Genomic DNA, 72,089 nt, shown 5'->3' on the forward strand with positions numbered 1-72,089 from the left:
AGAGAATGTGAGATGAGAAGACAGAGAGTGCGAGAGGAGGAAGCAGAGAGCGTGAGGTTAGAAGGCAGAGAGTGTGAGGTGAGAAGGAAGAGAGTGTGAGAGGAGGAAGCAGAGAGTGTGAGATGAGAAGGCAGAGAGTGTGAGAGGAGGAAGCAGAGAACGTGAGGTGAGAAGGCAGAGAGTGCGAGAGGAGGAAGCAGAGAGCGTGAGGTTAGAAGGCAGAGAGTGTGAGGTGAGAAGGAAGAGAGTGTGAGAGGAGGAAGCAGAGAGTGTGAGATGAGAAGGCAGAGAGTGTGAGAGGAGGAAGCAGAGAGTGTGAGGTGAGAAGGAAGAGAGTGTGAGAGGAGGAAGCAGAGAGTGTGAGGTGAGAAGGAAGAGAGTGTGAGAGGAGGAAGCAGAGAGCGTGAGGTGAGAAGGCAGAGAGTGTGAGAGGAGGAAGCAGAGAGTGTGAGATGAGAAGGCAGAGAGTGTGAGAGGAGGAAGTAGAGAGCGTGAGCTGAGAAGGCAGAGAGTGTGAGAGGAGGAAGCAGAGAGCGTGTAGTGAGAAGGCAGAGTGCGAGAGGAGGAAGCAGAGAATGGGAGATGAGAAGACAGAGAGTGCGAGAGGAGGAAGCAGAGAACGTGAGGTGAGAAGGCAGAGAGTGTGAGGTGAGAAGGAAGAGAGTGTGAGAGGAGGAAGCAGAGTGTGAGAGGAGGAAGCAGCGAGTGTGAGGTGAGAAGGCAGAGTGCGAGAGGAGGAAACAGAGAATGTGAGATGAGAAGACAGAGAGTGCGAGAGGAGGAAGCAGGGAACGTGAGGTGAGAAGGCAGAGAGTGCGAGAGGAGGAAGCAGAGAGCGTGAGGTTAGAAGGCAGAGAGTGTGAGGTGAGAAGGAAGAGAGTGTGAGAGGAGGAAGCATAGAGTGTGAGATGAGAAGGCAGAGAGTGTGAGAGGAGGAAGCAGAGAGTGTGAGGTGAGAAGGAAGAGAGTGTGAGAGGAGGAAGCAGAGAGTGTGAGGTGAGAAGGAAGAGAGTGTGAGAGGAGGAAGCAGAGAGCGTGAGGTGAGAAGGCAGAGAGTGTGAGAGGAGGAAGCAGAGAGTGTGAGATGAGAAGGCAGAGAGTGTGAGAGGAGGAAGCAGAGAGCGTGAGGTGAGAAGGCAGAGAGTGTGAGAGGAGGAAGTAGAGAGCGTGAGCTGAGAAGGCAGAGAGTGTGAGAGGAGGAAGCAGAGTGTGAGAGGAAAAGGCAGAGAGTGTGAGGTGAGAAGGAAGAGAGTGTGAGAGGAGGAAGCAGAGAGCGTGAGATGAGAAGGCAGAGAGTGTGAGAGGAGGAAGCAGAGAGCGTGTGGTGAGAAGGCAGAGTGCGAGAGGAGGAAGCAGAGAATGTGAGATGAGAAGACAGAGAGTGCGAGAGGAGGAAGCAGAGAACGTGAGGTGAGAAGGCAGAGAGTGTGAGGTGAGAAGGAAGAGAGTGTGAGAGGAGGAAGCAGAGTGTGAGAGGAGGAAGCAGCGAGTGTGAGGTGAGAAGGCAGAGTGCGAGAGGAGGAAACAGAGAATGTGAGATGAGAAGACAGAGAGTGCGAGAGGAGGAAGCAGGGAACGTGAGGTGAGAAGGCAGAGAGTGCGAGAGGAGGAAGCAGAGAGCGTGAGGTTAGAAGGCAGAGAGTGTGAGGTGAGAAGGAAGAGAGTGTGAGAGGAGGAAGCAGAGAGTGTGAGATGAGAAGGCAGAGAGTGTGAGAGGAGGAAGCAGAGAGTGTGAGGTGAGAAGGAAGAGAGTGTGAGAGGAGGAAGCAGAGAGTGTGAGGTGAGAAGGAAGAGAGTGTGAAGGCAGAGAGTGTGAAAGGAGGAAGCAGAGAGTGTGAGATGAGAAGGCAGAGAGTGTGAGAGGAGGAAGCAGGGAGCGTGAGGTGAGAAGGCAGAGAGTGTGAGAGGAGGAAGTAGAGAGCGTGAGCTGAGAAGGCAGAGAGTGTGAGAGGAGGAAGCAGAGAGTATGAGAGGAAAGGCAGAGAGTGTGAGGTGAGAAGGAAGAAAGTGTGAGAGGAGGAAGCAGAGAGCGTGAGATGAGAAGGCAGAGAGTGTGAGAGGAGGAAGCAGGGAGCGTGAGGTGAGAAGGCAGAGAGTGTGAGAGAAGGAAGCAATGATCATGAGCTGAGAAGGCAGAGAGTGTGAGAGGAGAAGGCAGAGAGTGTGAGAGGAGGAAGCAGAAAGTATGAGGTGAGAAGGAAGAGAGCGTGAGGTGAGAAGGCAGAGAGTGTGAGAGGAGGAAGCAGAGAGTGTGAGGTGAGAAGGCAGAGAGTGTGAGAGGAGGAAGCAGAGCGCTTGAGATGAGAAGGCAGAGCATGTGAGAGGAAGAAGCAGGGAGCGTGAGGTGAGAAGGCAGAGAGTGTTATAGGAGGAAGTAGAGAGCGTGAGCTGAGAAGGCAGAGAGTGTGAGAGGAGGAAGCAGAGAGTGTGAGAGGAAAAGGCAGAGAGTGTGAGGTGAGAAGGAAGAGAGTGTGAGAGGAGGAAGCAGAGAGCGTGAGATGAGAAGGCAGAGAGTGTGAGGTGAGAAGGAAGAGAGTGTGAGAGGAGGAAGCAGAGAGCGTGAGGTGAGAAGGCAGAGAGTGTGAGAGAAGGAAGCAATGATCATGAGCTGAGAAGGCAGAGAGTGTGAGAGGAGAAGGCAGAGAGTGTGAGAGGAGGAAGCAGAAAGAATGAGGTGAAAAGGAAGAGAGCGTGAGGTGAAAAGGAAGAGAGTGCGAGAGTAGGAAGCAGGGTGTGAGAGAAGGCAGATAGTGTGAGAGGAGAAGGCAGAGAGTATGAGGTGAAAAGGAAGAGAGTGTGAGTTGAGAAGGCAGAGTGTGAGGTGAGAAGGCAGAGAGTGTGAGAGGAGGAAGCAGAGAGTATGAGGTAAGAAGGCAGAGAGTGTGAGGTAAGAAGGCAGAGAGTGTGAGAGGAGAAAGCAGAGAGTGTGAGAGGAGAGAGCAGAGTGTGGGGTGAGAAGGCAGAGAGTGTGAGAGGAGAAAAGAGAGGGGTCATTCCGAGTTGATCGCACTCTAGCTATTTTTTGCAGCGCTGCGATCAGATAGTCGCCACCTACGGGGGAGTGTATTTTAGCTGTGCCACTGTGCGAACGCATGTGCAGCCGATCGGTACAAAAAAGTTTTGTGCAGTTTCTGAGTAGGTCTGAACTTAGCCACTGCGATCACTTCAGCCTGTCCGGTCCCGGAATTGACGTCAAACACCTGCCCTGCAAACGCTTGGACACTCCTGCATTTTTCCAACCACTCCATGAAAACAGTCAGTTGACACCTTCTTCCTGTCAATCTCCTTGCGATCGGCTGTGCAAGTGGATTCTTCGTTAAATCCATCGCCCAGCCCCGATCCACTTGGTACCCGTACGACGCACCTGCGCATTGCGGGGCATACGCATGCGCAGTTTTGCCGAGTTTTGACCTGATCGCAGTGCTGCAAAATAAAGCGAGTGTGCGATCAGGTCGGAATGACCCCCAGAGAGTGTGAGAGGAGGAAGCAGAGAGTGTGAGAGGAGAGAGAGCAGAGATCACTATCATTGGCACTTACACCTACCTACCCCATACTACTGTAGGTACAAGAGATGTGACTGAATTTGGCCCAAATGCTCGACTCTACAATAACCATCGATCAATTCTGCTGTGTGGTATCATGGGAGTGGAAATGGCCAAATATTGCCGACAGGGCGTCAGCCATTTTGTGACCAAATGCAGTGTAAGGACAATATAATACGGACCGGTTATGAAATTTTGTCTCATTTCTAATCTGTACTCAGCCCCCTGTTATATCACTCACCTTACTCAGACACCGGAGACTAAAAACACAAATCAGGGTTCCTGTCTCACGTCTTCATGGTAATGGAAGAAGACAGCCCGTGAGTAATGGCAAATCCATGTATATTTACATGAAAGAATAGAATTTGTCACTGCCCCTATACAACCTTCACATATTATGCCTTTCTTAGGTAAAACGAGCTTGTGAAGTAATGAGAGAAATATTCTCTAGCTGACCTGACAGCAAAGGGCTTCTATGAACGTTTTATCAGCTTTCCAAACCATCTCTGCCACTTTCTCTAAAGGGATTCAATATGATTTACCGGCGAGTGGGATGCCGACTGTCCATATACCAACAGCGGCATCCCGCCCGCCAGAATGCCGCCAGTGGGGCGAGCGCTAAGAGCCGCCTTGCCAGCTCAGTGGCTCGCTGCGCTCACCAAAGGATCTATTCCCACTATATGGGTGTCGTGGACACCCACAAGTGGGAATAGTCCTGTTTTGCCAGGATATCCGGCTGGCGGTATTGTTGGCCGACGGGATTCCGGCGTCGGTATCCTGACCCCCGGGATCCCGACAGTCGGCAAATTTAACGTATCCCCTCTATAGGACCACCAAATTAAACATACTAGATGTCTTCCATGAAATACAACCTCCGTCTACAGAATCTGGCCTCCCTGACTCCCAACTCCAAGGCTGCCATCAGAAATTGCGGGGCCCGGGACTGACAAAATAGGCAGTCCCCCCCCCCCCACCCCCCCACTGTGGAGGAGTCAGCTTTACATACATACATAGATGTGCCGCTGTCGGGAGGGCCCGGGATGCTGATGCCGCTGCCTGCCCGCCTCCATCCCTTCTGTTCTGCTGCTCTCCTCCGTCCTCCTGCAGATGTATTGAAAACGTCCCTCCCAAAATGGCCGCCGCCTCAGAGGAGACAGTTATTCAAGATACTAGAGGGCTCCTCTGGTATCTTAAATAACTGTTTCCTCTGTGGTGGTGGCGGCCATTTTGGGAGGGAAGTTTTCAATACAGAGCTGCTGGAGGGTCGGAGGACAGCGGCAGAACAGCGGGGAGGACCGCGGAACGGCGTGGACGGCGGCGGGCGAGCAGGTGGCTGCATGAGCATCCCGGGCCCTCCTCTCTCTGTCAGAGAGGCTGGTCCCGGGACAGATGTGCCCCCAGCACCCCCCTGATGGCGGCTCTGCCCACCTCTGTCCACTCCATGCTGCCACCAGGCTCCTCCTCCCCTCCAAACGTACTGTATCTGCCTCCCCTCTTCTACAAGCCCAACAGTGGCTCACCTTCACCTTCAGAACCCAATTCAAGCTTCAAGCACTCACTTACAAAGCCCTCACCCACTCCTCTCCCATCTACATCTCTGACCTTATCTCCCTTCACACTCCCACCCGCCCACTTTGCTCCGCTAATGCACGCTGCCTCTCCTGCCCACTGATTACTTCCTGCCTCCAAGACTTTGTCCGTGTTGCTCCCTACCTCTGGAATTCTCTACCTCTCCCAATAAGACTTTCAACCTCTCTACAAAACTTCAGACGGGTTCTCAAGGCCCACTTCTTCATCAAAGCCATCTATTTCTCATCCTCACCCACTGCCCCATGCTCATTGTTTACCCTGTCTGTCTGCCCCTCCCATTTTAGAATGTAAGCTCTGACGAGCAGGGCCTTCTCCCCTCATGTGCTTTTCCTTCTCTTACTTAGTTTATCATCTACTCTATACTCCCTACAACGGCACCTATTAACCATAGATTTCTGCCTCACTGATTCTTATTTGAGTGTTATGACCGCTGATGCCGCAATGTGAAAAAAAACCACGCCCATGTCCTGCAATGTTCTGTACTGTAAGTCAGTGTTTTCTAGTTTTGCTCATATGTCTATGTACTTTGTCCGGCGCTGCAGAACCCTTGTGGCGCCATATGAATCGAGGATAATAATAATAATAATAATAAAAAAATAATAATATTAATAAAACATATGAGATGTAGAATTGCAGAAATGTCATACAGCTTCCACCAAAGATAGGTTATTCTTGTTTTTCTGCCTTATTCCTGTTCTACAGTATACCGCACACTTCCTATCTGTGCCCTACAAAAGGGTGGCATTTTGCCCCCCAAAAAGTGAGCATTCTTGGTAGATTCATAAAAATTTGCTATTTTTTCCTCATTAATTGGAGCATCAATTATAAAAAATTAACATACAAAAGTCTTAAATAAGAAATTAAAACAATGGGACATTGAGACCAAGTTTGTTAGGTGTGGGACCGTCACGTCACGCATTAACGGCAGAACAGCTGGGGATGTCGCCCCAAGCCCCCCCCCCCCCCCCCCACCTTGGGGGCCCCCTACACTTGCTACATCACCACCATTAGTGGCATTGTGGCATATTGAACAGGGTGTGTGTGTGTGTGTGTGTGTGTGTGTGTGTGTGTGTGTGTGTGTGTGTGTGTTATCCTTTGTAATACCTTCAGAGGCAGAACTCTGGGAGGCAACGGAGTCATCTGCCGCCGGGCTCCTGCTCTGAAGGGGGGCTCTTCTCCCCCCATTCTGTGACACCATTGAAGTAAGTTAATTGATGGCTGCCGCTATCTTTTCACTATATGAAGTTACTTCTCTGACAATTACACATAACTTCATATAGTTACAATTCTCATGCTTCCTGTATCGGAGCAAATAGCTCCATCAGTAAAGTGTCTGCTGTCAGTGGGTTCTAACCTTCAGTGGCAAACGCAGGATTTGCATGGGGGGGTTTCCAGAACTGGGCGGAGCCAATCACGGGGGTGGGGACTGAGGTGACCCAGTATATGCTGGGTCCGTAAAACTAGTGTGTCTGTGTGTGTGTGTGTATATATATATATATATATATATATCTACACATATATATATATATATATACATATATCTACACACACATATATATATATATATATATATATATATACATACACACACACATACATATACACGGGTGGTCTTCAGTATGCCGGCGGTCAGGCTCCCGGCGACCAGAATACCGGCGCCGGGAGCCTGACCGCCGGCATACCGACACTTATTCTCCCTCGTGGGGGTCCACGACCCCCCTGGAGGGAGAATAGAATAGTGTGGCGCGCGTAGCGTGGCGAGCGCAGCGAGCCCGCAAGGGGCTCATTTGCGCTCGCCACACTGTTGGTAAGCCGGCGGCCGGCCTCCCGGCGCCGGTATGCTGGTCGCCGGGAGATCGTAGTGAACCCATATACACATATACATAGCATATTAAACATGCATACATATATATATATATATATATATATACACACACATACAGTACACATATATATACACATGTATATATATATATCATATGTGTGTGTGTGTGTGTTTATATATATGTATGTATGTATATACATGTGTATATATGTAGGCACATGGATATATATGTACTATAATTAAAATAAAGTAAACTTTTATTGCACTTGCAAGTGCCACCAGGAAGACAGCAGGCTGCAGAGGACGCTAGACAGTCATTAATAATACTCATGCAGCTACAAAAAAAAAAATTTTTTTTTTTTTTTTTTTTAGTGGAGGGGGGTTTCTGGGTACTCGGAAACCCCCCCTGGGTGCGCCACTGACCTTGGGTATGACTGCTAAGAAATGTGTGATTTAAAATAAAAGGTAATGAAATGTATATATACAGTATATCAAAATTCAGAACACCACACACACACACACACACACACACACACACACACACACACATATATGCACACATACATACATATATTTATCTAAATATAAGGGGGGGGGGAGGGGGGCGACTGATATGAACTTGCCTCCGGGCATCTGTGACGAACTTACGCCACTGAATACCATTACCAGCATATTTTATAATTTTATTTATAGAGGCCCCACAAGTTACTTGCCAGGGGCCCCCATTCCGGCCATACATATATATAAGGTATATGATGAGTCTAGATGGCACAAACCTTCCAGTTGAGTTTAGTATCACATGAAAATATCACTCACTGCCATCTTCACACCTCACAATATTTCTACATTTCTATTGAAAGTAGAATACACTGTATATATATTATTTTTTCTTCTGAGTGGAGATGCGCCTGCAGTTCCGCGGGCAGCCTGTAGGGGTCAGCGCTGAGTCTCGTTGCTGCCCGGCGCTGTGTCGCCGGTGCCAGCAATGGGTATTGGTGGACAGCTGCACCTCCTCGGGCCGCCTGTAGGGGTCAGCGCTGAGACTCGCTGCTGCCAGGCGCTGCTGCTGGTGCCAGGAATGGGTGGTGGGCGTCTGCTGCTGGGCGGTGCCCGGAGCGGGCGCTATAAGTAGCCCGGCAGCTGGCAGAGTTTCTCAATGAACAGCTGAGACTCGCAGGTGACCTGTGGCACCGGCTCAACCTCCCCCCAGACCCCTACCCCAAAGTGTGACTGAGGATCCCTGGTCCTGTGCCTCCCATATACCCAGCCTGGGTGCATTGCCTTATTACCCCCATACACATCCTCTGACTGTGGACGGTGCTTGCTGACATGTTCCTGGGATCCCTGCTTCTCGCTGCACTGCTGGCTACTGGTTGCTCCTCCGTGAGGACGGTAAGTTGTCTCTATTTGCGTCCTGACCTCCCCCCTGCCCCCTTCCCTGCAGGGTCATTAGCAGGGTGACATTGCCAGGGGCTGGAGGGGGCATGGCACTCTTACTACTGCTGCTACTACTATTATTATTATTATTATTATTATTATTATTGTATATGTCAGTGTGCTGCAGCTACATTGTATCAATGCAAATGCACTAGTCTGCAGAGCTTGCAATCTAGTATGCACCCACTGTGGAGTGGGCAGGGAGCTCTCCCTTCTCTAGGATCATGTAACTCCTGCAGTGCCCTTATACTGTCTCCCCCTTACTAATGCCACCCACCCACGTGTCTGCTTGGAGTTGCTGGAACACAATCGCCTCATTCTGCTACAGTCCATCAGAGATTTCCTCTACAGTCCCATTATATCCAGTGACTTTGTTGTGACGCGGGCTTCAAAGGCTCCTTATTAGCCCCGTCTGGTGGCTCCGGGGTCTCCGGGACCGTGCCCATTAACCATCTCCTATGCCGGATGAAAATTCCTGTATTCTGTTTTATTCCTAGATTATTTATTATTATTATTATTATTATTATTATTATTATTATTATTATATGTTTATGCTATTTGTATTATACTATAATTATATTTAATATGATTGCTTTTATTTTTATCATTGATATTATATTTATTATTAGTATTATCATTTTATTATATTTAATAATATTGCAGTTATATTTATCATTCGATTTCTTCATTTATTTTCTTCCTCTTCTTCTTCTTCCTCCTCCTTCTCCTCTTCTTCTTCCTCTTCTTCTTCCTCCTCTTCTTCTTCCTCCTCTTCTTCTTCTTCTTCCTCCTCTTTTTCTTCTTCTTCATCCTCCTCCTCCTCCTCCTCCTCTTCTTCTTCATCTTCTTCTTCCTCCTCCTCTTCTTCTTATTCTTCTTCCTCTTCCTCCTCTTCTTCTTATTCTTCTTCCTCTTCCTCTTCTTCCTCCTCTTATTTTGCTGCTTTGTGTGAGATCTTGGAATAGCACCAGTCAGAATAATAATGTGAACATGAATATTAGTACATACTAATCAATGCATTAGATTGATCCCCTGTAACCGGGCATAGGTGAGCACAGATAGTCCGTCATTCCTAAGTGCGCTCTGTTGATCCGGTGTGCGGCTCTTGCAGCAGTCAGTGCAGCATAGTGTCGTTTGTTTGTGGACACTTCCCTCATCTATACAGGAATACAGAGTCTTTTTGTTATGGGACCTGATTCCCAATGGTTGTTTTGGAATTGCAAGTCCCGGCATGCTTTGCCAGAGTGCTGGGACTTGTGGTTCCACAGGAGCTAAGGAGCCCCAGCTTGCCCGAGCAGCATGAAATAAAAAATCTGGCGCTGTGTGGGCTGTGTCTGCTCAGCGGCGCTACGTTCAGGCTGGCTGGGTACGCTGCTTTGCCAGATGGCGCTGTGCCCGCTGTAAACTGTTTTTATTGTAGGGTAAATGATGGTGACCAAAACAATGTGTGGTTTACCCACGTGCTGCCTGAGACCCCCATTATGCCTCAGCGGGGGGGGGGGGGGGGGGGGGTCTTTCTGCAGAGGTGTGTTTATTAGGACATTGTGACATAAAAGCTATAAGTGGAGGTATTTGGCGCCAAACTGCCCCTTCTTTCTATGCCAGTCCCGATTAGTGCCCAGAGATGCTGCAGTAGTAGAAACATAGAATTTGACAGCATATAAGAACCACTTGGCCCATTCATGCTGGCGCCTATGACAGCGCCCCTCGCTTGGCAATACCGAGGCACGCACAGTAGTAAATGGCGAGCTGCGTGGTGCCTTTAAGCGTCGCTGGAAGTTTGTAAACAGTGGGTGCCGCTCTCACACTCCCAGCCGCCGAATGTTTCTACGTCCCGTCTCACTTGCATGCGGATATCACATTTCAAGGGCTCTGCTCCTGGCTTCCCTTTTATTTTATATCCCTCCCTACATGATGTTCAGAAGGAAAACATCCTCTTTCCAGACCCCCACATTCCCGCATGGAGCGATTAAAAGGGGCGGTTGATGGGGGGGCGAGAGTGAAGGGAGGAGGTGGGGGGGCCGACTTTTTATGCCTGATGTATTTTTTCCATTGCAAAGTCTTACTGTTGTGGTGCGTGCCATGAAGGACCTCATTGTGCCATGTTTACATCCGCCATGCCACCTCTGGGTTTTCCGATGGCGGCAGCATATGGCCAGCTGTTTAACACCTTCGTCGCTGGTCTGCCGCCCCGCTCTATAGAATGGAACCTGCAGGGCTTTTTGCTTTTCTGCAACAAGCAACATTTCACATTGGGGAACTGAATGACTGGCACACTGAACGACGGGCACACGGTTCTAGTAGTGCTCTGACACTATCAACTACTTCTCAGGATCTGGGGTCATGGGCAAAATCTCACATTCAGTGCTGCGCCCGCAGATGCCCTTTCCTGAGTGCCCCTCGTTTTTTACTGCACCACGTCAGCTGGCAAGGTGTTGGGATTTTATACTTAGAAGAACGAAAGGAAATTTCGGTTCAGAGGGTGTGGATACTTTTGGCGTTAACTTTCACCAGTGCCCACTTTCATTAATGATTTGGTGGGCACAAACCCCCCCCCCCCCTTCCCTGACATTCGGCGTTCATTGTGTGCGGGCACTGTTGCAAAGAGTGGCAATGCGCCCTTCGCGTGGCAGCCAAGTCTGGGTTATTAGTTCGCACTTGGCTGATGGTGTGCAATTAATCCAACGCCTGAATGGAAAAGGTGCGGCCGCCAGGCCATCCAGACGGCCATTAATTGCACACCCGCCGTCCTCCTGACTACAGGATACTATGGAATGACCCAATACTAGTAGCGTGGTCCTACTCCTCCTACACCGCCAGAAACACTTGTAGCAGGAGTGAGCGTTCGCCAAAGGGTTCCATGATTCAATTTATTGAGGAACTGATTGAGGGGTCTATTTATGAAGCAGTGAAAAGTGTGGAGAAATAAGGCATTGTAGAAGTTGCCCATGGCAACCAATCAGCATTGGAGTAACTTTTATAATTTGCATACTATACAATTGTATGGAGCAGCTGATTGGTTGGCATGGGCAACTTCTCCACAGGCTCACTTCTCCACACTTTTCACTGCTTCATGAATAGACCCCTAAGTCACCTGTGCCCAAGCTTGGTTATCCTTAAAATCTGGACTGGGTGCTTTGACTACCGAGTTTGGGAACCTCTGCCGTTACACAGTCTGGACCTGATCCTGAGTCGGGCGCATTTTCCATACGACTGCGGCAGCCGGCTTACTGGGTTGCGCTAATGCGAGTATACGCCTGTGTATGACGATTGTCCGCCCGTATTTTTTGTGGAACGCCGCGTCGCTCACTTTTTTTCAGTCGCAGCTGTCATTATTAGTATCAGGGCTTACACCCATCCCATGCTGGGTGCTAAAGGTTCGGTTGAAACAGGCGTCACGTTCTCTGTCGCCGCGCAGAAGCACGGATGTCAGTTTATACACGCCTATAATGGCACAGTTCAGCTCCGTGCGATTGCATGGTCGCTGCCCAGTTACCACCCAGAAATGCTCTTTCAATCCCCGTCCGTGTGAGTGGTGTGACGCAAGCGCAGTTTGCGGTTGCTTTCAGCAGGGCGCAGTTTGCACACATCCGCGCATTTGAACCTGAGCCCTAGGAGCGAAGCTCTGAAGAAGGTACAATATGTGATCTTCGGTGGCTGACTTGCAGAATAGCCACCTCATCATGGGATCTATTTACGAAGCAGTGAAAAGTGTGGAGAAGTGAGCCAGTGGAGAAGTTGTCCGTGGCAACCAATCAGCATTGAAGTAACATTTATAATTTGCATACTATACAGTCGTACGGAGCAGCTGATTGGTCGCCTTTGGCAACTTCTCCACAGGCTCACTTCTCCACACTTATCACTACTTCATGAATAGACCCCAATATAACATTGTCTCTTCTTTAAGTGTATTCATTTATCTGTCATATTATATAACCTAATTTAGACACCCCCCCCCCCTTCTGACAGGGGTACAGCGTCGTCTCCTCCCATCTGCTGGAGTTACTTCAGCCCGCACGTTACATTCTCATTAGGAGGGTGAAATGTGCAAACGCTTTCTGTGGTTCTCCAGAAGTGACACCAGTGACCTTCTGTACTCTAGCAATGCCTGGCTGGCGTCCAAGCTTCCCGCCGCCTGCGCAGCGGTATCAGTCTCTGCGCTGCACGCTGCGGGAGTTCAGGCCTGGAACTGGTTATAGCATTCACCTTATCAGATTTTACATATCCTACTTCTCTCCTACAGTTCCTGCACCTACTGTCTGCACTTCATCTGGAAAACCATTTTCTCCCGGCTCATTCATAAGTAGCTTTAGGCAGATTTTACTTATTATTGGGCCTAATTCAGAGATATATACGTAAACCCGATGGTTTTAGATCTGCCGCTTGTAGTGCTCTAAACGCCGCAGCCTGGTTCACATGCTGCTGGCGTTTGGGGGCTGCATTTTCTGGGTGCGCTGAAGCAAGTGGCTGCGTCCTCAGACGCAACTTGATTGCCCCGGCTGCGTCATTTAAACGGGCATTTCGAGTAACCTCAGATGAGCGATGGTCACGCAGTAGATACGATGCTAGGTCCTCAGACACAGGCAGCAGATCACAGAAGCCGGCAGGAGGCGTCTTTAAACTCGAGACACCTCCTGTGACCTTTACATATTTAGCATAGCCGCTGCGTACAAAGACGTGCGAAATGCGTCCATCTTATCTTATTAATATGGCGCCACACGGGGTCTGCAGCGCCTAACAGAGCACATAAACAGAAGCAGCGTGAACAAAACAAGAAAAAAGTGACTTCAGAGCACAAAACGTTGCAGAACATGGATACGGGTCAGGACCCAAATGAGCAGCGGGGAGGCCAAACCCAAATTGGTGTTGTTATTTGTCCTGAGAAGGAGATGATGGTAGAAGTGAGGGAAGGAAAAGCACACGAGGAAAGAGGGCCCTGCTCGTGAGAGCTTACAGTCTAAAGTCAGACGATTCCACTCATCTGGTCAATCAGCTTTGAAACCAAGCGTTTGGATGAGAGCAGAACGGTCACACAGTAACATGGGGGAATGTCTGTATTTAGGGGGAAATTCAGACCTTATCGCAGTAGCAGTTGGGCAAAACCATGTGCACTGCAGGTGGGGCAGATGTAACATGTGCAGAGAGAGTTAGATTTGGGTGGGGTGTGTTCAAACTGAAATCTAATTTGCAGTGTAAAAATAAAGCAGCCAGTATTTACCCTGCACAGAAACAATATAACCCACCCATATCTAACTCTCTCTGCACATGTTACATCTGCCCCACCAGCAGTGCACATGGGGACTAATTCAGACCTGTTCACTCGCTAGGGTTTTTTTGCAGTCCTGCGTTCTCATAGTCGCCGCCCATAGAGGAGGGTATTTTAGCTGTGCAAGTGTGCGATCGCCTGTGTAGCAGAACTGTACAAACAGATCTTGTGCAGTCTCTGCGCAGGCCAGGACTTACTCAGCCGCTGCGATCGCTTCAGCCTGTCCGTGTCCGAAATTGACGTCAGACACCCGCCCTGCGAACGCTTAGACACGCCTGCGTTTTTCCAACCACTCCCTGAAAACGGTCAGTTGCCACCCACAAATGCATTCTTCCTGCCAATCTCCTTGTGATCGCCTGTGCGAATGGATTCTTCGCACAAACCCATCGCTGAGCGGCGACCCGCTTTGTACCCGCGCGACGTGTCTGCGCATTGCGGTGCATACGCATGCGCAGTTCTGACCTGATCGCAGCGCTGCAAAAAACGCTAGCTAGCGTTCAGGTCTGAATTAGGCCCGTGGTTTTTCCCAACTGCTAACAAATTTGCTGCTACGCTCAGGTTTGAATTGCCCCCTTAGATCCATGGCTGCATTGTTCCCTATATACTCTCCGTCTCCTCTTCAGTGTAATATAGGAGATGTGTGAGGATAAGACTGTGGTGAATCACAGGGTGAGTTATGGCTCTCAGGCGGGCGGGGGATTATCTGGTGCCTGGATCACTATATTTACCCTGTAGCCTCCATTATCTTTCCACTTGATGCACAGTAAATCCCGGGCCTTGTGTCACTCTTTGGTGTGGCATTTGTTTCCCGCCAATAGAAGTCTGTTCAAAAAGATGAGCACCATAATGCATTGGGCTTGTGCCACCCGCCTACCGTGCAGGCAGCCATTTTGCAGCACAAAGAAAGTCCTTTCCTGAGAGGAAGTGGATGTGCACCCCTAAATATGCTCCTCTCCAGCACTTAGTCTCCCACTACAAATTGTGCAGGAAACGTCTGAGAGACTTATAGAGGGTGAATTCCAGGACTCCCGAGAGAGCCAAGCAATCCCTTACGTCTCCCTGACGCTCTCCCTGATAGAGAAGCAGTTGGCAGAACCCTGTGTCATTACATAGGCCATGTCGCCACTCTCTGGTCTGATGTCATTTACATTCTCAAGGTGGGGGTGGTGGAGGGGACGGTTCAGGGGTTATGACATCAGTTATGTCACTGAGTTATGCCCAGCCCCTAACTGCGCGGAGAGGCAGACCAGAAAATTTGTAACGTTTCAAACCATTTTGGGGAAGAGATTTGTTATTGGTAGCGATTAAAATGATGAGGAAATGTTCAACATTGTACTCTGGATTTGCAGAAATTTGCCGAATGATGGCGGAATGGTGGCACAGACGTGCTAGGAGGTGAAAGGTCTTGCCACAGATTTTCTTTTGCCTAATCCTATTTTCCCCCTACATTCTCTTCCCGACCTAAGATGGAAAATGCAGATCAATTCTAATTTTACTTTTCGGCGCCTGTTAAAAACTGGCATTTGCTGGAGACCGCGAGATGCTATTTATAGGGAACAGAGAACTGTGTGGTTTAAGAAAATATATTTTTTCCCCCATTTTTTTTTTCTTTCTATTTGAGTGAACCGGTTATCACAACATAAGGTGCAAAATGGGGCTCTGTTCGTTCCAGAGTCACAGTTCTTGCCCTGTCCAGAATTTGGGCGTTACGCCAGGGCTGAGGCGGAGCAGGGTACATGAGTCAGTGGGTCACGTGGGCTTGTGTTTATGCCAGTCCTCGGCTGCCCCTCCAGGACTTAGATGTAGTCAAAGATCAATATAGGACGAGTTATAGTTTCACAAATGTTGCATTAACAAAATGTACGATATGTGCAACAGCTAATGGCAAAATAACATTAAAATCTATTCTCCATAGATCTTAACAGGCAAGTTGGCTCCTGCCTCCTAGGCTGGTCCACTTGACCCCTAAGCAGAGCCGGTTCTAGACCTTGTGGAGCTCAGGGTGAAAGTTTACTTTGATGGAGCCGGCACGGTGTGGCCGCGCCCTCAGGCCACAGCGCCCCAGGCAAACGCCCTGTTTGCCCACCCCTAGAACCGCCATTGCTCCTAAGGTATAAAACTTTGGCTGTCTTTGACCCTTCATTGAAATGTTCTAGCAGAGCACAGCCCAAGTCTATGGGGGAAATGTATCAAACCTAGGAGAGAGATAAAGAGGAGAGCGATAAAGTACCAACCAATCAGCCTCGTTCCTCACCAAAGTCACTGATTGCTGAAGGACTGACAGGTTGCATTGTCAGTGATGTCATTAGCACTTGTTCAACTGTAAGGGGTCTATGGGGCAGATGTACTAAACCTTAGAGAGAGAAAAAGTTGACGGAGATAAAGTACCAGTCAATCTGCTTCCAACTGTCATTTTTCAAACACAGCCTGTGACATGGCGGCTAGGAGCTGATTGGCTGGTACTTTATCTCTGTCCACTTTATCTCTCTCCAATATTTGATACATCTCCCCCTGTGAAAGAGACGCATTCTGTTAGAACTAGTTGGGCCAAATATTACTCAGAAGTGGCATCCATCATCCTCTATGAAGCTATGAATGAAGCCTTCTAAAGAGTGGACAAGTTGCCCATAGCAACCAATTAGCCTATAGCAAGCATTTATTAAGTACGTTCTATAAATTGATAGAAACTGATTAGTTACTATCGGAAACGTCTCCACTTGTCTATTCTCCACTCTTCAGAATGCTTGATACACTTCCCCCCACGTTCTGGAATTTGTACGTTCGGAATAATGTAACCTTTTTTGCTGCAGAGCATCCAAGGTTTGTGTATGAGCCCCAATGCCCCGGAGCCCAGTTGAATCTGCCCCTTAATGATTAACCCTGTCTAACACTCTCAGGGGGATGTGTACTAAGCAGTGATAAGAGTGGAGAAGTTGCCCATGGCAACCAATCAGCTGTTCTGTATACTTTTATAGTATGCAAATTATAAATGTTACGTCAATGCTGATTGGTTGCCATGGGTGACTTCTCCACTAGCTCACTTCCCCACTGTTTTCACTGCTTAGTACATATCCCCTCAGTCACTAGATGGGACGTGTGTGTAGCTAGGGCGTACAGATATGGAACCATTCCTCACCAGAGTTCCCCGTACTCTATAAACCATGTTCAATATTTTATTAAATCGTTGTCTCAGTTATTTCTTGGAAAAGTAATGACACGATCTAACATGTCCGGGTCAGCAATTAGATTATATTACCGTTGAGGGTTCTAAGAATAGAATTTTTGAACTGAGCTTCTTTGGTTGTGTGTGGAGGTAATCTATAAAGTTATTGCAGAACTTTTTGTTTACGTCCAACTTTTGTTTTTCTCGGAACAGGGGGAACCATCGTGCCCGACAGCTTGTGCGTGCCCGAAAGAAACTCCCACCTGCGCCCCTGGCATCAGCCTCGTCACCGACAGCTGTGGGTGCTGCAAGGTTTGTGCCCGGCAGTACAACCAGGACTGCGATTTACGGCACCCCTGCGATCACATCAAGGGGCTGCACTGTGACTTCGGAGCTGACCCTTCATCAAGCTTAGGGATCTGCAGAGGTAAAGGCGACACTCCCTAAATATACTCTCACCCGAAAAGGGGTCACTGCCCATTTAGTATTTGATTAGCTCGGAATAAATAAAGCTGAATTATTATTACTGCTATTACTGTATTATGCATTTATTATAATGAATATTTCTTATTTAAGCCTGGGTACTATTTAATTTCTTCCTTAGTGAACTCTGGAATTGATGTCAGTGATGCTTTCTCTAACTATTACTCATTTGTGAGTGTGTGGCCCCTGTCGTATATTTATTCTCAAAGCTGGGGCCGCATGAGCACTAGATGAAACGAGCAGGGCATCTGCATAGCTAATGAGAGCGTCAGACTTGTCACAGCAGTACAGAGTAATTCAGCTCAGCCTGCATGTCCAGGGGCAGTCAGGAAGAGGCCGCTCCGAGCATTAAAACAAAACGGTAACCTGAAAACCCGGTACGGGAAGATTGAGGTGGCGAGTGTGCTTTTGTATAAATCATTCATTTGTCCAACTTTGTAAGAATTAATGTACGATGGCGCATCGGCAAAAACTGTTGGTGCACTTGAAGCGAAGGGGTAACAATGGACCAAAATTCCTTCCTTAAGCGTTTATTAAATATTTTTCCATTTCTACATTGGTTAGCATCACTGTCTCCCAGCCCTGAGGTCATAAGACCAATCGCTGACCAGGCCCTATCAGTGTCATCTGTATATGTTCTCCCCATGTTTAAGTGGGTTTCCCACTGGGTGCTCCATTTTCCTCGCACACGCCAAAAACATTCCAGCAGGTATTCTAATAAAAAAACGTATCCCTAGTGTGTACGTGTGACCATGTTTAGTGGACCATTGCAGAAATTGCCGAAAGCAACCAATCAGCATCGAGGTAACATTTATCAAGTACATTCTACAAGATAATAGGTTCGAACCTGACTGGTTGCTATGGGCAACTTCTCCACTCATTCACTGACGTCACTGCTCGATACATCAGCCCCATAGATTGCGAGTTCCACAAGAGCAGGGACTCATGTGACTGACTGAAATAATCTCTGTATAAGGCTGGGTAATATGTGTGCACTATATAGATAATTTAATAATTCTAAGTAGATTATGAGGCAGATGCAGTGAAGCTCAGAGGCCGTGGGAACCCGTTCCGGTGCTTCTGTGCGTTATCACTGACAGACGCTGATTTTTCTCGCGGCCTGCGGAGGTTTCCGGCAGAACGGGCCTATGGTAAACGCACAGCTCGCGTCCAATTGAATCGGCGCCTCTGTAGGCCTGAGCGCCTGTTTTGTTTTCCAGGCTACACAAAGAACTTCTTAATATTTTTTTATTTGCGTTTCCCGCAATGTTTATTCCCCGCAAAAGAGTGGCAATATCATTTAATGTACAGGAGAAATTAAGTGAAATAATCCGGGTATATTATTTCGGTCAGTGACCCGGATGAGGGTGTAATTGCATTTAGAACATGCACCTTACCTTTAGCTATCACAACGCATTAGTGAAAGATGAGCCAGCTGGCCGCTGGGCACCGGCTGGTATTAGGCGGCAGTTCTGGCTTCGGATGGATTGTTTATAAAGAGCAGATATAATTCCAGTCAACATCACACACCTGGCAAGGCGTCGGAGCAGCTATCATCTGCCCGTCTTGAGATAAAACCGCCCCGTGAACGCTCTGCCTGATCTAAACTGGCATAATCTCCCGGGACTAATTATTATTCTGAGTTGTTGCCAATATCAGGCCGTTTAATGCCTTAGGAACATCATGTATTGGAAACGCAGATATTGATTTGACGGAACGTGTTGTGGTAATTAGTGCAATTTATTACGGTTCATGTTACAAGGCACAGCCGTCATAAAAATGTGACCGATGGTAACTTCCAAGCAGTTCAGGGACTTTGACTGTCTCTGCTGAGAGGAATGGAAAACATTGCTGAAAAGCCTTAAAGGGGGACTCCGCTGTTAGTTAACGTTAATTATCCGTTCATTTATATCATTAGATAGCATTGTTTATCATTTTTATGCTTGCTGAGATGATTTGGCTCCAGAGTGCCCTCTACAGTTGGCACAGCAGCATTCACTCATATTCTATCCCCTGATGATATAAAGAAATAGCTGTGGAGCACAGAATTAGACAAAGGAAAAAAAATTGGAATAAAGGCATTGCAAAAACTTTTCTTTTAAATCTCTCCATCTTGATTAAACTACGAGTGCTTTGATGATTGAACCAGAGGGGTTCTTGATAGGGTGGTAAAAATGATAATGTGATCATTTGAACCATTAGGGTTAGGGTAATAATGGCCAGTAAAAATGTTTAATAAAACAACTATGATGCCTCCTCCTCATCATTATTGGTTTAAGTAATACAAAAGTAGCTGTATGATTACATTCGTAGGACAGTTCTACGTTAGTTGTAGACTGTATAAAGGTCCTATGTAACGCATTTTGAGTTTCGTTGCACAGTATCCGTTAATCCGAGACTTTTTTCTTTTCCCAGCAAAGTTTGAAGGGCGACCCTGCGAATTCTTTGGGCAGATCTACCAGAACGGAGAGAACTTTCAGCCCAACTGCAAACACCAGTGCACCTGCATGGACGGAGTGGTGGGCTGCATGCCCCTGTGCCCCCAGGAGTTGGCGCTGCCCAGCGCGGACTGCATCAATCCAAGACTGGCCAAGGTCCCCGGACAGTGTTGCGAGGAATGGTTGTGTGGCAGCAACCACATCCCGGAGGACTCTGGAGACACCACCACCGGAGACGTGGATGACTCGTTGAAGTCATCTGAAGAGATTGTAGACCAGGAGGATGTTGAACCAGTGGCCAGTAACGAGCTCATAACATTGGTCCGAAATGGATTCAAGGTGGAGACAGGTACGTTTGGAGCTGGGAACTCACCTTATCCACACCTTTGCCGTGTTCTGGTGTTCTCTAAGTCTTCACTCTTCATATAATGGTAGTTATGCCATGACTGCAATCTCTAGCATACAAAATGCCACCTGAATCCAAAGACCCTTGGGTGAGGTAGAGGTCAACTGAGTCACCTACAGATAGATTAGATCCACCTGAGTAGGTACATCCTGGTTAGGCCTGGTTGAGAGGACTTCTCCTTGGCTTGCGTGGCTTAGGAAGTAGTTTGGGTGTATTATAGGCACCGCCTATATTTTTTTTTGGTGGTTTTGGCACTTTTATTGCAGATTATTTTATTGCTGTTTGCTTTCGTGTGTTTACAGCCCTGGGCCCTCATCCTCAGCCAGACCGTTCCAGCTGTGCCATCCAAACCACAGAATGGTCTCAGTGCTCCAAATCTTGTGGCATGGGACTGTCTACCAGGATAACCAACGACAATCCGCAGTGCAAGCTGATGAAGGAAACCCGTCTGTGCCAAATCCGGCCGTGCAAGGACCCTTTCCCAGCAAAACCCAAGGTAAAGAACTGTAGGCGGTATCTTGGGATCTTATTTGATGCACTGTTACTATATGGTTTACATAAATGAAATGATTCATTATGCAACAGACATACATGCCTCCTGTCCGGGAGACTCACGGGTTACGTCGAGCTTTCCTGGATTCCAGGAAGTGTAGGCAGAACGGCAATTGGAGTAAATACTAAATGAGGCTTGTTTTAGCTTTTATTACTATTGTTGTTCTAAAACTATCGGTCAGAACTGCCACTGATTGTCGGTTATGACATCCCGCTTCTTAATAAATCTACTCCCATATCTTTATGGTATATGCTATTACAGACATTCCTTTGTGTGTATTGTACAGTCAGTGGTTTTATATGGGCATGTTAAGTTACCCTTACTAACAAAACAGCATTGCACAATAAAATCCTAATTGGCTGCAAACGTAACTGCATGCATTTTAACTGTATACCCCCAAGCGGTAATAAGAAGATGTGCAAATGACTGTTTGTTAATCCTTCCCGGTGCACAAAGTATACTAACCTATCTACTTGTGAGCTGGATGTATCCATTTATTTTCAAAAGACGGTAGTCTCCGTTTATCCATCACAGTATTCCAGCAGTCACAGAGTTGTTACTTTGTTGAAACAATGCTTCTGTACCTTACCAAATAGCTGAATGCTACAGAAAACCCCCCTCTTTATTCTCCGTTCCCTTAGCATAGCAAATAAGTAGCCTTGATAGTCCTTCAGTTGGGATCGCTACCATTACCAGGAGTCACTTACAACTTATTTGAATAGAATGATTCTTTTCTGAATCAATGAATGAAAAATGATATAATTGGGGGATAGGATGACTGCATAATTGTTGGAGTCAACATACAGGGGGCGGGATGTATTAACCGGCAGCCGGATCTTAATACATTTGAAAATGCGGTAAAACCCCCGAAAACGGGGGTTTTATCGCATTTTTCCCTTAGTACATCCCGCCCAGGTAACTTATACAGGTCTTGTGTAGAGGGCACCCACCGCTGTCATGTGCTGGCAGCCACAGGGATGAACCCAAGAGGTGATTGGCAGATGACAAGGAAAGCACACTGTAGCCAGTACCACCATTGGCAACTATGGATTTGTGAGCCACTGATTGGTTAATTCTCACTTCCACTTTGTAACCATGTGTCTTCTCTTTCTTGGTTAGAACGGGAAGAGATGCACCAGGACAAAGAAAGCCAAGCAGGCCGTCCACTTCACTTACGCGGGCTGCAGCAGTGTACGACGCTACAAGCCTCACTACTGTGGATCCTGCACCGATGGAAGGTGCTGCACCCCATTCAAAACCCGCACCATGCGCGTCCGCTTCCGCTGCGAAGACGGGGACACTTTCCAGAAAAGCATGATGTGGATTGAAAAGTGCCGGTGTCAACAGAACTGCCCATACCACAGCGAGCTGTCTTACCCGCATTATCGGTTACACAACGACATCCACAAGTTCACAGACTGAGCGGCCAGGACCTGTTTTTTGTTTTTATCCAGACTTATGGGGCGGTGGCCACTAGCCGTGGCTCCCCAACCTTTAAACCATTTCCAACCTACAGTGCCCCGACCACCGGCAATTCGGTGGCGATGCAGGGACAGGGCGTCACAACCAACACATGGTCCAGAGACCCAAGAGTTACCATTGACCCTTGTTTAATCTCGCCTACGTGGAAAAGAGCTGTGATGCATTTCACAGGCTTAGCAATGGTAGAGAGGCGGTGATGCAGACTTATTCCAGTATGGGTGAAGGATACATTACTGTTAGCGGCTATAGAGTGCAGTACATCTAGATCGTAGGTCTGGTGTTGATGCGTGTTACTCCCGCTACAGGGATAAATCAGGGTAATTGTACAGAATGACTGTGGGACAGTATTATGAAACAAGGGACTATAGATGTCCTACCGTGGCAGGAATAGAGTTGACGGATTTTTGCGTCTGTTTCCACGAGCTGTGGCAAAAACCATGGTGACTTCAAAGTAGAGAACGCTACACACTGTAAGATGTATAAAACTAGGAATATTGGGTGTTACCCTACGGGGACACTTTGACGTCCCCATGAGGAAGGTTCCAATTTAAGCACCTGGAAAAAAAAATGGGTGATTGTAGTGTACACTAGTGAAATAGCGGACCGTGGTCTTCTATTGTCGTTCTACACAACGACACTGAACCCACCACCTTGGAGACCAAGGCTAAACCGATTGTGTTCAATCGGGCCTTACTGTAACGTAATATAACCGGAGGTTTTTTCCTTCCTGAGTTTAGAAGTGATAGCGCAGACATTGTGTGACCCCCGAAACGTCACAGGCGGACATATTGGATTACGTTTTTGTTGGAAGTCATTCTTGAGAACTGTATCTTGGTTTACAACATGCCCAGTATGAATAAACGTCTACTGGAAGCCATCACGATACAGCGAGTGGATTAGGGCCGAAACGAAATCCATTGAACTAGTTTAGACAAACATTATCCAGTAACGTGAGTAATCCTAGGATAATATCCAGCGCCGTGATTGATGAGGCTAGTTATTGGATGTGAGTAGAGACAGCACGCAGGTCTTGAGAGCTATGCGTGACCCAGATATTGAAACGGGCCTTTTCTAACCCGTGCAGTGTTTTTAAAAGGGATCAATTATATTATTGTTGTAGCCTAACCCACAGTCTGTGGAAGAGATCAGACTTTTGAACGCTTGGTACATTGCGTGGCGTCTGAGAGAATGCAGGATCAGGAATTGTGTGTGTGTGTGTGTGTGTGTGTGTGTGTGTATGTGAGTGTGTTTGTGTGAGGGGGGTGCCGGTGGGGCCCTGTCGGAGAGGCAGTATTTGGCAGTGAATAAGGGAACTGGGCTACAGTTTGTAGTTTCCATAAGGGCACTTTAAATGATTTGCTGCTGATAAAACAGCTTAATCTGTCGCCTGCCCCTCTTGCCTGGGCCACCGTCTGTCGTCGGCCCACGGTCGGCACTTTTTTTGAAAGTCAAGTTGACCGCAGTGCCTCAGTCGGTGAAGGAGCCAAAGACTGATTGGCCGTGGGGATCTATCAAAAAGGTTCCAAAAATGAAACAAAAACATTTACATAGTCCACTTACAGCAGTTTGGCATAGTCTACCAAAGTTACTTTTTGTATTATTATGATTTAACTGTTACTTTAGCTGATGGTCTAGTCTCGTTACGTGTCATTTCGAAACTTTTTTTTTTTAATTCAGCTTTTATTTTTCTCTATAACAATATTAGACTTTTAGAAATGGAGGGAATAACTCCATATACTTTTTTACCCAGCATAAATAGAGTTTACTGTTTTCCCGATGAATAACGAGTACTTGTCACCTGGATGCAGCCATTTTTCATAGGATGAAGAAAAAGTGTTTTTGAGAATGAACTTTTTAGGAACTGGTGACAAGTGGCCAAGGCATTTACTAGGAAAACAAACACAGCCGGCACTGAGGCGATAGGCCACACCCACAAGATGGCTACCTCCACTACTTTATGTGGACATAACAGGTGTACTTTAAAGATGTTTCAACCACTTCTTTGGTTGTTCTCTAGCACTTGGGGGTGCATATAGCCTTGATATACGCTGAAGTAGTGGAGCCGGCTGCAAAACCAAGCCTTATTGTCAAGACATAGTGTAATATGGAACTGTGCAGGATGCAACATATATATAACTAGGAGAGGAAAGGGTGTGTGAGGAGTGTGTGGGGGGTCCTTGTACTGCCGACACTGAGATATGTCATAAATAGATTTCTGTGACACATCAATAAGCAATATTTGCTTCCCGATAGAGGTGTAATCTTTTGTCTAATGTTAGTGTCTTTTTTCTGTGTAAAGGGTAAAGTATTTTTTTAATACATTATTTACATTTAAATTGTGTCCCCATCGTAGGGTTAAAACGAAATATTGTATGTATTTAAAAGGGTTAGCTAGTTGACATAACTCCCTGTTCGCTCTGCACGGACGGGGTACGGTTGTATCTCACTAGCAGTGGGGGTTCCATGTAAGAACGCAACCCCATTAGAAAAACCGCGTGAGGGTGAGGGGTTGTGTTTATCTGGGATTGTAAAAAGTGTACAACCCCCGTTTAAGGCTTCTGTGACTGATTTTTAAAATATATACAATGTCTGTATGTCTGACAGTATTACAAGCTTTTATATGTAAAGTTTAATAAAAAAATACATGTATATAGAAAATGTTCTGTTGTCTGTATATGATAAAATGATGGCGAGAGAAAGTCCAATAGCAATTAACCAGATATTACCTATTTATTAATCCAGGCCAGGCACATGAGATATGATTTTCAGTGATATATGGCAACATCCGGTAAGCAACTCCTGCATTCTTTGCTTTTGGTACGCCGAGTTGTGACAACAAATGAAGAGCAGTTATCTACATCTATAATATACAGAACTAGTATACAGTTATACCGTCACTAGGCATGAATGCGACGAGATACCTTCTTTCACCGCAGCACAGGGCCACAAAAAATGTAACCACCAATCCCAAACAGTACTGATTCCACCAATCATTTCCGGAACTTACTTTGTCTCAGATCTGTACCACATTCCACAACAGGATGAGGAACAGGGGCAGACGTTAGGAGAGACAATTGCTTTTTATAGTATTGCTAAACATGGAGCATTTATTAAGTTTGGTGCGTATGGCGACTCCTCTAGAAATTAGCGCAGACCTTCAGCGCCACAAATGTGTCGAAGAAATCAAGGACGACCGGAGTGACTTATTTGGAATCAGGTGGAGAGGATTCACACTCACCCGGATTCCCCATGTAAGCTACAGAACACTCTCCCTTTCATAGGAGAGACACGTTGGTATTTGTCACATGAAACCGTGAAAAGGGGAGAAAAAAACTAACATACTGTATAGTACATACACAGTGAACTGGCTGAGAGATACGTTACCCCTATCAGTACAAGTCTTGGTAATTAGACAAGTCCAAACGTAACCATATAATAACGAGAGCAATTTTCTCTTTTCTTCAGAGAAGTTCTCATGTATAATTAAACACAATCCTTTAAGTACTAATATTCACTGTGGAGTCACACTATTATGACCACCAGCTAATAGCCAAGGTAACCGCCGCGTGCAGCACGGACAGCAGCTAGACGGATGAACTGTCATGTTAGACGCACGTCTGGTAGCCCCCAGGTTCATTCTGACGGTGAGCTGCTGCACTGTTTCGTGTCGGTCGGCCCTCACGCACCTTTGTAACCGACATTTACCTCACACATCAATGGCACGTGGTGCTCCGCAGTTTCCACGTCGTTTTTTCACAATGGTGCCATTTGTCCAGTCACGATACACCTTCACCGCAGCAGCACGCAAACAGGTCACACACTGCTCTGTGTCAGAAATACTGCCACCCTTGGCCCGTAAGCCGATAATCATCTCTTTCTGCAACTCGTATAAATCGCCCCTTTTACCCATGACAGCAACGTGTGATATGTGTGCAGACGGCCTATCGCACGCCTTATATACCCACCAAGCCAGCGCACGATACGTGACGTACTTCATGGGCTACGCGCTGCCGACATCACATATAGGAGGTGGTCTTAATAATGTAAGGTAGCTTTGTAGTAGTTTATGGTGTTAACGCTGAATTTTCATGTTTGTATCGAAGTATAGATATGTGTTAGGTGAACTGGTGTAACAGACTGGTATAAATAGGTGTATAATAGGTCTGGATTCCTGTATTTTGTACATAATGGTGTAGATTCACTGGCTAATTTGTAGCTAATGGTGAACTGCGCAAAGGTATACCATAGGGCTTGGTGTATACCTGCATTGCTTACAAAATGGAGGTTGTCTGGAAGATACAAGATGGAGTCTTGGAGCTCAATGTCTATATCTACAAGGTGTTAAGTACTGATTTTGTGAAATAATACAATATAGTTTAGTACCATTTGAGGTGCTGTGTTTTGTTAATGGTATATGGCATTTTTCTGTGAATTCCAAATACTTTAATGAAGTAACAGTCTGCCTGTAACCTTTACAAGTATATTTACCAATATGACTGTCATCAATTTAGAGTGAGAAAACAATGACATTTCTTCGTTATGCCGTTGCAAGTAGTTTACTAATCATATTAATTATAAATATGTATTAAATGGTCATTAGTATATGTGCTCAATTATTACTCAGCTCAGTACTAAATGATTGCAAAATGCTTACAGATTTTTCTCTTTCTATATAGCGCCACCACTTTACACAGCGCTGTACGGAGAATATTATGACATTCACATCAGTATACGTCCAATGGAGTTTACAGTCTAAATTTTAACACCCTAGGGTTAAATTGTTAGTTTTAATTTATTTTTGTCAGAAGCCAATTAAACAGCCACTATGTATTTGCAGTGTGGGAGGAAAGTAGAGAACCTAGAAAAGTCCCATACAAACACAAGAGCACATACAAACTCCACACAGATGGGGCCCTAGTCAAGAAGTGAACTCCTGACCCAATTGCTGAGATTCCTGGTGCAGAATTATAATGTCCTATATGCAGGGCGTTGATAAAAAAATGCAGCAGTTTGCATTTCGCCCATAGCACCAATCAGCTTTGAGGTACCATTTATCAAGTACATTCTGTAAAATGATAGGTAGACACTGACTGGTTCCAGGGGCACCTCTTCCACTTGTCCACCCTTGTCCACGCACACGCTCTTTGATACATGGCCCTGATGACCGAACATCCTACAGTCAGCGTTGCAAAGAGTTTTGGCATACTAATATTATTGCGCGGCCGACGGCACAAACCCCACCCTTTACTATTTGTGTTTTGCAAACGCGTCTCCCTTAGAGAGAGAGGATTCCAGATACTATAACTGGCCGGGGGAAACTTTGGCTTGGTGTCAGCTTATGTCCAGACACAGGATACTTGTTTGGGTGAAGCCCAGGTGTTTTCTTGCACAGCAACGTCTGGTTCCAGGTATTCAACCTTTGGCACATGACAGCTGTCTGACTGGTCAGCAGTACCTGATATAGGCCTTTACAACTGGGTGCCAAGGAGGACTTCCTTTGATGCACCAAATCCATTGGTTGGATGAAATTACAAAGTTGATCCGGTTCTCTAGGAAACATGACTTGGACCTATAAATAGAAATCCAAATACATTTCATTAGGGTATTGCAGTAGTTCAGGTCATCTAAAAAAGCCCTAGCACCAAGCTCGGTAAAGCTTAGCCATCGTCTCTAGCTGCCATTGGCCCGTTGAAGCCTTGCAAGATCCGTGCTGGTGGCACTCATGAGTAACCACACCCGTGGCAGGAAGTGGTGCGTAGTGGCACACTATAGCCAGAGCCACAAAGACATGGACATCGTGGCAAACTACTTACTATCTTATGGTAATGCAAGAATCCGCCCGTGTATGGCGTCCACGCGTCTACATGTGGAATGTCACCCCTCTGGACATGCAACCACTACATGCTGGGTGCAAAGATTCATAAAAAATTGGGATTATCCCCATATCCTTCAAATCTACCCATCCCAGGAGGAGGTTGAAGTAACAGGAGGTGACGTCAATGTTATCCGTTGTTATTTTACACCTGCCTAATTACCGTAGACAGGTGATTATATCAGTTACCCATATTGTACTTTATCTAAACCGTAAACGCTATATACTATTCTGCTTCATTTTGGGGCCCCTCTGCTGCAGATATCTGTAGCATTATTATCTGATTGCCCGTTTGGATAGGAGAGGTGATTGATCGAAAAGCATCCAACACTTTCAAGGGAACCATGTGTAGTGCTGAGATTATAATTCAGGAAATGGGGGCTCCACTGTGCAGCTCCATACAACCCGACCAAGTGCCCATTGGCTGAATGGAGGTCTTCCTAAGGGCACATGTGTAAGATGTGATGCCCGGGGGCCTTACCCACCCTGATCAACAGACACTGGCGCCTTGCACCGCCTGCCCAATGCCTTGAGAGTTGCAGCTGATAGCATTGGTCTGCCTTATACCCTAGATGTATTGCCACCAGGCCAGGCCACTGTATCCCCTGTGGGATCCGGTCTGAAGATCGACAGTGTCTAGGTCGACCACTATAGGTCGACAGTCACTAGGTCGACATGGATGGAAGGTGGACAGGGTTTCTAGGTCGACATGTGCTAGGTCGACAGGTCTAAAGGTCGACATGAGTTTTTCACTTTTTTTTGGATTTTTTCATATTTAACGATCCACATGGACTACGATTGGAACGGTAAAGTGTGCCGAGCGAAGCGGTAGCGGAGCGAAGGCACCATGCCCGAAGCATGGCGAGCGAAGCGAGCCATGCGAGGGGACGCGGTGCACTAATTTGGGATCCCGGTCACTCTACGAAGAAAACAACACCAAAAAAAAAATCCTCATGTCGACCTTTAGACCTGTCGACCTAGCACATGTCGACCTAGAAACCCTGTCGACCTTCCATCCATGTCGACCTAGTGACTTTCGACCTATAGTGGTCGACCTAAACATTGTCGACCTAGATACTGTCGATAAAACGAACCACACCCATCCCCTGTATCATGCATGCATTTATTTAAAAAGTGAGGAACAATCCTGACAGCCTTATTCCCAATAGTGGTGTGCGGCGGGGCAAAGGATTGCACCCAATGTCCAGACTGTTTTGGTACCTGGTACTTGGCCCACTAGTCCCCTACACAATATGACCTTGCAACAAACCCTTTAGATGCAGGCAGAAAGTAACAGTGTATCCATATTCCACGCTCAATGTTTTCTCTTTCACTGCTGCCGCCCAATGTCGGTCCAATGGCGACGCCATATACAGTAAATGCATAAGTTTCCCAATAGTTCTCAAAGGGCGTCTAAGTTCTTTGCTTGTTACCATTTGGTTTGATAGCAATAAAGACATTAGCTATTAGGCGGCAGATATGATATGCCATTTGCATGTAAGTGAAGGTAGGAAAAAATGATTGCACCACTGCTATCAGAGAACATGGCTACCGCCGGCTATACGTTTTCGGTAATAGCCGGCGCCGGAAGCTCTTGAAAAATAAACAAAATTACTTAATTCTGGTGAAAACAGCTTTTCTGGGTTTAATAAGTAGCACCTTATATTATGTAGACAACAGTGACTCAGTAGGCGAACACATAAATGGAATTACCCGGTAGTATATTTCCCGGCATAGGAGCAAAACAAGGTTGCGTCACTTGGGAAGGAGCAGGAAATTGGAGCATATTGGAGCACTGCTGGGGGGCATTGTGTATCTGGCACTGCTGGGGGCATTGTGTATCTGGCACTGCTGGGGGCATTGTGTATCTGGCACTGCTGGGGGCATTGTGTATCTGGCACTGCTGGGGGTATTGTGTATCTGGCACTGCTGAGGCATTGTGTATCTGGCACTACTGGGGGCATTATGTGTATCTGGCACCACTGGTGGCATTATTTGTATATATGGCAGTACTTGGGGCATTATGTGTTAAAAAAAAAAAAGTTTATGTACCAATTGGTGACCCGTTCCTTAGGTAGCTCCACCCACATCACCGCTCACCCGTCCACAGTTCCTGAACCTATTTTCATACAAAAATAGTACTGTAAAGAATTATTAGCCAATCTAACTTATTAAAGGGGACATATACCAAAGCTTGGAGAGAGAGATAAAGTGACAGCTTCTGTCATTTAGATAGCTGATTGGTCGCTTTCAGCAACCTTTCCACTTTATCTCTCTCCATGGCGCCTATTCATCATCCGATATGGGCTTGTCCAAATGGGCTCCGGCAATTATGATTCCACCGCTGCGATGAGTCGGATACTTAATCATCAGGGGGCATCCGGCACCGATGATGATTGGTCGCTTTGAGCAACCTTTCCACTTTATCTCTCTCCATGGCGCCTATTCATCATCCGATATGGGCTTGTCCAAAGAGGCTCCGGCAATTATGATTCCACCGCTGCGATGAGTCGGATACTTAATCATCAGGGGGCATCCGGCACCGATGATGAATATGCCTCCAAGGCTTGATATATCTCCCCCCCGAGTGACAGATTTCTGGAAAGACTTCAGCTGTAGCCGTTAGCGTTTTACCTGCGCACCTCCAGACATCTGCTACATTGATAGAATAGTTTTCCCAGGGCTGAGCACACATTCCGAGCGGATGTGGTTTTGTTGTGAACACAGTCCCGGAGAAGTCTAGGGAGTCAGTTTCTACCTTGACGCAGCGAAGGCTCAAGTGTGAGAAGCAGCAACCGGGACCCTGGCCTGGAATGTGCAGAATTTGGGAGAGAGGTGAGATGTTTGCAGTGGACACACACGCCGGAGGGTGGTACAACGCAGCTGGGGACTGACTCAGCAAACTTCGGGACAGACCTAACTGTGTAAAAGTTTGTGACTAGAGATGTTTTTGAAAGGACGGACAAAATTCAGGCTCGTTACGCTCTTATTTGTTGTTTTTTACATTGGTCGTAGCGAAAGAATTATAGGCCTGGGAACTTTTCACCAGCAAGACCAATGCTTGCGTTTATCGCTAATAAAATTTGTTTTCCCTGCAATAAAATGTGATCGTTGTGTAATTTACGGAACGACCTTTCCTATGAAATCATTTAGACATGTTGGGGTCTATTCAAGAAGCAGTGAAAAGAGTGGAGAAGTGAGACAGTGGAGAAGTTGCCCACGGCAACCAATCAGCTGCTCTGTATAATTTTATAGTATGCAAATTATAAATGCTACATCAATGCTGATTGGTCGCCATGGGCAACTTCTCCACTGGCTCACTTCTCCACACTTTTCACTGCTTCATGAATAGACCCCTTTGGCTCGTGTTTGAAATCTTTATCGTCGTCATCTGGACAGTGGCTGCTGTGGAGAAAGAGGAGGAGGTAAGAAAGGGAGAACCCAAGTCTACAAAATAATCTCATTGTAATCCTGAAATTGGATGGGAGCTTTGTTGGCGTCTTTCGGGGAGATGTATTAAACCTTCTAAAGACAACAGCAATAAATTAGCTTTTAGTTATTATATATCTAGTACATTCTATGGGATCCAGTCAGCATCCGGGCGTTTGGGATCCCAGTAGTCGAATACCAACGCCAGAATCCCAACACAACTCAGAATGGCGACATCGGCCTCCCAAATAGGGTCACCAACCCAGCGCCGGAATCTTGACCACTGGGATCCCGGACAAGCAGCCGCCGGAACCACCAGAGAGGTAGGCAGCGGGGGCGGGAGGGTTAGGGGAGCATTGGGGTACGGTAATCATCGGGATGCCGCGGTCAGTATTCTGACCGTCGGCATCCCAACCGCCGGCATTTCAATCCCAACCCCATTCTGTAATATTATAGCTATATTCTGTTTAGTTGCTATGGGCAACAGCTATAATTGCCCTCTTTAGAAGGTTTGCTATTTCTCCCCCAGTTAATATTATGTTCCCTCCTCGTGAAATCAGCACAGTGAGTTCTTCTTTCCGTTACGGTCACAAAGGAGAACCCACCGGGGTCACTACTAAGGACAGAGCCAACCCAGGTGGAACCCTCCAGGGAGTCTTCTTGAGCCGGGTAGAGAACAGGTTGGGTTCTAAATCCCGGTGGTCGGGATTCCAGCGGTCAGAATACCGACCGCATCATCCCCCCATGGCCCTCTAACCCCCACTTCCCGCAGCCTAAACCTAACCTCCCCCACCCGAAGTCTAACCTTAACCCTCCATGGTGGCGCCTGAACCTAATCCCCCCTTTCCCGCAGCCTATATCTAACCTCCCCTCCCAGCAGCCTACCTCAACCCTCCCCCCGCAGCCTGAACCTAAGTGGCCGTGGTTTACCTCTTCGGCGACCCAATTTGGGATCCTGGCACCGGTGTCGTGTACCTAGTCGGGATGCCGGCGTGGGCATTCTGAGATGTGTTGTGATTCCAGCATCTGCATTTTAACTGCTGGGACCCCTACCACCGGGATCTTGACCGGATCCGGAGAGAACAAAGGACAACCACTTGCCTGGCCATAAAGGATAACCCATATGACACACCCCAGAATTAACCCATGAGTGGTTCTCATCTGACTGGCACATCCGGCACAACATGGTCATCCAATAGCGGAAGTAGCCCCCACAAAGTCTTTAGCTAGCAGTCAACTCAACTTCTCCTGGTCTCCTGGTTGCCTATGTTACCTATGTTCCGGCATCGCTGATCAGAGAGTCACCAGTTGTCACAATTTTCCAGGGACGATCCCAGGATTCAAAGATTTATCCTTATAAATGTTTTGAAACCCTCAGCAACAACGGAACAAAACACATGAGCGCTGAACTCTGATAAGCTACACCGCCCTCATTAAGGTCCCTCTAAATATTTGAAAGAATTTAGATTTTGCTGTAGAACATCTGCCAAGTGTAAAATTGTATTCCGGTATTTCACTGCGTTTGTAATTCGTACCATTTACCAGTCAGCTGGGGTTGGACGTTGATAGAGAATAACAGCTGCCAAAACGTGTGCCAGAAACAGGGCGAGACGATAGGGTTTCACGTTGCTAGTTAGTAAAGAGACATCACAAGGGAAGGGTGGGAGAGAGGGGGATAAGGCAGGGATCCCCTCTGTCAGATCCGTGGCCTGGGGGTAAAAGCAGAGGGTCCTGGGGGAATCCGGATATGTTATGCGTAATGACCCTTCTCTTTCAGAACAGCTAGTTGGGTGGAACATGTTTCTGGATAATACTGAGACCCATGCAGAGATATTATACAATAACGTAGCGTGTCAGTCTTGTTTTCCACCCGTTCTCTACTACAATACTGGTTATGTATTTTGTTTTTGTTCCACTTAATCTGTTTCTGAACTTCCAGCCAGTAAAATCAGCTGTCACTGGCGGTTTCTGCTCAGTAAAACCTTACGAGGACGGCAGCGCAAATTCTGGGCTGCGATGTCAGGCGGGATATTTTTCGGACGAAAAAACGTGTTATAATTGGATAGCTGGATAATGACCATCGGGCTAAAATCACGATAATAGCTTGTTTTTTTGGGGGGGGCTAAAAAATTTACATGGATAATACGATATCAAGGATTTTGTTTCGCCTGTCTCGAGCAGGTGAAACCGAATCCCTGAAAACGCCCATTCTTTGCACCCGATGTTGTTTCACCTCTAATTGGATATCCCTATAAGTGTCTTCCGATTGAATACTTATTGTGGAACTTTGTGTGCACATGGGGGGTCATTCCGAGTTGTTCGCTCGCAAGCTGCTTTTAGCAGATTTACTCACGCTAAGCCGCCGCCTACTGGGAGTGAATCTTAGCTTCTTAAAATTGCGAACGACGTATTCGCAATATTGCGATTACACCTCTCTTAGCAGTTTCTGAGTAGCTCCAGACTTACTCGGCATCTGGGATCAGTTCAGTGCTTGTCGTTCCTGGTTTGACGTCACAAACACACCCAGCGTTCGCCCAGACACTCCTCCGTTTCTCCAGCCACTCCCGCGTTTTTCCCAGAAACGGTAGCGTTTTTCCGCACACACCCATAAAACGGCCAGTTTCCGCCCAGTAACACCCACTTCCTGTCAATCACATTACGATCGCCAGAACGAAGAAAATGCCGTGAGTAAAATTCCTAACTGCATAGCAAATTTACTTGGCGCAGTCGCACTGCGGACATTGCGCAGCGCACTAAGCGGAAAATCGCTGCAATGCGAAAAAAAAATACCGAGCGAACAACTCGGAATGACCCCCATGGTTTTGCCCAACTGCTAACAAAGGGGGTAATTCCTGTCACAACTGAGGGCTGGTGCTGACCAGGGGGAAGCCTCAGTTGTAGGGGCTGAGGTATATGTGTACCTGGGAGGCAGTACAGGGTTCTTGGACATGCAGGGAACCTTTAGAACAAATGCCCGAAGGCGTGACCACGACAACAAGGGAAAGTTCAAAGGTTTTATTAAACACAGTTCAGAGGAATACTGATGACTTGGTACTGGTAATAGGAAACACAGTTCAGAGAAATACTTGGGATCGATGACGGAACACCGATGGTGACTTGGGATCGATGGTGGAACACCGATGGTTACTGGGGATCGATGTCGGGACACCGATGGTTACTGGGGATCGATGGCGGAACACCGATGGAGACTTGGGATCGATGGCGGAACACCGATGGTGACTTAGGATCAATGGTGGAACACCGATGGTTACTGGGGATCGATGTCGGGACACCGATGGTTACTGGGGATCGATGGTTGAACACCGATGGTGACTTGGGGTCGATGGTGGAACACCGATGGTTACTGGGGATCGATGGCGGGACACCGATGGTTACTTGGGATCGATGGTGGAACACCGATGGTTACTGGCAGGGCAGAGAACCGCTGGAAGCTAGAAGCTGGAAGCCGGTCTCGGGTAACTGCCAGTCACAGAGTGCAATGTTGAGACACTGCAGAGTCAGGCTGTACTGCAGAGAAAGTCCATGGGGAACTGCACACTGGAATCACTGAAGACAATTGAAGCACTGACATCTTTCCACCCCAGGAACAGGATATTTATACCTGCTGGGAAGCAGGGATTGGCTGGCTGATTAACCAGAGTGCAGCTGCTGTGTAATCAGGCTGAGAGCAGAGTGCAGCTGATAGGCTGAAAGGTAACATGTGATTAGGAAAACATGGCTGCGCCCATGGTAGCTTTTGGAGGGAAAGATTGTTTGTAACTTGAATGTGAGCTTTAACCATGAAGCTGCCAGAATCACAGTGAAGAGTTTTGAGACAATGAGATGCAGCGTGCTGCATGCAGACAGTGCAGATGGAATCCAGGCTTGGAACACTGGGACAGTCTCAGGAGACATTTGGAAGGTAAATACTGATAAGGAATTACCTGGATCGTGACAGCACCCCCTCCTTTAGGAGTGGCCCCAGGACACTTCTTATAAATTCTTTACCTGAACAAACGGAAGAATCTAGATTGAATCCTGATGAACTTGAACTGGCTGGAACCAGAGGAGACTGTACTGGACCTATGGACGAGACCAGATTGAGTCCAGACAAACTTGAACCGGCTGAGACCGGCGGAGACTTTGTGACGACGGATAGGACAGGATTGAGTTTGGAGACCGTTGAATCAGCTGGAACTGAAAGAGTCAGAATCCGGTTAGAACCGGAATGAGTGGTATCTGAGTGTTCAGTTAGACCATCCTGGACCTGGTCCATGCTGTATGCCAACAGGGTGGTGCTCTCTGAAGATGGCAAACAGGAGTTCATAACTGCATCTGTAGCACAAAAATTTCCATCTGGGAACTTGGCTCTGGATACTTCCCTTGGGGCTGAAACTTTGGTGACCCCTCCTGGGGTTGACGAATCAGACACCTCTCTCAGGGTTGGTTTCTCCAGCACCCCTCCTGGGGCTGACAGATCAGAAACTCCTTTTTGAGAAGACTCATATGCCCCTACTAGAGCTTGAACATTGGATACCCTCCTTGGGCTGTAGACACAGACGCCCCTCCTTGGGCTGTAGACACAGACGCCCCTCCTTGGGCTGTAGACACAGACGCCCCTCCTTGGGCTGAGTAAAGAGCATCATCATTCCAGGAAAGTTCGGACGCTAGGATCTGGTACTGTACCAGATATTGACCGACTGTTCGTGTCCCCTGACGTAGCCTGAGGATATCAGAGGAGTCAGAGGTCACACGACCTGGTTCATCAAAGATGCCCCTGAAGGTTGCCACGAAATCTGCATATGAAGAGAGCAGGGCGTCAGACTTCTCCCATAGAGGTGATGCCCAATCGAGGGCGGAGCCACTGAGGAGGGAGATGATGTAAGCAACCTTGGTGCGGTCAGTTGAGAAACTGCCAGGCTGTAACTCAAAATATATCTCACACTGATTTAGGAAACCCCGACAGGCTTTTGGGGAACCATCAAACTTGGCAGGTGTCGGTAAATGGAGACAAGGAGCAGAAACGGGAATGGTGGGTGGGGATACCACCAAAGGTACTGCAGTCGGCACACTGGACGCCCCTGAACCACGGAGGGTTACTTGTATTCCATCCAGCCGAGAGGAGAGGTCCTGGAGACAGCGAATCACATGGCCCCGTGCAGCCTCCTGACGTTCAAGGCGGGCTGCAAGTTCTTGCATCGGCCTGGTCGCTTGGACCTGGTCTCCGGCCGGATCCATTAGGTCAGTGCTTACTGTCACAACTGAGGGCTGGTGCTGACCAGGGGGAAGCCCCAGTTGTAGGGGCTGAGGTATATGTGTACCTGGGAGGCAGTACAGGGTTCTTGGACATACAGGGAACCTTTAGAACAAATGCCTGAAGGCGTGACCACGACAACAAGGGAAAGTTCAAAGGTTTTATTAAACACAGTTCAGAGGAATACTGATGACTTAGTACCGGTAATAGGAAACACAGTTCAGAGAAATACTTGGGATCGATGATGGAACACCGATGGTGACTTGGGATCGATGGTGGAACACCGATGGTTACTGGGGATCGATGTCGGGACACCGATGGTTACTGGGGATCGATGGCGGAACACCGATGGAGACTTGGGATCGATGGCGGAACACCAATGGTGACTTGGGATCGATGGTGGAACACCGATGGTTACTGGGGATCGATGTTGGGACACCGATGGTAACTGGGGATCGATGGCGGAACACCGATGGTGACTTGGGATCGATGGTGGAACACCGATGGTTACTGGGGATCGATGGCGGGACACCGATGGTTACTTGGGATCGATGGCGGAACACCGATGGTTACTGGCAGGGCAGAGAAGCTAGAAGCTGGAAGCCGGTCTCGGGTAACTGCCAGTCACAGAGTGCAATGTTGAGACACTGCAGAGTCAGGCTGTACTGCAGAGAAAGTCCATGGGGAACTGCACACTGGAATCACTGAAGACAATTGAAGCACTGACATCTTTCCACCCCAGGAACAGGATATTTATACCTGCTGGGAAGCAGGGATTGGCTGGCTGATTAACCAGAGTGCAGCTGCTGTGTAATCAGGCTGAGAGCAGAGTGCAGCTGATAGGCTGAAAGGTAACATGTGATTAGGAAAACATGGCTGCGCCCATGGTAGCTTTTGGAGGGAAAGATTGTTTGTAACTTGAATGTGAGCTTTAACCATGAAGCTGCCAGAATCACAGTGAAGAGTTTTGAGACAATGAGATGCAGCGTGCTGCATGCAGACAGTGCAGATGGAATCCAGGCTTGGAACACTGGGACAGTCTCAGGAGGCATTTGGAAGGTAAATACTGATAAGGAATTACCTGGATCGTGACAATTCCAAGTTGATCGCAGCAGGAAATTTTTTAGTAGTTGGGCAAAACCATGTGCACTGCAGGGGGGGCAGATATAACATTTGCAGAGAGAGTTAGATTTGGGTGGCTTATTTTGTTTCTGTGCAGGGTAAATAATGGCTGCTTTATTTTTACACTGCAATTTAGATTGCAGATTGAACTCACCACACCCAAATCTAACTCTCTCTGCACATGTTATATCTGCCTCCCCTGCAGTGCACATGGTTTTGCCCAACTACTAAAAAATTTCCTGCTGCGATCAACTTGGAATTACCCCCATTGTCCAGTACATTGCAATTGCCTATAACTACAGTTCCAGGACACATGCTGGAAATTATTATTTCCCCTCAATACTTTGTGGCAGGCCACACAATTGGTAACTTTCCTTCTAAGATAGGTAGAGACTGGTAGAAAGATGCAGTGTCTTCTCCAGTGACGTGCGGTGAGGTGAATGGCTGGGAGGCGCACATGGGGAGGGGTCTGAGTGCCAGGAGCGTGTCTCTCCCCCTACTCACTGTAATTCTCCCCTCACTACACTACATAGTTACCTACTTTGCTGCCTCCTCCTCCGGGAGGAGGCAGCGTTGTAGGTGTATGGGGGGGCGTGGCCGGCACAGGATAGGCGATCCGGGGGCGTGGCCTGCAGCAGGATGGGCGGTCTGGGGGCGTAACATCAGGGTCGCGTCATCGTGACTCCGCCCCCGCTGTGCTGTGCCGTGAAACGAGCCGCTGCATATCGGGGGGCGTAGCTACGATGACGCGATTCAGCGTGAATCGCGTCATCGGACCCCCTCGGGCCGCCCGCTTGTTCTCTGCTGCGGGCGGCCAAGGGGGAAAGCGGGAGGCTTGCCCACCTTTCCGGGGGGCCGGGAGGGTCACCCGATTTTCGGGAGCCTCCCGGCCATTCTGGGAGGGTAGGCAAGTATGCTACACTAAGCTTCAGTGTCCATTGTTTCTCCTACCTGCATCACGGTGTCTTCTCTTCCTCCCCCTGCTGCTGCTGTAGGGGTGGCCTTCGATCATCGATTATTTCAAATCATCAATGTTATATGATCAAGGTCAAATACTTTTGCCATCGATGGGGGAGAACCAGATGGTTAAAGAACCAACCCAATGGTTCTTTGTTTTTGTTTTTTTAAAGGTGACGGGACACAGAGCATAGATCCACCCCCTGACACTGCGAAAGCCCCGCCCCCAGGAAGGAATAGGGATGACCATCGGTTAGTGTAAACAATGCTGGTCACCATCACATAGTTTACAACAATTTTACCATCGATAACTATTGACAGAGAACACACCGATGTCCATCCCTACAGCCATGCCTCAGTCTCTGACCAGTGCACTTCCTGGTCACATGACACATCCAAGTTGTCCATTAGTGCTCAAGGCATGCCCCCGCTGCCCCCCTGCATGGCTGCATTTTTAAAGTGCCAATTATTTACAGGTTTTGCCTTGTAAATCATTGCTGTTTAAAAAATACGGCCATTCTCGTACAAAATCCTGGACCTCCGGCAACTCTGACCCTATTACATCTACCCGTATTGTTGGATTTTCTTATATCTTTAGTGTAAGTTCTTAAATTCTCAGAATGAAGATGGCTCTGCTGTTGCTGCCTGTGATGACGCGTTGATGACATCATTATTTCACATGACTAATGGAATTCCCTAGCAACTGGCTCAGGAGAAACTGGCAACCCCCGAGAGTGTACTGGTATTACTGGGTGTGCGAATGAGCGATCGTTTGATAACAGATTCTAAAAATAAACCGCAGATAATGTAGCTGCTCTGAGGGATGACTCCCAAACGTGGAATCATTTATCATTCACATGCAGAACTCTCCCACCAAAGACATTTAAATGAAATGAATTAGTGTAACGCCTCAGGGGTGATGAAACGACTAATGGAGCTCACAGCTGACTAAAAGGCTGACTAATCGCTTGCAGAGTGACATTCTGGCAGGCCGCACTAAAACCACAGGGTCATGTTTAGGTAATTGTGAATTGGTTCCGCACAGTGTAAATATGAGTAAAGTACAAAAAGACATTCAATCATAGCAAAGGTTTAATAGTAAATTCCTGCTACACCACTTATCAAATTTCTGATGTCCAGATGAATTCTAATTATACGGAATATTCCGTAGGCAAGTAAAACTTCTGCCTAGAACCGAGTGGGCACCAAGTTAGCATAATCCATTGTGATTGGTCTTTCTGAAGGGCCCAAGTTTTGTAATTCATTTTATCTTTCATTTTTGGATAAATTGTGGGGGAGAAGGGGTCCGAACCCAGTGCCTAAGTGCCCAATGAGGTATTAAGCTGGCTCTGTCTGTTATAATAAACCATTGCCATGGCCTGAAAATTACGTTTGAATAAAAGTGTGCCCGCACTAATATCAAACTAGCTGCCAGTGAATGGGTAGGCTGCATTCCTGTGTGTCCAGACCACAAAATGGCTGCCTCCAGTGAGCTTGCAGGCCATGTGTGCTCTGTATGGGACACCTCCTATTTTAGTAGTGCTGATTAGGCAGCTGTGGTTGGCAATCAGTCACTTAATGGGTCAGAAGAGCATTTATGGCAGATATTCAACATTATCGTGTCAGCGAAGGACAGGAGAGCGACACAGGAGTGAGAGGGATTGAGTATCCCCGCTAGCTAGGGGAAGTGGATTTGCCATGAATTCACCTTGGGCCGGTGCTACCATTTGGTAAGCCTAGGTAGTTGCTAGGGTGCCATTGGTCAGGGTGGTCATAAAACACTAATTGTCACTTATACAATGCTGTTATGTCCTCTTTGATGCCCCAACAAGTAGCGCCAACTGCTGAAGTGAAGGAGAGGCTGCCAGAAGCATCTCACATGTGGCGCAGTCGGCAGCTAATCTGCCACATTACCAGATTGAGGAGTAGACGATGCCGCAATATCCGGGGAAGGGGGGGGGGGGGATCTAGGACGCCACAAGAGCTTGTTCTAGCAGTGGATTTATCAATGAAATATTTTGTAAATGGAGATACTCACATTTACAAAATGCCTCAGTCAATAGTTAAGCTATCTGTACGCATTCATATTAGTCTTTAAGCCCAGTTGTCCATTAATGTCCATTTGGACTGCACATTGCTCCCAGCGTTTGGAAACTGGAACAAGGCCAGATCCCCTTCAAAATGGTAGGGTGCCCTTGGACGGTTGCCCCACTCCAATAAAGCACCAATCCGCCAATGCTCTGCTGTGGAGAACCGTGATAAGCGGACATCCTATCTCCCAGCTTACCGGCCGTCTGCACCAAAAGGGAAGAAACAGGACAGTTGGGAGTTGTGATAGAACATTATGCATTAGGCCTAGACACCAGGTCACCCGGGGAACCAAGCATTGAAATCTGCCAGTGACCATGTAGTGCCGGATGGGATCATGTGCTCTCCAGGTCTATCAAGCTCCATGTGACTGAACCATTCGAAATTTATCAAAACTCTAACAGAGGACAAGTGGAGATGTTGCCGACTTGCCGTAGCAACCAGGTTCCAGCTATCATGTATCTAGGGCATTTTGTATAATGATGGCTAGATCTGATTGGGTTTTATGGACAACACCTCCACGTATTTGTTTAGAAGGTTTGATAAATTGGTATCCGTTTGATAGACAGACAGTGTGTAGTTACACAGTTAATAGATAGACACCATATATTAGACAGACATTAGGTCGACAGGGTCAAAAGGTCGACATGAAAAAGGTAGACAGTACAAAAGGTCGACAGGTCAAAAGGTTGCCATGGTCAAAAGGTCGACATGAAAATGGTCAACATGAAAAAGACTAATGGTTTTTTTTTAATGTAACATGTTTTTGGACTATTTCATACTTTCTCCATGTCGGCATAGAATTGGTTATAAACCTTGTGGTGAGCGCAGTGAGCCACCATGCCCGAAGCGTGGCGAGCGAAGCGAGCACCGCAAGGGTATGTCTTTCTGCAATTGGGGGTCCCAGATGACAAAACTATCCACACAAACCACAAAAATGCAAAGAACATGGTGTCTACCATTTTCATGTCGACCTTTTGACCCTGTCGGCCTTTTGACCCTGTCGACCTTTTTCATGTCGACCTTTTTACCCTGTCGACCTTTTGACCCTGTAGACCTAATGTCTGTCTAACATATGGTGTCTATCTACTGACTGTCTAACTAGACACTATCTATCTTTTATACTGGAACCTGATAAATCGACTCCGTATAATCCCTACCACACACATCAGTAGACAGTAGTACGACCAGTATGTTTTTGGAGTGTGGGAGGAAAGCGGAACCCCCAGTCTTAAGTGTCCCGGGCCCCCCAAATCTTTAACCCAGCTCCTACCCAGTCACCGCCCAGAGATACCCATCATTTTTCCAAAACCCTTCCTATACTGTTCTCAAACGCACCCTTGTGCAAACGCTCTGCGTAACGCATTCTCCGTAGGGGTTTTTGGGGATATTTTTGCACGAGCAGTAGCAAAAAGATCACTACCCTACGTGAACTCTGGTACTGAATCAGGCCAAATCCTCAGTGTATAGCTCCACCTATAGGCAGGTAGATAATATTAATCCTCAGTGTATAGCTCCACCTATAGGCAGGTAGATAATATTAATCCTCAGTGTATAGCTCCACCTGTAGGCTGGTAGATAATATTAATCCTCAGTGCATAGCTCCACCTATAGGCAGGTAGATAATATTAATCCTCAGTGTATAGCTCCACCTGTAGGCTGGTAGATAATATTAATCCTCAGTGTATAGCTCCACCTGGCTGGTAGATAATATTAATCCTCAGTGTATAGCTCCACCTATAGGCTGGTAGATAATATTAATCCTCAGTGTATAGCTCCACCTATAGGCTGGTAGATAATATTAATCCTCAGTGTATAGCTCCACCTATAGGCTGGTAGATAATATTAATCCTCAGTGTATAGCTCCACCTATAGGCTGGTAGATAATATTAATCCTCAGTGTATAGCTCCAACTGTAGGCTGGTAGATAATATCAATCCTCAGTGTATAGCTCCACCTGTAGGCTGGTAGATAATATTAATCCTCAGTGTATAGCTCCACCTGTAGGCTGGTAGATAATATTAATCCTCAGTGTATAGCTCCACCTGTAGGCTGGTAGATAATATTAATCCTCAGTGTATAGCTCCACCTATAGGCTGGTAGATAAAATTAATCTTCACTGTATAGCTCCACCTGGCTGGTAGATAATATTAATCCTCAGTGTATAGCTCCACCTGTAGGCTGGTAGATAATATTAATCCTCAGTGTATAGCTCCACCTGTAGGCTGGTAGATAATATGAATCCTCAGTGTATAGCTCCACCTATAGGCTGGTAGATAATATGAATCCTCAGTGTATAGCTCCACCTATAGGCTGGTAGATAATATTAATCCTCAGTGTATAGCTCCACCTGTAGGCTGGTAGATAATATTAATCCTCAGTGTATAGCTCCACCTGTAGGCTGGTAGATAATATTAATCCTCAGTGTATAGCTCCACCTATAGGCTGGTAGATAATATTAATCCTCAGTGTATAGCTCCACCTATAGGCAGGTAGATAATATTAATCCTCAGTGTATAGCTCCACCTATAGGCTAGTAGATAATATTAATCATCAGTGTATAGCTCCACCTATAGGCTGGTAGATAATATTAATCCTCAGTGTATAGCTCCACCTGTAGGCAGGTAGATAATATTAATCCTCAGTGTATAGCTCCACCTATAGGCAGGTAGATAATATTAATCCTCAGTGTATAGCTCCACCTATAGGCTGGTAGATAATATTAATCCTCAGTGTATAGCTCCACCTATAGGCTGGTAGATAATATTAATCCTCAGTGTATAGCTCCACCTATAGGCTGGTAGATAAAATTAATCTTCAGTGTATAGCTCCACCTGGCTGGTAGATAATATTAATCCTCAGTGTATAGCTCCACCTGTAGGCTGGTAGATAATATTAATCCTCAGTGTATAGCTCCACCTGTAGGCTGGTAGATAATATGAATCCTCAGTGTATAGCTCCACCTATAGGCTGGTAGATAATATGAATCCTCATTGTATAGCTCCACCTATAGGCTGGTAGATAATATTAATCCTCAGTGTATAGCTCCACCTGTAGGCTGGTAGATAATATTAATCCTCAGTGTATAGCTCCACCTGTAGGCTGGTAGATAATATTAATCCTCAGTGTATAGCTCCACCTATAGGCTGGTAGATAATATTAATCCTCAGTGTATAGCTCCACCTATAGGCAGGTAGATAATATTAATTCTCAGTGTATAGCTCCACCTATAGGCTAGTAGATAATATTAATCATCAGTGTATAGCTCCACCTATAGGCTGGTAGATAATATTAATCCTCAGTGTATAGCTCCACCTGTAGGCAGGTAGATAATATTAATCCTCAGTGTATAGCTCCACCTATAGGCTGGTAGATAATATTAATCCTCAGTGTATAGCTCCACCTATAGGCTGGTAGATAATATTAATCCTCAGTGTATAGCTCCACCTATAGGCTGGTAGATAATATTAATCCTCGGTGTATAGCTCCACCTATAGGCTGGTAGATAAAATTAATCTTCAGTGTATAGCTCCACCTGGCTGGTAGATAATATTAATCCTCAGTGTATAGCTCCACCTGTAGGCTGGTAGATAATATTAATCCTCAGTGTATAGCTCCACCTGTAGGCTGGTAGATAATATGAATCCTCAGTGTATAGCTCCACCTATAGGCTGGTAGATAATATGAATCCTCATTGTATAGCTCCACCTATAGGCTGGTAGATAATATTAATCCTCAGTGTATAGCTCCACCTGTAGGCTGGTAGATAATATTAATCCTCAGTGTATAGCTCCACCTGTAGGCTGGTAGATAATATTAATCCTCAGTGTATAGCTCCACCTATAGGCTGGTAGATAATATTAATCCTCAGTGTATAGCTCCACCTATAGGCAGGTAGATAATATTAATTCTCAGTGTATAGCTCCACCTATAGGCTAGTAGATAATATTAATCATCAGTGTATAGCTCCACCTATAGGCTGGTAGATAATATTAATCCTCAGTGTATAGCTCCACCTGTAGGCAGGTAGATAATATTAATCCTCAGTGTATAGCTCCACCTATAGGCTGGTAGATAATATTAATCCTCAGTGTATAGCTCCACCTATAGGCAGGTAGATAATATTAATCCTCAGTGTATAGCTCCACCTATAGGCTGGTAGATAATATTAATCCTCAGTGTATAGCTCCACCTATAGGCTGGTAGATAATATTAATCTTGATTACAATTGCAGGCAATTATGCACATCGGAGAACGGGACATTTTCACCTGAAAGTGCAAACCGAAACCAGCGAGCAAATGAATCCGCTTCCAGTGTTCCAACGATCAGATCATTTCACTGGGTGTTTGACTCTTAAGAAAGGGAACATTGAGAAATGAATTATTGTAACGTGACCGTTCTCATAAGTTTACACGCTGACGTGTAGAAATCGAGTTTCCATATGGACCTGGTCTCGATCTAGACAATGTGTTGAAAACCGAAGCCTTAGATTACACAATTTTCCATTTATAATCTGCTCTTCTGTTCTTACCCGAGGCTTTGTGCTACTTTACGTTCAGTCTATACACTCCCCATAGCAGGAAATTCATTGGAGGGGTCTTGCGGACAAAGGATGCGCATTTTCACGCTGCAGCCAATCTGTGGTCGATGCAACTCACGCACATCTCAACTGGTATCCGTTTGGATGGTCGACAGTCGTGACTGTCGACCACTATTGGTCGACACTGACATGGCCAACATGTACATATGGTCGATACGTGAAAATGGTCGACACATGACAGGTCGACACATGAAAGGGCGACATGGCTTTTTTACAAATAAATTAGATTTTAACTTTTTCATACTTTACCATCCACGTGGACTATGACTGGGAACGGTAACCCGTGTCGAGCGCAACGGCAGTGGAGTGAGGCACCGTGCCCGCAGCATGGCGAGTGAAGCGAGCTATGCGAGGGGACGCGGTACACTAATTGGGGCTCCTGGTCATGTTACGGAAAAAATGACACCAAAACAGTAAAAACATCCATGTCGACCTTATCGTGTGTCGACCTGTCCCGTGTCGACAATGTTCATGTGTCGCCTATTAGTCCATGTCGGCCATGTCTATGTCAACCAATGAATGTCAACCTTAACATGGTTGACCATTCATACCAGAACCATCTCAACTTGCAGCAATGGGGCAAAACGGGGTTCTCTCGTAGGGTAAGTTTAGTGAGGGCGTGACGAGGGCGAGTGGACGGAATTGTGCAGGCGCAGACATATGTCTGATTTCAGGCTGATCCCTTGCACCAGGTAAAGGACATGGACACATAAAGCTCAGCATATGGGGCGGATAAAACCCCATTTAGGGGGAGATGTATCAAAGTTTGGGGAGAGATAAAGTACCAACCAACCAGCTCCTAAGTATCGTTTTTTCAAACGCAGCCTGTGACATGGCAGTTATGAGCTGACTGGCTGCTTCTTCAGCTCTCTCCACTTTATCTCTCAGAGGTTTGATACATCCCTCCCTTAGTTCTGTGCACTCATTGCGGGTGTAATTGAGTTCGACTTGTGGGCCACACTGAATTGACCCCAATAAGTCGGGATTTACCTTAAACAAAAAAAACAAAAAAAGAACACAGGAAAAAGAACATAAAGAACACAGGAAAAAGATCAACTTAAAAACAGGCCCCTTATCTATGTATTATGGGGCCAATTCGGTAAGGATAGCAAATTCTGCTAATCAGTCCCAGCACCATCTTACCTGTCGCAGCGGCTGCGTGTGACATCACGCAGCCGCCGCGTTCGTGCCCCCGACACGCCCCCGTTCACGCCACACAGCTGACCGTTTGGGTTGCCGCGCCCCCGCTACGCTCCGTTTCCTCCCTGAAAACGGAGCGTTGCCGTCCCCTCCCGCCCCGCCATGATGCTGATCGCATATGTACTAACATATGCGATCAGCATTGCGGAGGACAGCTCTTCCGATAAGAGCTGACCTCCGCGATGCGCAGCTGCAGCCTGACTACTGGGATTCGGCCCGGGAGTCAGTCTGCGCATGCGCAGGGTGACGGGGGCGGCCGCAGGGCATGCTGGGAGATATCCGATCGGATCCCTCACACAGCGCCGCGGAGAGAAGCCCATAGGCTTCTATGGACTATCGCCAGCTAAAGCTGGCGTACCCCGCCGCGGCGCTGACCTGCCGGCCGGGGGTTAGTACATCAGGAAAATGCGGTAAACAGGGAGTTTACCGCATTTTCCGCTTAGTACATCCGGCTCAATTAGATGGTGAGTGAGTTGCGGACGGATTTGCAGCTGACCGGCGTTTGCAAAGCTTTTCGCACGGCGTACGCAGACTTGCACTAGGGCAGGTATTCACTCTGTCTGGGCGGCGACTATCTGATCGCAGACCTCTGCACATTCGCAGCGGAGCAATCAGGTTTGAATTAGGCCCCAAGTTTGGTGTCCTAGATGTTACTTAGCAATGGAGAATTATGTTGCGTGATGTCGTTGTTTGCAGACCCAAAGCAGTTGTGTGACAATCACATTTTCCAGCAGTCTGGCTGTCTCCTCCTAAGGAGTCATGTTTATGTTATTGATAACCCGTTCTGAGCCCCACAGAGGTGCATCCCATTCCTCAGATCATCTTCCTGCACTGTCATGTCAGCCCCCCGCAGGAATGTATAGATATGTACCACTGACTTACTGTACTGGGGGCCGCTGCATAGTGACTTATTGTTTTGGACACACACCAGACAGGTGCTGACTGTTGACAAATCTCATCGTAACTGTGCACGGTTTTGAAAGGCCGGCGTGAGGACAATGGGGGCTGTATATAGTATATATCGTGTGTTTATGCAATAACATGCTGCTCTCAGAGATTGCTTTGGTATGGCAATGCAGGCCTGTCAGTCATACTCCAAGGGAATCTAGTCCTGGTTCTTCCAATAAAACCAGTGGTTCCCAAATTTGATCCTTGAGGCAAACTATCAGTCCAGGTTTTCAGGATATCCATGCTTTAGCACAGCTGGCTTAATTAGTACCTCAGTCAATTTATTGATTTTATGGGTAATTCCCCGCAACCTCGTAAGAGTGGGTACCACTAGTCAAGCGGACAGGATCGGGATAAAGGGGTTAATTCAGAGTTGATCGTAGCAGCAAATTTGTTAGCAGTTGGGCAAAACCATGTGCACTGCAGGTGGGGCAGATGTACCATGTGCAGAGAGAGTTAGATTTGGGTGGGTTATATTGTTTCTGTGCAGGGTAAATACTGGCTGCTTTATTTTTACACTGCAATTTATATTTCAGTTTGAACACACCCCAGACAAATCTAACTCTCTCTGCACATGTTACATCTGCCCCACCTGCACTGCACATGGTTTTGCCCAACTGCTAACAAATTTGCTGCTGCGATCAACTCTGAATTACCCCCAAAATGCAGAAAATCGCGGATCCGTATGGATGGAGCATGTCCAAAATGGTGCGAATTGCCATCACGTTATCCACGCCCTTTCCACAAGGACACGTGATTCACGGGACTTACTATGACAGGGCGGGGCCTTATGATGTAAATGCCAAGCCCTTCCCCCCACAGTGCACTGGGTATCACACCCAAATGCCGGCTCCTCCTCAGTAACCGGGGGCCAGGCACTACACTGCGACATTATTGTGAAGCGCCCGGCTCCTGGTCACTGAAGAGGAGCCAACCGTGTGGGGGGAGTCTCTGGGGGCAGGCCGGTGCTGGGAATGGTGAGCACGCCCCAGAGTGATAAAACGGGCGTTCTGTGACGCCATACCCTCTCCCCATGAGACCACGCTACTTTTACTTCACGGCCGCATGCAGGGTGTACTTTGCGCATTGGGTGACACTGACGCCACTGGAGGAAGTCAGAATATGGGCATAGCTGTGCGCAGGGGGGGTGCCTGGTGCGCACAGGCACCCCCTAATGTCTGGCACCCCTATCTCACATGCCTGATGCAGTCGAGCAGGCTGATTACTGTCCCCTCTGCACTGATCCCTGTCAGGACTGCATTACTGAACGGACACCTGGGTTAATCAAGGGTGCCACTGCCACCGGCTATCAAACTCCTAGCTCCACCTCCATGTATAAAAACAGCGTGATGTGACGTGATTACATCATGCTGATTGCACGCCCACCCGTCACACCTGCCACATGCCCACCTCTCTCCTATGCTATGCCAATGCCAGCCAATGATAAGGAGCAGCATGCAGCCAGCGTTCCTCTTAGGAAGGCAAATTCAATACTGGCAGACGTCTGGCAGCAGCATTGACACGTCACTTGTTTTTCCAGCAGCAGCAGTACTAGTCTGCGACTGTCAGTGTCAGTGAGTGACTGACTTGTAAGTAAGCTGCTGTATCTTGCAGGGGAAAGAGAGGGGGAGCCAGACCAGGCTGAGGAGGAGCAGTGTAATTGCAGTGAGTGCCATCAGGGGTGTTTGTTTGGTGCACAACACAACATCTGACAATGTATCTGCTTTATTAGGATTGGTACAAAGGTGGATATTTTATATTGCGATAATCGTCAATAGATGATGCTAGACACGCCCAAAAGGTGGTGCTAGACACACCCCTCCGATGGTGCACCCCCTAATAAAATGTGCTGCGCACGCCTATGAATATGGGCAAGTAGTCCGACTGCATCTGTGTGTGGTCACCTGTCTGTAACTGTATGTAAAGTCTTTCCCTGGTGTAGCATACCTCCCAACATGACCGTCTCCAGGAGGGACAGAATGCTCTGCTCCTGGACTTCACTCTTAATTTAGGTTTGCCATCATCTGTGGTGAAACACCTTTCTTATCCATTAACCTGTTCAAAACAGGTGTCTGCAATCATAAATGATGAGAAAAGTCCAGAAGCAGCGCATTGTGTCCCTCCTGGAGAGGGTCATGTTGGGAGGTATGGTGTAGATCCGTGCATCCAACTGTGCAAGATGGAGAACATCGGCATCGTTCTGCAACTCTGAATCAGGCCGTTTGCATTACAGCTTTTGGTTGGCTGCTGCTCCAGAAACCTTGTCTGTTGGAACCGGGAAAAATGTCACCTCCTTCCACTTTAGAAGTTTAAATTAGGCAGACTGAGCCATCTAGTGCGCATGTCTATCAGTGGTTTCATGCCATCGATGTTAAGCATCGATGTCACATATGATGATGACCATCGATGTTTATCCCACCGATGTTCATCCCTAGAACAGAAGACCTTCGTGAGAGTGCCTGGACCGGAGCTGATGGTATAACGACCACAGGGAGCAGCTCAGACTATTAACCATACTTGCCTACCTGACCCTCTCCATGAGGGAGAAAATGCTCTGTTCCTGGACTTTCCTGGTAATGTATGATTGCCATCACCTGTGGTGAAACACCTTTCTTATCAATTACCTAGCTCACCACAGGTGATGGCAATCATACATTACCAGGAAAGTCCAGGAACAGAGCATTTTCTCCCTCATGGAGAGGGTCAGGTAGGCAAGTATGCTATTAACTCATCGTAGTCTGGATCCTTTAGAAGCCCTGAGATAATATGACCAGGCAACTTCATCTCATTTCAGCACTGGTCTCTTGTTAGCACTGCCCTCTCCCAGACAGGCCAGAAACACAAGGCTTAGCCTTAGGTGTTATTTATACATCCACTTCATGCCGCCTGCTAACATACAATGAAGTCATCCTTCATTGAGTCAGCACAGGACCCACGGTCACGTGTGCATACAACCAGCTGTGTGATGGCAGGCCTGCGACTAGAAGGTGGGCAGTGTAGGCAGCTGCCTCAGGGCACATGTTTTTGGGGGCACAGCTGTAAAATGTGACTTGAGTTATCTCTGCCTGGATTGTAGAATGAATAAAGAATAATACATCAGCCACGCCTCCCCCATCACCTTCTTCCTGACTGGGATTCAGTGTCCACCTGGTGAGCTGTATGAAACCCCACTCCGCCTCAAGCTACTCTACATTAGCAGTGTGCATGTAACAGTGAGTACGGCTGTAGCTGCTATCAATAAACCAACACCACTGGTTACGTAACTGGGCTGTTCATAGTGTGAGCCATCCACTGGTGTGTGCCTATATAACACTGCAATGTCTACACACCTATACACACATCATCCCAACAGTGACAGCTTCTAGGAGAAGTGATTCTCCAAGAGGCGGGGAGATTGGTGAGAGCATGGGTGCAGGCTGATGACCTTTGTCAGAGCAACCAGTCGGATTCTGTCATTTCAAAGACTGAGATAAGGTACCTAACATCCAAGTACACTCACAAGTTTCAAGTTTTACCCCGTCTATCTCCTGTTGCCGACCTACCCCCAGCATCACTTGTCATATGTATAATACTCATCATGCACTGGACACATATTAACTTCCAGGTTTGTCTTTTTATGTATCTAAAACTTTGTAAAATATTTAGTCAGGGCCCTGGAGAGTTTATACATTTCGCAAAGCTTGGTGACAGATTTATTAAACTGAGCTTGGAGTATGCAATCCGACTATATTATTGCAATTATCTCTCCGGGTAAATACCTGCTGACAATGGGGGTAATTCTGAGTTGATCGCAGCAGCAAATTTGCTAGCTAATGGGCAAAACCATGTGCACTGCAGGTGGGGCAGATGTAACATGTGCAGAGAGAGTTAGATCTGGATGGGGTGTGTTCAAACTGAAATCTAAATTGCAGTGTAAAAATAAAGCAGCCAGTATTTACCCTGCACAGAAACAATATAACCCACCCAAATCTAACTCTCTCTGCACATGTTACATCTGCCCCCCCCCCCCCCCCTGCAGTGCACATGGTTTTGCCCAACTGCTAACAAATTGCTGCTGCAATCAGATCTGAATTACCCCCAATGACCTTGCATTTCAGCCACTGTCGACAACCCAGTAGGTTGCCCGCAGCTTCCACCGGGTTCCAGACACTGGATAGACAGCGTCTAGTTAGACAGTCAAAACATCGATGCCAACCGGTTGACATGCAGTAGGTCGACATGATCAAAAAATCAACAGGTAAAAAGTCAACTGCATCTAAGGTAGACAGGTACCAGAGATTGGCAGGTTCACAAGGTCGACGCGGCAATGGTTGACACACAAATGTTCAACAAGTTTTGTTTATTTTTAAATCATTTTTTTTACTTTTGATTCATTTACCCTCCACGCCACCATTGAATTAACACCCACCCAGGGACGGATCTAGACTTTTCTTTAGGGGGGGCGGTTTACTGTTTAATCTTGACTCCTCCCCTCTACAGTCCCAACTCCTCCCATCTGCAATCCTAACTCCTCCTCTATCAATTCTGACTGAACTTTTTGAGTGAGACTGAGATAGAGCTTTGTGATTGTTCTATGTACATGTGACTGTGCTATGGGGTAATTGTATTTATTAGCCCTAGTACCCACACACCAGCAAGTGAGGGGCAAATGCTCTGTAACCCTTGCTCTCCTGGCTCCTCTGTGCTGCTGTGGTATAAGCTGCGCACATCGTTCTGCCTCAAAAGTGGGCGTGGCTATGACTGTTAGGGGGGGGGCGGTCGCCCTCTTCGCCCCCCCCCTAGATCCGGCCCTGCACCCACCACTGAATCAGCCCTGCTACGTGTAGTCCAGCATTGTCAGATGTTGCCCCCTGCACTGTGCCGACTGCTAGTACATTTTCCGCCAGCCTACAACTCCGTCATTAATCTTAGCGATATTTTAAAGTCCTCAGGGATTGGTCTTCCGCTGTCTGCCGTGTATCCGTCACTGCGTATACTTTATATATACCCTCCGGGGGGTAAATTGACTAAGATGGGAGTTCTTTGTAAGATGGGATGTTGCTAATAGCAACCAATCAGATTTCAGGTATTATCTTCTAGAAGGTGCTAGATAAATGAGAAGTAGAATCTGATTGGTTGCTATGGGCAACATCCCATCTTGAATAGAACTCCCATCTTAGTAAATTTACCCCCAGGTGTCTAGTCTGCCATTCTGCATAGAAAATGTTTATTAATATGAAGCTTTCCAACTCGCGCGGTTATACTGCCAATCAGGCACTAAGGTGAATTGCCCGGGGCCCTGCGACGCAGCGATGGGAGATACTCCGCTCGCTCCTCACGTTATAGAAGCCTCTGCTGTCTTGTTTGCAGACACTGTAGTTTAAACGTTGCTAAGCGCAGGCCGAGATGTTTGCATTACGGATGATTAACATGCTTGTAGTTTCCTATGGCAGATTCCTTTCAAGGCTCCTAAGACAAAACTTTATAGCCGGCTGCTATTTTTGCTCCTAGAAGCTGTCTGTGTGGTACTGCGCTTGTTTACAGCTTTCATCTTCCTGACCTTTTTTTTTCTTTTCTTTTTTTTTGTTCTCCATCTCTCATGCCATCCCTCATCCCTTCACAATCTGCCCCGAGCCTGTGAAAAGGGCGCGCTGTGTCCACATTCTGTGCCACCAACTCCAGCGACGTTGTAACGTGAGCAGTATTGATGACAGGCCCTGGAGCAGGGCTCCTGTTGTACACTGAACCTTGTATTCCCTTTTAAAGAGTCTCCAATGAGTGCACAGTAGGGACTACTTTGGACCACAAAAAATCATTGGAGCCTCTGGAGGCCTATCTTGACCATACTTGCCTACCTGACCCTCTCCATGAGGGCAAGTATGAGGTTAGACCTAACTATCGACCACCTATAGGATTAGGGAAGCATGTCCTGACTGAACCGTTCTGTTCATTGGCTGATTTTGTAGGTGTGGACATGCCCACATGTCACTAGCCACACCCACACAGCACTGGTCACACCTCCTACACTTCTTACTGTAGGCCCTTGGTCATTTTAAGCCTGAGGCCGATATGGTCCTTTGCCCGGGCATGGTTAATGCACCTATACCACCGCACAGATGGCCAAGCAGCCACAGAAATATAGAAAGTATGGGTTTTGGGTTCTTTATTTTTCTGAACGTTATAATGTAATCCTTTATTAGGGGAAGCAGTTAGCTTCCCGACAGACAGGATCCCGACGGTCAATATACCGACGCCGGGATCCCGAAGTAGGAGGCAATGCCGACGTTGAGATACCGGCGCCGCACGGGATGCCAGCGTCGCATTAGTAACTAGGTCGACCACTATTGGTCGACAGTAACTAGGTCAACAGGGATGCTAGGTCGACAGCGACTCTAGATCGACAGGTCAAAAGGTCGACATGAGTTTGTTATGTTTTTTTGGTGTCGTTTTCTCCGAACAGTGACCGGGAACCCCAATTGGTGCACCGTGTCTATTACTATTCCCGATTGTAGTCCGCGTGGATCGTTAAGTACGAACAAGGTAAAAAAAAAAAAAAATGTGAAAAACTCATGTCGACCTTTTGACCTGTCGACCTAGAACATGTCGACCTAGAGACCCTGTCGACCTAGAAACCCTGTCAGAGTACGCTCTGTTCCTAGGCGTGGGGATAAGATACCCCATGCACTATTTGCCTTGTTCCGCACTTCAGCAGGAAACTCACGCGTTTCGCCAGAGACATTTGACCTTAGTTATTCCCAATCATCGCTCAATCCCACGCCACGGCAGAATTATGTGACAGTCGCCACCCCAGCTCTTTTCTTACGTTGGTGAGAATGCCGGCACTGGAATCCCGACACCTGTCAGAATGCCGAATGTAATTATGCCGGTTAGGGTTAGGCTGCGGCTGGATTCCAAGCAGTCGGCACGCCAGTGTCAGTATTCTGACCACCGACACCCTGACTGCTGGTATCCCATACCCAACTCTGCGGTGTAATTGTGCAGGTCAGGGCCCCGGAGACTCGGAGAGAGACACAATGGGTCCTAGTGCCTGTAAGCTCCGAGGCCAGGAACAGAGGCAACGCAGATTGCACCTCTATCACTCTGAGAGCAGTCTCCATGGCAACTGTGACCTCATTGACTAGTAGTATTACAATCTCCCCTGAGATCTGCAGGACATTTTTCCGTTCGAGTTACCTCTTTAATGATGCATATAGGGTTGTCCTATAGTGAACAGACTGTCTCAGGAGGAAAGTTGTATGAGTTGTGGAAGGCAATTGTAAATTATATATTCTTGGTGCTTTTGGATAAATTAGTGTTGCATTTTCTGGTGATAGAAAATATATTATACATGCTATATTATTATTTATTACCAGTTATTTATATAGCGCACACATATTCCGCAGCGCTTTACAGAGAACATTTGGCCATTCACATCAGTGCTGCCCCATTGGAGCTTACACTCGAAGGGGGTCATTCCGACCTGATCGCATGCTACGTTTTTTTGCTGCGGTGCGATCAGGTCAAAACTGCGCATGCGTATGCACCGCAATGTGCAGGCGCGTCATACGGGTACAAAGCGGATCGTTGCTGGGCGATGGATTTTTAACGAAGAATCCATTCGCACAGCCGATCGCAAGGAGATTGACAGGAAGAAGGCGTTTGTGGGTGTCAACTGACCGTGTTTGGAAACACGCAGGCGTGTACAAGCGTTTGCAGGGCGGGTGTTTGACGTCAGTTCCGGGTCCGGACAGGCTGAAGTGATCGCAGCGGCTGAGTAAGTTCTGGGCAACTCAGAAACTGCACAAAACTTTTTTGTAGCGCTCGGCTGCACATGCGTTCGCACACTTGCAAAGCGAAAATACACTCCCCTATAGGCGGCGACTATCTGATAACAGTGCAGCAAAAAAAAGCTAGCAAGCGAACAACTCGGAATGACCCTCTATGTTCCCTACTACATGTACACGCACACACATTCACATTAGGGTTAATTTTGTTCGGAGCCAATTAACCTACCACTATATTTTCGGATTGTGGGAGTAAACCGGAGGGCTCAGAGGAAATCCACGCAAGACCAGGGAGAACATACAAACTCCACACAGTTGGTGCCATGGTGGGAATTGAACCCAAAAACCTCAGTGCTGTGAGTCAGTAATACTAACCATTACACCATCCGTGCTGCCCAATGTCATGTAATGCATTAAAAAGACTGCTAAACATGTATTTTTTTCATAAAACCCCCTTTGAGATACCCGACCACCCGTTTTGAAACGCTTGAGTGAGAAGGCAGTTTGCGGCTCTTCTTAGCCACCCCCTATTACCCCCCAGTCACCGTCTTAAGTTTCTGATACATTGCATCCAAAATGTGTGCTGCCCCTCTGTACGAACAAAATCGGGACACGTGCGCGGCGCAACTCAGACGCCTGCACAGCAGAAAAACATCACCACTGCGTCACCACTCAGAACCAGGCCCTTATGCCACTGTGTCAGGAAAATGCTGAACAAGCCACAAGAATGTGAGGACATCTGCTAAGATACAGGGTGTGTTGTCCTGTTGGGGCCTGTAACTACGGCCCGCGTCCAGGCAGCAGTGTAGGAACCCACCGGCTACCTGGTACGGACCAGACGCAGAGAGATTGAAACATAAAGGGCGTGAAATGTTTCCGAATGACGCGGCCAGATTTTGCTGGACGCGTTCAGAAACCACCCAAGGCTTCGCGACATCAGACATATATTTCAGGGACCTGAATACCTCACAGGGAGAGTATGGCTGTCCAAAGACGAGTAAATGTTTGTGATCCTACACAGGGATCCTTTCATCTCAGATGTACCAGCCAAGTTGACGAGCTCTTCATCAACCCTCCGGGCACACCTCGGCCAGGCCCGGCGGCCAATGTTAAGACTAACCCAGAAGACGAATTATTGACACAGCCGTAGCTTGGTCAGATTTATGCGGCCGGGCTGAGCCGCGCCGGCGGCCCATTCTCCTGTGTATACGCTTGAAGGTCACCTCTGGTGATTGTAAATACACAAACACTCTGTCAACGCGGAGCTAAAACACAGGCTGTTTGTAGAGGCCGCTGCTCGTTAACCATCCCTCACTTTCAGTGTGTTCCCTGGAGCCCAGCGGCGGGTTCTCACAGCAGCCTAGCAACTCTCCAGGTCGGGCCTTTAGACACGTTGCAGCAGCTATTTTCCAAATGTCATAACTTCGCCGTGACAATGGGCAGAATGCGGAGGGCCGCGCATAGCAGGCTGGCGGGGAATTATTGGACTAGTAACTGTTGGCTACAACAATGGCCTGTTACTGCTCTCTAATTGTTCCCATTCACATCATCTTTATCCCTGTCCCCCCCATGCAGCGTTTGTTTCTACAGATGCACTTAGGTTTCCAGCCAGCAGGCATCTCCCAGGACCTCATTTGTCCTTATTAGTGATATATGGCTCAGTGATTACGGGGGCCACCGGCAATGACTGGGTGGGAAAAACATGGCTGCCGAAATGCCAGCGTGCAGTCAGATGCAGACTGTGTGGAGCTTTGTAATAAAGCATGTTATTATAATGGGTGTGGCATGGGGATCCGGTCTGAAGATCAACACTGTCTAGGTCAACCACTATAGGTCGACAGTCACTAGGTCGACAGGGTTGGAAGGTTGACAGGGTTTCTAGGTCGACTTGTGCTAGGTCGACGGGGCAAAAGGTCTACATGAGTTTTTCAATTTTTTTTTCTTTTTTTTTAACATTTTCATACTTAACGATCCACGCGGATTATGACTGGGAATAGTAACCTGTGCCGAGCAAAGCGGTAGCGGAGCGAAGCACCTTGCCCGAAGCATGGCGAGCGAAACGAGCCATGCGAGGGGACACGGTGCACTAATTGGGGTTCCCGATCACTGTACGGAGAAAACGACACCAAAAAAAAAAAAACTTATGTCAACCTTTTGACCTGTCGACCTAGCACATGTCGACCTAGAAACTTTGTTGACCTTCCAACCCTGTCGACCTAGTGACTGTCGACCTACAGTGGTCGACCTAGACACTGTCGACTTGGTGATCCACATCCGTGGTATGCAAGGTCAACCACACTTAGGACGTCAGTGTCTTGGTCGACCACTATTGGTCGACAGTAAGTAGGTTGACATGGTCTCTAGGTTGACATGTACTAGGCCGACATGAGTTTTTGCACTTTTTTGGGTGTCGTTTTCTCCATACAGTGACCGGGATCCCCAGTTAGTGCACCGTGTCCCCTCGCGTGGTACCTCGCTGCACTCAGCACAGGTTACCGCTCCCAATCGTAGTCCGCATGGATCGTAAAGTATGAAAAAGTTCAAAAAATGTCAAAAAGTGAAAAACTCATGTCGACCTTTTGTCATGACGACCTAGGTAACACAGTACCAGCCAATTTGCTTCTAACTGCCATGTTACAGGCTGGGTTTGAAAAATGACAGGAGCTGACTGGTTGGTAATTTATCACCATATCACTCTCCAAGGCTTGATAAATCTGGGCCAAAATCTCCAACAGTCACAATATTTGGTGAGCAGTACTTATTTTCTGATCCAAAACAGGACCTGGCCTAAATTCTAATTTATTACCACTTACCGGTTATCTATATTCTGTGCATTCTCCACTGTGCTTTTTTTTACAGAGAATATTTGGCCATTCACATCAGTACCTGCCAAAGTGGAGCTGACACTCTATGGCAGAGGTTCTCAAACTCGGTCCTCGGGGGCCCACACAGTGCATGTTTTGCAGGTAACCCAGCAGGTGCACAGGTGTATTAATTACTCGCTGACACATTGTAAAAGGTCCACATGTGGAGCTAATTATTTCACTTGTGATTCTGTGAGGAGACCTGCAAAACATGCACTGTGTGTGCCCCCCGAGGACCGAGTTTGAGAACCTCTGCTCTATGGGGTCTATGGGGGTGATTCAGAGTTGATCATTCACACTGACATACGGGGGTACGCCCAGCACAGGGCTAGCCCGCCCCGCATGTCAGTCCCTGCCCCGTCACTGAAGTACAAAAGCATCGCACAGCGGCGATGCTTTTGCACTTCAGGAGTAGCTCCCGGCCAGCGCAGCTTTTGCGTGCTGGCCGGGAGCTACTCGTCGCTGCCCGTATTGCAGCACCCACGTGTGACGTCACGCAGCCATTGCGGCCTGCCCCCCCCCCCCCTCACGGTCCAGCCACGCCTGCGTTGGCCGGACTGCGCCCACAATACGGCGGCCGCCGTGCAGCCCCCTCCTGCCCAGCGACCACCTCAGCCTGTCAATCAGGCAGAGGCGATCGCTAGGCAACGACAGTCGTCGGCTGTCAGCCATGCGCCTGCGCACTGCGCCGTCGGTGCATGCGCACTTCTGACCTGATTACCTGACCTGCGATAAACGGCAGCGAGCGATCAGGTCAGAATGACCACCTATGTACTAAGCCTTGAAGAGAGACAACAGATTTATTCATGAAGTAGTGATAAGTGTGGAGAAGTGAGCCTGTGGAGAAGTTGCCCATGGCAACCAATCAGCTGCTCCGTATAATTGTATAGTATGCAAATTATAAATGTAACTTCAATGCTGATTGGTTGCCATGGGCAACTTCTCCACTGGCTCACTTCTCGACACTTATCACTGCTTCATGAATAGACCCCAAAGCACACTTGCCTACCTGACCCTCTCCATGAGGGAGAAAATGCTCTGTTCCTGGACTTTCCTGGTAATGTATGATTGCCGTCACCTGTGGTGAGCTAGGTAATTGATAAGAAAGGTGTTTCACCACAGGTGACGGCAATCATACATTACCAGGAAAGTCCAGGAACAGAGCATTTTCTCCCTCATGGAGAGGGTCAGGTAGGCAAGTATGCCCCAAAGTACCAACTAAACAGCTCCTAACTGTCATTTTTCATGCACAGCCTGTGATATTGCAGTTAGGAGATGATTAGCTGGCACTTTATCTCTCTCCACAGCTTAGTATATAGACCCCTATACTTCCTACCACACGCACACTGAGCACTGTTGGGAATGATTTCTTCTTGGGAGTGAATTAACCGACCAGTATATTTTGTGGGAGGAAATCGGTGTACCTGGAGGAAACATGGGGAGAACATACAAACTTCACACATATAGGGCCTTGGTGGGAATCAACCCCAAGACCTCAGTGCTGTGAAGCAGCAATGCTAACCACTAAACCAACCATGCTGCGCATATGGATGGGAGCTGATGTGCAGATAGAGGGCGGGATGTACTAAAGCAAAAATGCCGTAAAACCCCCGAAAACGGGGGTTTTACCGCATTTTCATATTTACTAACACCCTACCGCTGCGTTTTTGGCGTCCAGGGTATCGCCATCTTTGGATACCCTATAGAAGCCTATGGGCTTCTTTTCGCCGACCGCCGCAACCCGCCGACACCGCCGCAGACGCCGACCCCCCTCCCCCCCAGCTTACCTTCCTCCATGATGCCCCGGACCCGGAAGGTAATCTCCTCCTCCCCCTAGCAACGCAGCCGGACGTCCTTCCGGCTGCAGGGGGGAGGAGGAGGCGCCGGGGGCAGCCTGCTGCTGCTACCCGGCATCAAGGCAGTGTGGGGACCCCATGGAGGTGACGGAGACCCCCCGCAGACCACCTAACAGGTATCGCGGGGGGCCTCTGTCACCGCATCGCGATGTTGTTCGCATATGTTAGTACATACGCGATCAACATCGCTGCGGTAACCGGCGAGGTGCGGCAATGTATGTTAATACATCCTGCCCAGAGAATGTTGATTTACTCATGAGGAAATAGGGCAGATGTACTAAACCTTGGAGAGAGATAAAGTGCCAGCCAACCAGCTCCTAAAATGTATGTTATGTGTATATATATATATATCTCCTATATATTTGGCTACATCTGTGACTCTGTGCCTGGCCGTAACGCTGGGTGGAGTCACAGCGGTGGGCGGAGTCAGCAAGTCTCTGCTCCTGCTGCCTGTCCATCTCTCTCTCTCCCCTCCCCCCACCCATCAGCAGCTCTGACTCCCCGGCCGCGGCGCCGAGCCAACAACAACGGCTGATGCCGCCCCCGGCATACACATCAGGAGGGACGGGTGGCGCAGGAGAAGGCTTTCATAGCCCTCCCTGCCCCGCGTACACAGACCCGCCGCCTCCTCCGCACACATCCAGCTGTCCGCTCTCCTGCTGTGACAGGAGGCGAGTGCTGCAGTGACGTCATCTCCTGTCACAGAGAAGACCCGCCACACACACTCCAGTCTCCGGGGGCTGCCAGCATCTACAGGCAAGCTGGAAACACCCCCGGAGCGAGAGAGAACATACCTGTGAGGCCACGCCCCTTTCACAGCAGGCCACGCCCCCATTTCGGCCGCGGGGGGTGAGAGATGTGTGTAACAGTAACACTGACCCGGTGACGCCTCTGGACACTACTGTTTACCAGCCTGCAGCAGCCGCCCACAGCCTCAACGGTGAGTCCCTCCGGCCATCCTAGCCACTGATTCTATGTGTGGTCCCCACTTTACAAATGTCTCCTCTTCTGGTGCCCTCCCCCTCCACTACTTTCCCCCTCTCTTCATCAGCTTCCTCACTGGGGACCCTCCCTGCCGACCCGCGTCTCTATATCCCCTCCCTACCGCCCCGCGTCTTTCTATCCCCTCCCTACCGCCCCGCGTCTCTCTATCCCCTCCCTACCGCCCTGCGTCTCTCTATCCCCTCCCTACTGCTCGCGTCTTTCTATCCCCTCCCTACCGCCCCGCGTCTCTATATCCCCTCCCTACCGCCCGCGTCTCTATATCCCCTCCCTACCGCCCCGCGTCTCTCTATCCCCTCCCTACCGCCCCCCTTCTCTCTATCCCCTCCCTACCGCCCGCGTCTCTCTATCCCCTCCCTACCGCCCCGCATCTCTATATCCCCTCCCTACCGCCCCGCGTCTCTATATCCCCTCCCTACCGCCCCGCGTCTCTCTATCCCCTCCCTACTGCCCGCGTCTCTCTATCCCTTCCCAGTTGCCCCGCCTCTCTGTATCCCCTCCCTACCGCCCCGCGTCTCTCTATCCCCTCCCAGCCGCCCCGCCTCTCTGTATCTACCTGCTGCCCTGCGTCTCTGAATCCCCTCCCTAACACCCTGCATATCTGTATCCCCTCCCTACCGCCCTGCGTCTCTCTATCCCCTCCCTACCGCCCGCATCTCTCTATCCCCTACCTACCGCCCACGTCTCTCTATCCCCTCCCTGCCACCCTGCGTCTCTCTATCCCCTCCCTACCGCCCTGCGTCTCTCTATCCCCTCCCTACTGCCCTGCGTCTCTCTATCCCCTTCCTACCGCCCGCATCTCTCTATCCCCTCCCTACCGCCCACGTCTCTCTGTATCCTCTACCTGCTGCCCCGCGTCTCTGTATCCCCTCCCCAACATCCTGCATCTCTGTATCCCCTCCCTACCGCCCACGTCTCTCTATCCCATCCCTGCCACCCCGCGTCTCTCTATCCCCTCCCAGCTGCCCTGCCTCTCTGTATCCTCTACCTGCTGCCCCGCGTCTCTCTATCCCCTCCCTAACGCCCTGCGTCTCTCTATCCCCTCCCTACCGTCCCACGTCTCTGTATCCCCTCCTCCCTACGCCTCTGTATCCCCACCCTACCACCCCGCTTCTCTCTATCCCCTCCCTACCGCCCTGCGTCTCTCTATCCCCTTTCTGCCGCCCTGCGTCTCTCTATCCCCTCCCTGCCGCCCTGCGTCTCTGTATCCCCTCCCTACCGCCCTGCGTCTCTGTATCCCCTCCCTACCGCCCTGCGTCTCTGTATCCCCTCCCTACCGCCCTGCGTCTCTGTATCCCCTCCCTACCGCCATGCGTCTCTGTATCCCCTCCCTACCGCTCTGCGTCTCTGTATCCCCTCCCTACCGCCCTGTGTCTCTGTATCCCCTCCCTACCGCTCTGCGTCTCTCTTCCCCCTCGCGCCCTGTGACTCTGTATCCCCTCCCTAGCGCTCTGCGTCTCTGTATCCCCTCCCTAGCGCTCTGCGTCTCTGTATCACCTCCCTACCGCTCTGCGTCTCTGTATCACCCCCCTACCGCTCTGCGTCTCTGTATCCCCTCCCTACCGCCCTGCATCTCTGTATCCCCTCCCTACCGCTCTGCGTCTCTGTATCACCTCCCTACCGCTCTGCGTTTCTGTATCCCCTCCCTACGGCCCCGCGTCTCTGTGTCCCCTCCCTACCCCCCTGTATCCCATACACGGTCCATACCACTGGCTCCTTGATACCTCCCTGACAAACCCTCACCAGGAGGACAGGAGCCATAACCCCCTGCGGTGCCCCCCATAGTTACCGGTATATCGGTGATGCTCCGCTCTGCCGCCTCCTCCCTATCCCTCACACAGCAAGCGCAGGGCGCAAGCCCAGCACCGAGCACATGACCGCGCTGTCCATGCCCATTGGCCCTGGTACCAGCTCCAGCCATCGCCCCCTCCTCCTACTGCACCTGAGGGGGGCGCGCACATAGCGCATGCAGAGGGGACTGGTGCACCTGCGGCCGCGTGGAGACCTTGCGTGCGCAACATGTCCGTGTTGCTACACCTGAAGGATGGTACGATGTAGAGAGAGGACACAGCTGCCCCTGCTCCGCATTGTACCAGCACTTCCCTCTGTGTCTAATGACACCATATACCTCTTCATGTGGGTATGTCTATATCACATACATTCTTATCCCTGTCCTATATATTGTTACAAATAAAATGACATAGGTATAGGTCCCGCACCCCCTCCCCCCACACCTGCATCCACCTCCCCCTCCACTCGCAGCATCTACATACTCCCTGCCTCATCCGCGGTCCCCCCCGCACCCGCTACATTCTGTACATCGTGCTCTGCAGGCACTGTTCACGCCGTCGCAAGGGGCTACGCCCCCTTCACCATTGGAAGCACTTTCGTCGTGCAATATTTAACCACTAACAAACCTAGGAATGCAGGTAATACTCATACAAATATTGAACCGCAGCAAGGCGTGCAGGGGTTAAGGGGGCGTAGCCCCTTTCGACGGTGTGAAGAGCGCCCGTAGGGCGCGATGAAGCACCTAGTATATATATATATATATATTAGTGATGAGCGGATTCGGTTTTACTCGGTTCTCAATACGGCATCTTATTGGCTCACGGATGTCACGTGTTTTGGATAACCAATAAGATGCCGTTTTGAGAACCGAGTAAAACCGAATCCGCTCATCACTAATATATATATATATATATATATATATGTTATTTTGTTAGCGGACTAGGGATGGACATCAACTTGTTCACCATCGATGTTACCATTGGTACCCGCTATCGACAAGAAACCATCAATGGAAAAACATCCATGGTTTGAATCAATGGTGGGCCTGAGTAAGAGATGGACGCTGGTCACATTACTGCTGCCACTTTGGATGTGAAATTATGCTAATGACACGGGAGGAGTCTGAGGGAAAGAGACGCCTCCTGCTGGCATCACAGGCCCGAGTGCCGAGTCCTAGGATGCAGCATTAGATCATCTGCAAGACCATCGGCCATCAGAGTAACCCCAATCTCGCCATTGTATAGCACGGGGGAGGGGCACGTTGATGCAAACTCAACATCACCCCGCACCTTTGCCTCGCCACATCACCCTGTACGCCATGCAACACTCCCGCCCGCCCCTCCACTGTGCCGACCTGGATGCCCCCTCCTGGAGGTTCAGCCAGAACGTCAGCAAATATATGTAACATGTGTGTGCACACGTGACCTCTACATGACCAGTCTAGTAATCCCGCTTGCGTCACGATGCACGGCCAAGTTTAACTGAACCTCGGCCCAGGTCAAGTGATTGACACTTTGCCCGTCTCTCGATGCCTCAGACCCTCATTCCAGGACCCCCAACTCTGTAAAGGTCTGGCCTGCGGCGTCAGAGGAGAGTTGGGTTATTACAGTGTCAGGCTTCTGAGAGCCGATCCTTCTTTGCATTCGCCTGCAGGCCGCAGTTGACATTGGCAGGAGAGTCAGACAGGCTGACAGGACTGACGCCCCTATACAAGGCGATACGGGGGTAGCCCTCGCAGCAATCTGTTAGATCTGACAGCAGATTGACGGGGAGGGGGGGGGGGGGTGGCAGGACGGGTGCTGGTGGGGGAACAGTCTGTTAACCTGTTAATTGCAACTCTCCCATCATACCATATTAGACATCACACTACCTAGGGTCTGTTGGGTGGGGTTCACTACGATATGCCGGCGGTCGGGCTCCCGGCGACCAGCATACCAGCGCCGGGAGCCCGACCGCCGGCTTACCGACAGTGTGGTGAGCGCAAATGAGCCCCTTGCGGGCTCGCCACGCTACGGGCACGGTGGCGCGCTACGCACGCCACACTATTTTATTCTCCCTCCAGGGGGGTCGTGGACCCCCACGAGGGACAATAAGTGTCGGTATGCCGGCTGTCGGGATCCCGGCGCCGGTATACTGTGCGCCAGGATCCCGTCAGTCGGCATACTGAAGACCACCCGTTGGGTGATGTAGGGACTGCGTAATTCCCAGAAACCCCCTCCTCAGGAGCAGGAAACCCTCGCTCCCTTAATGCATATTCACAGTCACCTCATATAAGTCCTTATTTCACAGCAGCGAGGTCTTCGGTCCGATTCCCCCAAACGTAAGGTCGTATATGTGTGGAGTTTGTATGTTCTCTCCGCGTTTGTATGGGTTTGCTTCAATTGGTCTCATTTCCTCCCACACGCCAGAGACAAAGCTGCTGTACAAAAGGGCCCACCACTGAATCAGGCCCAATATGTGTGCATGTGGTAGGGGATATAGATTGTAAGCTCTACTGGGGCAGGGACTGATGTGACTGGCTAAATATTCTCTGTACAGCGCTGCGGAATATGTGTGCGCTATACAAATAGCTGTTAATAAATAAGCAAATACATGGTTTAAAGGGATAGTATGGTAAGCCGATGTATGCAGCTCCCCACTGTCCAGCGCTGTGCATCTCTGTGGCACTTTACAAATAAACAATATAATAATATTGCGTGTTGTGTTGTATTGTATTTCTCCACTAGAGGGCAGGTTTGTACTATTAATATTCTATGCAGAACAGACCAAACTTGCTGAATACGTGGAATAAGGTTTAGCGCAGGGCCCAGCGATCTCATCTCAAGTCGTCAGGGACCCCTAACAGTGCATGTTTTACAGATCCGCCCAGTATCACAACTGAATAATCTGCTCCACCTGTGGATCTTTTCAAATGTGTCACTCAGTAATGAGTGCACCAACTTGGATATCTGGAAAATATGCACTGTTAGTTGTCCCTGAGGACTGGTGTTTGGAAACACTGTGGGTACTCCCAACCTTGGTCTTAAGGCACACTAACAGTCCAGGTTTTAATAATTTCCCTACTTGAGCACAGGTGACGTAATTAGTACCTCATTTATTTTGATTTAACCAGCTGTGCTAAAGCCTGGATATCACTAAAACCTGCACTGCTGGTGTGCCTTGAGGACCAAGGTTAGGAATGCCTGGTCTAGAGCAGTGGATCTCAACCTCGGTCCTCAAGTACCCCCCAACAGTTCATGTTTTCCAGGTCACATAGCAGGTGCACAGGTGTATTCATTACTCACTGACACATTATAAAAGACCCACAGGTGGAGCAAATTATTTCACTTGCAATCCTGTGAGGAGACCTGGAAAACATGAACTGTTGGGGGTACTTGAGAACCACTGGTCTAGATCACAGGTTCTCAAACTCGGTCCTCAGGACCCCACACGGTGCATGTTTTGCAGGTCCCCTCACAGAATCACAAGTGAAATAATTAGCTCCACCTGTGGGCCTTTTACAATGTGTCAGTGAGTAATTAATACACCTGTGCACCTGCTGGGTTATCTGCAAAACATGCACCGTGTGGGGTCCTGAGGACCGAGTTTGAGAACCTATGGTCTAGATCACAGGTTCTCAAACTCGGTCCTCAGGACCCCACACGGTGCATGTTTTGCAGGTCTCCTCACAGAATCACAAGTGAAATAATTAGCTCCACCTGTGGACCTTTTAAAATGTGTCTGTGAGTAATTAATACACCTGTGCACTTGCTGGGTTACCTGCAAAACATGCACTGTGTGGGGTCCTGAGGACCGAGTTTGAGAACCCCTGGTCTAGATCATAAATTCTCAAAATCAGTCCTCAGGGCCCCAGCGTGTGTTTTCCAGGTCTCCTCACAGAACCACAGGTGAAATATTTTGCTCCACTTGTTGAGCTTTTAAAATGTGTCGGCCAACAATGATTACACCTGTGCACCTGCTAAGTGACCTGGAAAACATGAGCTGTTTGGAACTAAACCGGAAGAAAGTTTTGGTGTGTTTTTTTATAAATGAGCTCTACTTTAAAATATTTTCAAGATTGCCAGATCAGTATGTCTGAAAAATAAAAAATTTCAGAATTTGCTCAATGCCCAATGCCATATTTCTACGAACGCCTGTCCCATTTTCCCAGTCAGTCACTTGGATCAATGAATCATACCTCCCAACATGACCCTCTGCAGGAGGGACACAATGCTCTGCTCCTGGACTTTTCTCTTACTGTATGATTGCCGGCACCTGTGTTGAACAGATAATGGATAAGAAAGGTGTTTCAGCACAGGCGATGGCAATCATACAGTAAGAGGGAAGTCCAGGAGCAGAGCATTCTGTCCTCCTGCAGAGGGTCATGTTGGGAGGTATGATGAATAAACTTTTCTGTTTGCACAGTAGATTTAGTTAATCTCCTTTACTGATTTCCATGTAATAAGTTACATAAAATGATCAATGAGGCCAAAGATTTGTGTTACTCTTCTTGTATTTTCGGGATCCTTCCAGTCAGGATCCGGGGGTCGGGATCACGGCTGTCGTAATACTGGTGCCGGCATCCCAACGAGGATCACAATCCCGGAGTTGGAATCCTGACCACAAGCATTCCAAACGAGGGTTTGCCGGGGCTGCGGACAGGTAAGCCGCGGGGGGTTAAGGTTAGGCTGCGGGGGTGGGAGGGTTATGCTGCGGGGAGGGTGGGTTATGGTTAGGCTGCGGGGAGGCTGGGTTATGGTTAGGCTTCGGGGAGGGTTAGGGTTAGGCTGCAGGGGAGGGAGGATTAGGTGTAGGCTGCGGGGGTGGGAGGGTTAGGCTGCGTCGAGGGTGGGTTAGGGTTAGGCTGCGGGCAGGGTTAGGGTTAGGCTGCAGGGGAGGGAGGATTAGGTGTAGGCTGCAGGGATGGGAGGGTAAGGGTTATGCTGCGGGGAGGGTGGGTTATGTTTAGGCACCCCCGGGGAGGGTTACGGTTAGGCTGCGGGGAGGGTGGGTTAGGCACCTCCGGGGAGGGTTAGGCTGCAGGAGAGGATTAGGTGTAGGCTGCGGAGGTGGGAGAGTTAGGGTTAGGCTGCGGGGAGGGTGGGTTATGTTTAGGCACCCCCGGGGAGGGTTAGGGTTAGACTGCGGGGAGGGTGGGTTATGGTTAGGCTGCAGGGGTGGGAGGGTTAGGTGTAGGCTGCGGGGTGGGAGGGTTAGGTGTAGGCTGCGGGGGTGGAAGGGTTAGGTGTAGGCTGCGGGGTGGGAGGGTTAGGCTGCAGAGGAGGGAGGATTAGGTGTAGGCTGTGGGGAGGGAGGGTTATGTTTGGGCACTCCCGGGGAGGGTTAGGCTGCAGGGGAGGGAGGATTAGGTGTAGGCTGCGGGGGTGGGAGGGTTTGGCTGCAGGGGAGGGAGGATTAGGTGTAGGCTGCAGGGGTGGGAGGGTTAGGCTGCAGGGGAGGGAGGATTAGGTGTAGGCTGCAGGGGTGGGAGGGTTAGGCTGCAGGGGAGGGAGGATTAGGTGTAGGCTGCGGGGGTGGGAGGGTTAGCATGCGGGGAGGGAGGGTTATGTTGAAGCACCCCCGGGGAGTGTTAGGCTGCAGGAAAGGGAGGATTAGGTGTAGGCTGCGGGGAGGGTGGGTTATGCTTAGGCACCTCCGGGGAGGGTTAGGCTGCAGAGGAGGGAGGATTAGGTGTAGGCTGCGGGGAGGGTGGGTTATGCTTAGGCACCTCCGGGGAGGGTTAGGCTGCAGAGGAGGGAGGATTAGGTGTAGGCTGCGGGGGTGGGAGGGTTAGGCTGCGGGGAGGGTGGGTTATGCTTAGGCACTCCCAGGGAGGGTTAGGTTGCAGGGGAGGGAGGATTAAGTGTAGGCTGCAGGAAGAGGGTGTTAGGGGGACATTGGGGGAAGGTAAGTATACTTACCTCCCCCTGTTGAGATTCTCACCACTGGGGTGCTGCGGTCGGTATTCTAACACATATCACACCCAACCCGTATTTTTGCGCCCAGCATATACAGCACAGTAGCAGCAACAAATCAGCAAGCGCTGGGCTTGTGGAAATATCACTGTACACTGGGTATAATACTCTTTATTAAGACTTTAGTACGTGTCATGCTACTTTCTGGAACTAGTTAAATTTTCCCTGAAAAAGAGAATTTTAACCTAATGGTTTAATTGTATTCAGTAAATTTCACGCTATCAGTTATTCTGCACCATCATCCGAGTCAGCGTGTATTAAAGCAAGAAGCTGAAACCAGAGTGTGAACTAGATTTGAGCTTTGGCTTACTTTATTTTATTTTTAACATGTTTTAACCCGCTACTAGCCACTTGTCCCCTATCCTCCTATTGTGAATCTCTGGCCCGCACTTCTCAGGATATACCTTGAGAGTGCGATCGCGCATGTGCGGCCGGTAATCCCCCCTCCCCCCCACTAAGCCAACACATACCTACAGGCTGCTGCAGCCAGGGATCGGTGTTCAGCCCCTTCTATCTGTGACCCCAAGGAGCTGATCAGTGCTGTAACTGAGATGCTAGCCGGGAGTTTCACAGCATCAGCTGACCGGGGTCACAGAGAGAAGGAGACGGACACCGATGCCTGGCTGCAGCAGTCTGTAGGTAAGGTTTTATTTTATTATTTTCATTTTTTGTAATTTTTTTTCTTCTTCAGTGATCACCCTGTGGTCTATTTAGACCAGGCATGTCCAAACTGCGGCCCTCCAGCTGTTGTGAAACTACATATCCCAGCATGCCCTAACACAGTTTTGCTGTCAGTGAATGCTAAAGCTGTGTCAGGGCATGCTGGGATGTGTAGTTTCTCAACAGCTGGAGGGCCGCAGTTTGGACATGCCTGATTTAGGCACACAAGGCTGATCACAGGAGCCGTCTCCGAGCTCTGCTCTGCCTGTCAGAGCAGAGCAGTTGTAGAGGAACCAGAGGGAAGCCTGTATAACACCATCTGCAGATGATGTTATTATCACAGGGTCCCTCCATTATTTTTTTACAATTTAATTTTAATAAATTTGTCTAGATCACATTTTCCATTACAAGTATGGGAAATGTGATCTTATTTCTTTAAAAAAAAGTGAATTTGTCAACCTGCCCACTGTCACCTATGTAGTGCCTCACCCGGTACTGTCATCCTGCCCACTGTCACCTATGTAGTGCACTATGTAGTGCACTCTAGATGGCTGCCTCGCCCGGTACTGTCACCCCGCCCACTGTCACCTATGTAGTGCACCCTAGATGGCTGCCTCGCCTGCTACAGTCATCCTGCCCACTGTCACCTATGTAGTGCACCCTAGATGGCTGCCTCGCCTGCTACAGTCATCCTACCCACTGTCACCTATGTAGTGCACCCTAGATGGCTGCCTCGCCTGCTACAGTCATCCTACCCACTGTCACCTATGTAGTGCACCCTAGATGGCTGCCTCGCCTGCTACAGTCATCCTACCCACTGTCACCTATGCAGTGCACCCTAGATGGCTGCCTCGCCTGCTACAGTCATCCTACCCACTGTCACCTATGTAGTGCACCCTAGATGGCTGCCTCGCCTGCTACAGTCATCCTACCCACTGTCACCTATGTAGTGCACCCTGGATGGCTGCCTCGCCTGCTACAGTCATCCTACCCACTGTCACCTATGTAGTGCACCCTAGATGGCTGCCTCGCCTGCTAGAGTCATCCTACCCACTGTCACCTATGTAGTGCTCCCTAGATGGCTACCTCGCTTGCTACAGTCATCCTACCCACTGTCACCTATGTAGTGCTCCCTAGATGGCTGCCTCGCCTGTACAGTCATCCTACCCACTGTCACCTGTGTAGCGCACCCTAGATGGCTGCCTCGCCTGCTACAGTCATCTTGCCCACTGTCACCTGTGTAGTGCACCCTAGATGGCTGCCTCGCCCAGTACAGTCATCCTGCCCACTGTCACCTATGTAGTGCACCCTAGATTACTGCCACGCCCGGTACAGTCATCCTGCCCACCGTCACCTATGTAGTGCACCCTAGATGATTGCCTCACCTGGGGGTTGGTATCGGGACAAGGCAATTGGCATTCAGAATACTGACAGCGGCATACCGACATGCAGGACCCAGACACCTGTTTGGTAAGTATACTAACACTAACCCCCTATGACCCTAACCCTCCCCCCTCCACAGCCTAACGCTAACCCTCCCGCAGCCTAACCCTAAATCTTCCCTGTGGTGCCTAATCCTAACCCTCCTCCCCGCAGCCTAAACCTAAGCCTTCCATCCCCGCAGCCTAACCCAAAACTCCACTCCCCCCCCGCAGCCTAACCCTAAACGCACCCAGCAGCCTAAACCTACCAACACCCGCAGCCTGACCCTAACCCAGCCCGGCATACTTACGATTGGGATTCCAGCAGTCGGTATCTGGTCAGTGGCGGTGTTCCAACTGCCACCATCCCAACCGCCGGTATAGTGAGCACCTCCCTGAAATATCTATGCAGTGGGAATCTTGTTCACTGTTCCCTTTATCCTTGTATATACTTGGTATGTATGTGTATGTATGTGTGTGTGCTCCTATGCTTTCTGGCTGATGTTTTGGTCACTTTTGAAAGCTGGCGGTGCTTTCACTCTAGTGGTAGCATGAGACGGAGTCTACAACCCACAAAAGTGGCTCAGGTAGTGCAGCTCATCCAGGATGGCACATCAATGCGAGCTGTGGCAAGAAGGTTTGCTGTGTCTGTCAGCATAGTGTCCAGAGCATGGAGGCGCTACCAGGAGACAGGCCAGTACATCAGGAGACGTGGAGGAGGCCAACAACCCAGCAGCAGGACCGCTACCTCCGCCTTTGTGCAAGGAGGAACAGGAGGAGCACTGCCAGAGCCCTGCAAAATGACCTCCAGCAAGCCACAAATGTGCATGTGTATACTCAAACGATCAGAAACAGACTCCATGAGGGTGGAATGAGGGCCCGACATCCACAGGTGGGGGTTGTGCTTACAGCCCAACACCGTGCAGGACGTTTGGCATTTGCCAGAGAACACCAAGATTGGCAAATTCACCACTGGCACCCTGTGCTCTTCACAGATGAAAGCAGGTTCTCACTGAGCACATGTGACAGACGTGACAGAGTCTGGAGACGCCAGGGAGAACGTTCTGCTGCCTGCAACATCCTCCAGCATGAACGGTTTGGCAGTGGGTCAGTAATGGTGTG

The 72,089-nt window shown here is 48.6% G+C and overlaps 1 protein-coding gene across 1 annotated transcript; it reads left to right on the top strand.

Moving 5' to 3' along the window:
• The first annotated feature begins 8,055 nt into the window (after positions 1 to 8,055).
• On the top strand, positions 8,056 to 24,843 carry LOC134948215 (CCN family member 1-like). The gene is made up of 5 exons (XM_063936065.1): positions 8,056 to 8,349; positions 17,037 to 17,250; positions 19,722 to 20,093; positions 20,453 to 20,646; positions 21,823 to 24,843. The coding sequence occupies exons 1-5, from the start codon at positions 8,287 to 8,289 to the stop codon at positions 22,123 to 22,125; spliced, it is 1,146 nt and encodes a 381-aa protein (XP_063792135.1). The 5' UTR covers positions 8,056 to 8,286; the 3' UTR covers positions 22,126 to 24,843.
• The last annotated feature ends 47,246 nt before the right edge of the window (positions 24,844 to 72,089 follow it).

Source organism: Pseudophryne corroboree, chromosome 8 (assembly GCF_028390025.1).
Source record: "Pseudophryne corroboree isolate aPseCor3 chromosome 8, aPseCor3.hap2, whole genome shotgun sequence".
In the NCBI taxonomy this organism is placed as follows: Eukaryota; Metazoa; Chordata; class Amphibia; order Anura; family Myobatrachidae; genus Pseudophryne; species Pseudophryne corroboree.

Bases quoted from the DNA above. Each gene is read 5' to 3' on its own strand.
- LOC134948215 (XM_063936065.1), top strand. From the start codon at position 8,287: ATGTTCCTGGGATCCCTGCTTCTCGCTGCACTGCTGGCTACTGGTTGC. The intron at 17,251-19,721 runs GTAAAGGCGACA...TTCTTTTCCCAG, and splicing joins AAGCTTAGGGATCTGCAGAG to CAAAGTTTGAAGGGCGACCC. The intron at 20,094-20,452 runs GTACGTTTGGAG...GTGTGTTTACAG, and splicing joins TGGATTCAAGGTGGAGACAG to CCCTGGGCCCTCATCCTCAG.